Raw genomic sequence first — 53,466 nt, 5'->3', positions numbered from 1 at the left:
ACTAATATTGACGAGCAACATCATATTAATGAATAAATTTAAAAAATGGGCATATTCACAATAAATTAAATATAGCACCTACAAAAGATAAGATGGGTGAGAGACTGCTCAAATGATTTGAGCACCTAAAGCATAAACTAAAGTGCATAAGTGAAGAAAAGTAAACTTATTACTATTAGCAATAAAAAGAGTAAAGATTACCTTAGATAACTTAAAATTAGACAATAAGAATTAACAATCTCTTAGATAACTTAAAATGACAATAAGAATTAACAATCCACAGATTTTCAGCCTCCGATCATGTAAATTGACAAAATAATAATAATAATAATAATAATAATAATAATAATAATACTTAGTTTGTCGTTGTCACCCATGTAAATGTTAACACACACACACACACACGGGCAATATTTTTCCAACTTAAAAAAAAATTGAAATGAAAAATAATTTGCAACTAAACAGGCACAAATATTAGAATCTTTGTTGCCTTCCTCTGCTTTCCAACTAGCACAAACATCATAAGCTTTATCATAAACTCCATGAACAATGACAGAAATTGAAATCACTAACTAAAAGAACATGAAAAACAAAAGCATAAAAAGATGATTTCATTTCCATGTGATCCCCAGCAGAAACCCGAGCAGTAAATTCACCATCCATACAAATATCAGGTAGTAAGAGTCGGAGCGAAGCTGCACTGTATGGGAAGGAATGTTCATGGGGCCAACAAATTTTTACCAGGTTATAGAAGTGATGCAGAGTCACCAGAATGCACTATACAGAATTCTGAAGGTAAGAACAGCATTTGTTTTTTAATATCTGTTCAAATCCTATGTGTAAATGGAAAAAAGTTAAAAGTTATGATAAGAGAGACATTAAATGCTGTAAGCACAAATAGACACATTAAAACGACTCCCTAATAATTTCACTTCTAGCCAGCAAGGGGATTAGCATGTATCGTCACACGATTGATCCTGATCTCTGCAAGAGGTCGATCTCCTGGTCCAGTTGGAGTCTGCATAAAACCAAAGCACTAGTAAATGAAAATATCTACTGTTATAATCAATAAAGTCCACAAATAACCGTGAAAAAAGTGTTCCTTGTAGTTCGTTCTGCAATGTGGTTAAATATGCAAAGACAAATATGGAACCATAAGCATAGAAATATTATTGATGAGCTCCCTGCTCAGCCTTTTGGAGACATTGAAAAGATTAACAAAGGGGATGAAGATTGTGTTTGGTTCACAAAACCACTAAAAATACTTAATCTTAGGGAAATGATCAAAATTAAATTTAAGACAATTGATTCAAAGCCATAACATTGCTTAACAATTTCTTCTTTAAAGAATATAAGCTAAAGTTTCTTTAAAAAAATAAATAAATGCTTCTACCTTGTCTGTGATCTTGATTAAAATCAATAATAACTTGCTTCAGGAAAGGCAAAGTAAGGCACTGATGATGTGTGTCCTTTGTTTTAGGAGTAGAGGAGACAAGTTCGCATATTCTAACTACAATATCCTTTTTCATGGACTACATCAAATAATTTGTGCGAGAACTGGTTTTCCTCTTTAGATGACCTTCGTACTATTAATTTTAGAGGCTTTGGGAGGCATGATGAAAACTTTGAGGAGGCATTTGAGTAGGGGTGTATGTATATGTGACAGATTTGGAGCAAGAGGGCCTAACTTGACTCCGCCCTACCAGGAATGATCTTTCAGGTCTACCACCCGAATCCACCTCGGAGCGTATGAACAGATTTTTGGGAATACTAAAGAAGAAAAAAAATCATTTTCTCTGAAGTTGTTGGGTTAGATAGGGTCGAGGAGTGCAGTACAGTAGATGAGGAGGCAAGGGAAAGAAAGTAACCCTTTGCAATGAGGTGGAGGTGATTTTATTGAGGGAGGCATGAGTTGGCGCCAGAAAGTGAGGTGGTTCGAGGAGACGGGGGTTGCAATTCCAGGTTTTCTCGTAGGGTGGTGTGTGAGGAGGAGGAAGAGATTTTATTAAAAGATTGGAAATAGATTCAGGCAATTTTTTTTTCCCTTTTTTTTTGTTTTGTGGAGGGGGGGGGGGGGGTGAGTTTGGATGGAGATTACTAAATTTTTACAAACTATTCATGATTGATGGTGAGGGCTCTGGGAGATGAGTTCAGCTCTGTAGGTTGAGAGACCTTTCAAGGGTAAAGAAATTTTAAAATATGGTGTTTAATTTGCGTGAGGAGAAATATCTTGGTCTCGATGGTTTGCAATCATATTTCTTTCAGGAGGATTGAGAGGTCTCATCATAAGGGTTTTTTAGGAGTTTCATGGTAATAGGGGGGTGGGTAATTGTAGGAACCTGAACCAACAAAAGAAAAAGAAAAGAAAAGAAAAAGAAAAAGAAGGAAAAATTTTTGGCACAGGACCAAACCGTCGATGGTTTCAAGGAGCTCAAGAAAACCGTCGACGGTTTCAATCAACGAGAGTTTTTATATAAGAAAATGGGAAAATTGGTTTGGTAAGTGACCAAACCGTCGACGGTTTCCCTCGGGGCTGAGCTTCCTTATAAGTGGGAAGTAAGCTTAAAAAATTATAATTTTCATATTTCTCTCTCTCCAAATTAGGGTTTCACTCTCTCTCTAGCCCAGGATCTCTCCACATGTGCTCTCCGGTTCTCTCTTCCTCCTCTCGACTTGCCGGTTCTCTCTCCTCGGCAAGTTAAGGAAGCTAGGGTTTCGGTCCTCCGAACGCTATAAGCATATTTTCAGGAACAGGTAAGGGGATTAGATTATGTCAGTTATTTTTTAAATGTGAACCAATTAAACTGAAGTATACGATTATAGGAATATTATGAAACAGGCATATGAAATGAGGGTTTTGGTATTATATATGTATTTAGGGAAAGCTAAAGTGAGTTGGGTGGTCATCTCCTTTTCCTAAAAAACATACGTATTGAGCTAAACTAAACACTACAGATGATCATACCTTTATTTTCAGCAAAATATATTTACCTAGAGCAGTTTATTATATTATGAAATATCACTCAAATCGTGTGGCATGAGAATGTTTACGGTTATTGCATAATTAAACCTAATGGTTTCATGGTATTATACATTGAAAGATACGATTTTTATACCCAGTTACAATATGATTAGTTTTATACAGAATCATGAATATGACGATTTTATACCGAGTTATGATATGCTGGTTTTTATACCGAGTTGTGATATGACAGGTTCTATATAGAATTATGAACATGACGGTTTTATACCGAGATATGACAAGACGGTTTTATACCGAGTATGATATGACAGGTTTCATACAGATTCATGAACATGACAGTTTTATACATATTTATGAAAATGAGATCATGTTAATGTTTTTACTATGTAAATTATATATATGGTTTATGAACCCTGAAGGACTAGATCTAATGGAAGCTTGGTACCGTAGCTAGTGATATTGTTAGTGCAACCACACTATTCAGAGAGTGTTGGTATTAGACGGCCGATTTGGCCTGAGAAGAGTAGGATACCCTTTTGAGTCCGGACCAGGTTGAGGTAGGCAAATCGTACTTCAGAGCATGTAATGTTGACCTAACAATGGTCAGTTGGCTAGATTGCTAGGTCTAGTCTTCGGACCACACAACCCGATCATGGGGGTTATTCATGATGTTATAGGATGGCCCAATAAGGAAGGTTCTCTATCCATATATGTTATTTACAAAAATGGGCCATATTGAGCCGAAACTATGTTATGAAGGAAAATATATGTATTTTCAATGATACAGGTGCGAGTTCAGTTTTCAAATGTCATTTCAGTTAAAGTTAAATATATGAATGTTTTATGATCACACTAAAACTCATGTTAGTCACATACTGATGATAATCTAATCCGTCTTACTGAGAAGTGTCTTACCCCAATATCCAACTCATTTTTCAGGTCCTACAGGAAATCGAGCCTAGTGTGCTATGGGGCTAGGTTTAGATTTTGGTAGTTACCATAAGTGTAAGCGAGACACTTGTATATTATGTTTTTGTTTAATTTGGGATGTACTATATAGAACATGGAGATAAATATGTGTAACTGGGATGGTTTAGAACCCTAGTAAGGTGTTTTAAGGTTTAATTATCTTTCGCTGCATGTTTATATTGAGCTATGGATAGGGACACCTGGGACCCCCTGTTTGGGTTCGGGTCGTTATAGGTATGGTATCAGAGATATATGTGTAGCAAATAGCACTCCAGACCCCATCGGGTTCGAGGCGCTACAATAATAGTGTGAATTCTACCTTCTCAACCCTAATCCCCAAGAAGGAGGATCCATGACAGTGAAGGATTTCAAGCCTATTAATCTTGTCACTAGTCTCTACAAGATTCTGTCCAAGGTCTTAGCCACAAGACTATGGGAATTTTTAGGGGGCACAGTCTATGTTTATTTGAGATATATTTTAGACAACAAGCTCATGGCTAATGAAGTAGTGTAGGATGCGAGGAGGAGGAGGGGACTTTTTATTTAGCCGAATTTGAGAAAGCATATAATGTGGGAAATTGAGGCTTTTCAACAAAGCGATGGGGTAAGAAATGTTCTGGAAGTGTGGAAAAAGTGGATCAGAGGTTGCTTGACATTCTCACTCGAGTGGCCCACACCTCTGTGTAGGATCCAACCACAAGACAACACCTTAGGGTGGCTCTAACAGTCACAACCTAATTTAGGTGCGGTATTGTCTGTTTTTAGTCACCGAGTCTCACAACTGTGTCTCATAAAAGGTGGCTCACAAGGTTAAAGCCTTAACCATCATTACATGGTCAAGATCTCCCTAGCACACGTTTGATGTGGGGTTGTAACACAAGGATGTGTTGTCTCCATTTTTATTTACCTTGGTATAGATGAGAAATTATTAGGTACACCGGATGTATACATACACATGGTGAAATCGTGTTAGTTCTAGGGTATACATCCAATGTACATAATATTTTTTCAGTGTAGATACCTTGAGTAGGATGCTCATGTGACATATGTGCTGCTAAGCTTGGACTTGATTAGAGGTCTTTGCATGATAAGGGAGGAAGAGGAGTGTCTCATCTTTAGTTTACATGTTGTGTCTTGAAAATGATGTTACAAATCCCATAAAGTCATTGTCTCGTTAAAAATCTTCAAAAAGATATTGAGATTAAAGATCAACTTTTCCAAAAGTGGGGTGGGAAGTATCAATTTGGGCAATAGGGATTTAGCGAGCCTTAAAATCCTAGTGGTCTTTGTTTGACTAGCCACTCTTTTATCTTTGTCTCACTCTTGGAGGCAGTCGAAACTCCATTGTCTCTTGGGACCTATGGTCGAGAGGATGGGTAGGAGATTGGAGGCGTAAAAGGGGGTGCACTAGTCTCTTGGGAGTCATGTCACACTCATTTGTCCCTCTCTTTCCAATAGGGGTGGCAAACAGGTCAAAACCCAACGGGTGACCGATTACTCGCCCGTTTAAACTGGATTTAGATTTGAGAGGAGATGGTTTGTTTATAAACGGATCAACCCAAACCCAACTCATTTAATAAATAGGCTAGACAGATTTAGATCGAACACCCATTGGGGCACCCGTTTATATTTTAAAAAATAATATTTATATTTATTTCTACTTTTGAGCTTTTACAAGTTATATAATTGGATTTGTCGAAAAATTCATGAGGAAAAAATGATACACACACAGGTGATGAGTTATATTTATATAGGTGCTGTTTTTTAAATGTTAAATTGTATTTAAAAAAAAATTAAAAAGATGCATTGTTTTTAAAATTTTAAGTTTTTTTGTTAAGATTTAATAAATAAAATAAATAAGTGTTGCTTTTTTAAAAATAAAATTTAAATCAAATTTTGTGAAATGTTTAAGGAAAAAACTAAAATAAACAAATTATATTTTTTAACAGGTGCTTGACTAGCACCTGTTTATGACCCATTTATTAAACGGGTGGGTTTGGGTTTATAAGTTATTTACCAATTAATAAACAGGTCAACCCGAACTTGAACCCTCACCCTGAACCATCAACCCGTTTTGCCACCCCTACTTTCCAACATCTCTATTTACTTCATTTCCCTTTGAGAGTGCCCTCGAATGTTGCCAAGGCTCTAAAGAGGCTTTGTCATCTTCTAGAGAGGGCACGAGACCATCTAGTTAGCTGGGAGGTTATTAGAGGAACCAAATCTAAAATGGGGCTGGGGCTTGGCAATGTGGTATCCAAAAACTTCTCTTAAATGATTGTGGATGTTTCCCTAGAAGTTAGCTCCCCATTGAACAAGGTGATTATAAGTAATACGGCTCCACTAAAATGGGTGGAGAACTAAAGGAAGAAGCTTTATTTCTCATGCATGTCCCCATAAGTCTGGTGGTGCATAAGTTCTTTCCTTTAACCCATTTCAAAGTGGGTAATGGCAATAGGGTTCTTTTGGGAGGATATTTGGGTAGATGAGGGCTTTATTTATTTATTTGGGGGTTTTTTTGTTTTGGGGGGGGGGGGGGGGGGGGGTGGGGTGGAGCTCTCTTTTGCACAATCTCCACTTTTTAAGTAATCTCAATGAGAGAGGTAGATTAGCTTACCCTTTCTTTTTGTGTTGGATCTCTTTGCTCCTTTCATTAGGGAAGATGAGAGGGTTTGGGATAAATGGGAGGGAGATTCTTTAGGTTTGTTTCCTTAAAAATCTATTTTCACACACCTCTTAAAAACCCCTTCTCTCATTTTTATTTTTACTTTTTTTTTTTGCCTTGGAGCAACATCATTTGGGTGGCTGCAGTCCTTTTGAAATTTTGGACCTTAATCTAGATTGCAAACTTGAATAGGATTAATATGCACGATTTGTTACACACAAGAAGGCCCTCAATCTTGCTTGTTAAAGGAAGAAAGCTATTCTTGGCTTCTTTTTGGGCCTCATTTGGATTCTTTTAGGGTTTATGGTTGTCCAGCCTTCAAATGAATTGGAAGGAAGCACAATATATCAATTTTCGATATACAAAAAATGATTTTTTTAAAAAAAATGTTCATACAAGTATATACACAATCAATAATTTCTGATAGTACACAATTTTGAACAAAAAATTATGTGCATTATCATGTGGACATTATTAGTTCTCGCAAACTTCTATATTTTGCAATTCCTTGAATACATAGTGCAATTGTTAATCAGTCATAAATTTAAATTGAAGTCTTCTCATGCCTCTCTGCTTTCTTGGAAACAATCTTTTAAGAGGTGAATGTGTAATGCAAAGTGTTAGGGTGTGACAATATAATGGGGGAAAGGGGGAGTGAGATACTGCTATAATTGTATTCTTCAGGGATTTAGAATGAATATATGAATATCTATGTTATCGCTTGTATGGTGATTCTCTTGTAGATGAATAATACAAGTAGTTCTTTTCATTGTGGTGTTCTGTTGCCTTGGATTATGATGTCTCTGATTGTTATAGTCTTATTCGGTGTATAAGAATATATTGCTCATGTGAAATCCTATTGTTCCTTGTTTTCCTTGAGTATTGAGACTCACCTGGTGCTCGTGCTTGCAGGCTTGAACGTGTGAGAGTTGGTTGACTTGTCGAGGGAGAGCTCTCAACGAGTGCCACACAGCCCTTACTTGAGTCCCATTTTGGGGGTCTGTGACAGTTGGTATCAGAGCACAGTGTGGGCGAGCACCATGCGTGGGATTATGAGGAATAAGTCAGGAAGAGTGAAGCGCATTGAGGCGCTTGAGAGAAAACTTGTAACCCTGGAGACAACGTGCGGTGACCTCCAAGGGTTGGTGGCAACGTTGATAAAAGAGAAAGGCGTGTCAACAGAGCTTGAGGCCGCCGAAGAAAACCCTAGAGAAAATCTCTATGGGGTATCAAAAGTCGTAGAGAGACTTGAGGAACTTGAAAAATTCATTCCAAGTGTGAAATCCCTGGAGAAATGGCCAAGAGAGCTTGAGGCCTTCCAGAAGAGTATCGAGTAGTTAGAAGCCTTTGAGAGCAGGCTACAACATATAGAGGGCATATTGCCATCTCTTTCGTCCCAACGGGGAGAGCCAATAGAGCTTGAGGCCTCCTTACGGGAGCTAACGGATAATCTTGATTTCCTTACAGAAGATGTTAAAGTGTCCATTACTGCTTTGAAGGAAGATTTGAAGGAGATGGGCAATGTCCAAAGTGCGGTGGTCCATGTCCAGAGGGATTTACAAGAGATCACTGCGAAAGTGAATGCAGTGGCACAGTTAGCCCAATGGCCAGTTGCACATCCAAATGAGAGATCTCGATGGAAGGTACCGGAACCTAAAAGTTTTGGGGGTACACGAGATGCAAAGGAGCTAGACAATTTCTTCTTTGATATGGAACACTACTTCACGTGCTCCCGAGTGGATTTAGAAGTGGACCGGGTCAATATGGCAACGGTATACCTGGTTGGGGATGCAAAATTGTGGTGGAGAACTAAATGGAATGATATTCAACACAATAGATGTGTCATTAACACATGGGAGGGGTTGAAACAGGCGTTGAAGGCCCAATTCTATCCAGAAAATGTGGAGTATATAGCAAAGTGCAAAGTAATGGAATTGCAACAGATGGGCTCATTAAGGAGTTATGTAAGGGAATACTAAGCCTTGATGTTGAACATTGTAGACATGACTGAATCGGATAAACTGATTCATTTTCTTCGAGGTTTGAAGACATGGCCAAGAAATGAAATACGTCGGCAAGGTGCTGGTGATCTCTCTTCTGCCCTTGCTGCTGCTAAACGGTTGGATGATTTTTCAGATAATTCTGGGAAGCGAAATTTCCCTACATCCGCCAATAATGATTCTCGTCCCAACAAAGTGTATAAGCCCACAAATGGGAGAAGGGATAGGGAGACAAATAGTTCTTGGAAAGATAAAAGAGCGCCCATGAATAAGGGAGTGGAGGGGCGGACGAACGGGGGATGGAGAGCGTCGACCGATCTCTTGTTTTCTTTGCATGGGACCACATCGAGTGGCGGAGTGCCCCAATCGTAAGGCTTTGAATGCTATAAAGGCCCTTCGAGGGGAAACCGAAACCTCGACAGCAATTCCAGAAGAACAACCGAATATGGTGGGAGTCTTGAGATTTTTGGAGGCATTAGAGCATCAAGTAATTAACAACAAGTCTCAGGAGAAGGGACTAATGTATGTGGATCTACTTTTGAATGGAAAGAAAATCAGGGCCATGATTGATACAGGGGCCACCCATAATTTCATTGCTGATTTTGAAGTTCAACGGTTAGAATTGCAAGTAGATAAAGATGTGGGCAAGATAAAAGCAGTGAATTCTCCAGCATTAACCACGGTGGGGGTGGTACCTAAAGTGGCATGCCAAATGGGATCATGGTCTGGAACAGTTGATTTCACTGTGGCACCCCTTGACGACTTTGATGTGGTATTGGGGATGGATTTTCTTAAAGTGACACGCTCAATGCCGATCCCAGCTGCGGATTATCTTGTGATAATGAGAAGTGCACCTTGTGCGGTCCCCGCAGCCTACAACAATTTCGATGAGAGGAAGTTGCTTTCAGCCCTCCAATTCAAAAAGGGAGTAAAAAGGGGAGAATCTTCTTTCGTGGTTCTACCAATAGTCTCAGAAGATGCAAAAGTAGGGAAATATCCACTTGAGATTAAGGAAGTTTTAGAAGAGTTCAAGGAGATGATCCCGGAACAGCTACCGAGGGTTTTACCACCTCGACGACAGATTGACCACGAAATTGAACTTTTGCCAGGAGTAAAGCCGCCAGCACGTGCCCCTTATTGAATGGCGCCGCCTAAGTTAGCTGAACTTAGAAGGCAACTGAATGATCTTATTGCAGCAGGGTTCATCCGGCCTTCAAAAGCACCTTTTGGGGCCCCAGTGTTATTTCAGAAGAAACAAGACGGTAGTTTGCGCTTGTGTATAGATTATCGGGCTCTTAATAAGGTGACCGTGCGCAACAAGTATCCTATTCCACTGATTGCTGATATTTTTGACCAGTTAAGTACAGCTAGATATTTCACGAAACTGGACTTGAGGTTGGGATATCATCAAGTGCGCATTGTTGAGGGAGATGAACCGAAGACCACTTGTGTCACACGGTATGGAGCATTTGAATTCCTTGTCATGCCTTTTGGGCTAACAAATGCACTCGCTACCTTTTGTTCTCTAATGAATCAGGTTTTTCGGGACTACCTTGATCAGTTTGTTGTTGTTTACCTTGATGACATACTGGTTTTCAGCGCATCCTTAGAAGAACATAAAGATCATCTTCGAAAGGTTTTTCAAAAACTCAAAGAAAATCAGTTATATGTAAAAGGGGAGAAGTGTGCTTTCGCTCAAAAGCGTATTAAATTCTTGGGGAATATCATTGAGGAGGGCCAGATTCAGATGGATTCAGCTAAAGTAAAAACTATCAAGAAGTGGCGAGCACCTACATCCGTTAGAGAACTGCAATCTTTCTTGGGTCTAGCCAAGTACTACCGAAAGTTTATAGAGGGGTATTCTAGAAGAGTTGTATTGTTAACGAATTTACTGAGGAAGGGGATACCATGGGGGTGGTCAGAAGAGTGCCAATCAGCATTTATTGAATTAAAGGAAAAGATTGTAGGAGATCCTGTGCTAATCTTTCCTGATGTGACAAAACCGTTTGAAGTGCAAGTAGATGCCTCAGACTTTGCATTAGGGGGAGTTCTCTTGCAGGAAGGGCATCCAGTTGCTTTTGAAAGTAGAAAATTGTCGGGTGCCGAACGGAACTATACAGCACAAGAAAAGGAGTTTCTCGCAGTGGTACACTGTCTTCGGGTGTGGAGGCACTATCTCTTGGGGTCCAAATTTGTGGTAAAAACCGATAATGTAGCAGTTACTCATTTTTTGTCACAACCTGGACTAACGTCAAAACAAGCCCATTGGCAGGAGAAGCTAGCTGAATTTGATTTTGCTTTTGAATATAAAGTGGGGAAGACGAATGAAGTGGCCGAAGCTTTAAGTAGAAAAACTAAATTGGCAGCATTGAAAATCATCAGTCATCCATCAACTAGTAGGGTGGCGCTACCTTTGAAGAATCTTATCAAGGAACATTTAAGTACAGACTAGCAGGAGCAGTCACTAAGAAAACTAATAGACGAAGGGAAGACACGACAATTCTGGGTAGAAGATGGACTGATAATGACTAAAGGCAAGAGAGTCTATGTGCCTAAAGCTGGAAACTTGAGGAAAACCTTACTGAAAGAGTGTCATGATACGTTGTGGGCTGGTCATCCGGGATGGCGAAGAATTCATGCTTTGATTACACAGGGGTACTATTGGCCGAATATGCAAGATGATGTGATGAGTTATACTAAAACGTGCTTGATCTGTCAACAAGACAAGGTAGAAAGAAAGAAGACCTCAGGTTTATTGGAGCCATTGCTAGTTCCTACTAGGCCATGGGAGACTGTCTCTTTGGATTTCATTTCCTCGTTGCCAAAAGTAGAGGAGTTTGACACAATTTTGGTGGTGATTGACCGGTTCTCAAAGTATGCAACTTTCGTACCAGTCTCGAAGCCGTGTTCAGCAGAGAAGACAGCTCAGTTATTCTTCAAGCATGTGGTGAAATATTGGGGTGTTCCAAAAAGCTTAATTAGTGATAGGGATGTTAGATTCACGGGGGGATTTTGGGGTGAACTCTTTCGCTTGATGGGTTCAAACCTTAATCTTTCCACGAGCTATCACCCACAGACAGATGGTCAAACTGAACGTTTTAATAGGATGCTGGAAGAATACTTATGACATTTTGTTCACTCCAATCAGAAGAATTGGGTTACTTTACTGGACACGGCACAATTCTGTTTTAACTCTATGAAATCTTCTGCAACTAGTAAAAGCCCTTTTGAGATTGTGACAGGTCAACAACCGACTCTTCCACACACTCTGGATGGTCCATACAAAGGAAATTGCCCAAAAGCCTACCAATTCACGAAAAATTGGTTGCAAAACATCGAAGTCACCCGAGCTCAGTTAGAAAAAGCATCAAAGCACATGAAGAAATGGGCTGACAAAGGAAGACGATCACAACAATTTGAAGTTGGAGATCTGGTTCTTGTAAAAGTGCCTCCGGAGACATTTCGCTTTCTTCGTGGCAAGGATAAAAGGCTGTTACGTCTTTACGAAGGTCCAATCAGAGTAATCGAAAAGGTGGGACATGCATCTTATCGGCTTGAGCAACCCGAGTGGATGGAAAGCCACAGACGTCCAGTCCATCCCGTGTTTCATGTAAGCAATTTAAAGCCATTCCACACAGATGAAGCAGATCCGCACCGACAAAAATTAAGGAGATCAACAATTTCCAGAAGGCATCCTGTCACCAAAGAAGTCCAGGAGATCATTGCAGACAGAGTCATCAATCTAGAAGGTCGTCAACAACAACAATTTCTGGTTCAGTGGTTAGGACTGGGGGAAGAAGAGAATAGTTGGGAAACAGCAGACAACCTTCAGCATGCCATACAGAAGATTGAAGATTTCAGAAATTCGTAGTCAACGACATCTACATCGACATCAGAAGAGTGGGAAGGCCGTCTACAACACATCGACGAGGACGTCGATAAATTGAGTGGAGGAGGATGTTAGGGTGTGACAATGTCATGGGGGAAAGGGGGAGTGAGATACTGCTATAATTGTATTCTTCAGGGATTTAGAATGAATATATGAATATCTGTGTTATCGCTTGTATGGTGATTCTCTTGTAGATGAATAATACAAGTAGTTCTTTTCATTGTGGTGTTCTGTTGCCTTGGATTATGATGTCTCTAATTGTTATAGTCTTATTCGGTGTATAAGAATATATTGCTCATGTGAAATCCTATTGTTCCTTGTTTTCCTTGAGTATTGAGACTCACTTGGTGCTCGTGCTTGCAGGCTTGAACGTGTGAGAGTTGGCTGACTTGTCGAGGGAGAGCTCTCAACGAGTGCCACACGGCCCTTACTTGAGTCCCATTTTGGGGGTCCGTGACACAAAGCATTTTAACCGTCATGACAAAAGAGGTAAATCTTTTGGAAATTAATTTTTCTTAAATAAATAAAATAAAAAAGAAGGGCTTTCCTGAGCCACAAGGCTCCCCGCTTTGCGAAGGTAAGGGAGGGTCGACACAGTATCCGCAGCCTTACCCATACCTTTATGTAGAGAGGTCGTTTCCTTGGACTTGAACCAATGACCAATCGGTCACAAAGGAGCAACCGTAGCATTGATTCAAGACTCACAAGGAGAAAGGGAGGAAAAAAAAAAAACATAATAAAAAATTTGGAAATTTACAAATAAAATTTGAAGAAAAATCAATGCATATTCAAATTATTCAAGTAACCATGCTAAGAGCTAATCAACAATACAAAGTTCAAGTTGTGTTCCAAGATGCAACTTCAAATTGTTTTGAAAAGGCAAGTTCAAGAATTAGAGATTCAAACAAACTAGAGCATTCCTCACATCTTCCATGCATAGATATATTTAAATTTTGCTAGTATATCTTAAAGCCAAATATAACATAGAACCAAAACTCAAATGTGTAAACCTCAACTAAAATTCACAAAGATGCACATTCTGTGCAAATGCATAGGCCTTGTGGTACTATGTGTTCGCCTTTTAAGAATTTGATATTTTAGACTATGCTACATGATGTTTAAGGCACAGTTCATCTAGAGATTAGCCTCAAGGCAAGCTTGATTGTGCCTTTTAAAACTTTGCCTAAAAGTATCATACCACTAGCCCGCATACACATGTATTCATTAGGAATGAAGATATAGAGTTAAAAGCGGAAAACTAAACTAAAATGGAAGAAATACCCCACCCACCCACCAATGCATGTGTGCATGACTGCGTGCAGACACACAGATGGTAAATGGTCAACTAGTTCATTCATAATGTATTGTTGACAATAAAAGAGCAAAAACAGAAAATAAAATTGTTAACTCTTGGCTAGCTAGACACAATCATAATACCTTCTCCATGAGATCAAGGACTTCAAACCCATGAATCACTTTGCCAAACACAGTGTACAAACCATTCAAATGTGGCTGCTTCGCATAACTTATGAAGAACTGGCTTCCATTAGTATTGGGCCCACTATTGGCCATTGATAGCATCCCCCTTGCATTATGCTGGAAAAAAGAATTAAAAAAAAAATTGCTATCATGAACAGATTCAAATATATGCCATAATGCACTGCTAACATTGAATATAGCACACTTTCAACAATGTTGCAAAATCTAAAAATAACAATACCAGTAGAGAAAGTAAGAAGACAAACTTTACCTAGCATGGCTAGATGCTAGAACTCCATAACACTTTAGGGCCCGTTAGTTTTGGAACAGAGTTTTCATTTTCCATTTTAGTTTACTAAAAATTACAAAAAAAAAAAATTAGCTAATTTTTCAGTTTTACAACTTTTGTAAGTGATAAATGAACAACAATAAATAATTTTGGCACTATTTGCACAAGCAAATAGTTTTATTTTCCAATTCTAATTTTTCAAATAATTACAAAAATGCCACCTTGTTTTCCAACTTTCCAAATTAATATAGAGAAGTTGGAAAAACAACTTTTTCTTATTTTTCTAGATTTCTAACTCTTACATTATGTATTGAAGAATGGAATTTAGATCTTGGATTTTAATTTGTTGGATTATGTATAGAGTTTCTTCTAAATCCACGTAAGTCCAAATTCAAGTCTCAAAAACCATGATTCCAAAATTACCTCATATAATTTTTGGAAAATTGGAAAACAAGGAATATCTTTTGAAATTATTTTAAAATCTAGAAATAAAAAATGAAAAATTGTTTTGCACATTTAAACAAACTCTTAATTTTCTAGAAGCTAAAGTTTTTATAATTTTCTGGAAAACTAAAAAATTGAAAACAGAAAAGGTTTTCTAAAACTAAACGGGCCCTTAAATTTGAAAAATATTAGGATTACTGAAAATGGGCTAACTCAGGGAGATTTCAAATATGCAAAGAGAGCAAGCCATATTCCACTGGGTCAAACCCATTACCAGCTTGATTTGGACTTGGAGCTAAACAAGCTCACTTTAAGGCTTATACTTATCTTGAAAGTATTATTTAAGCATAAGCCTAGCCAAACTGCCGTCAAATTGTATTCAGCTCTCTCTGTCTTGCTTTTTGGTGGCACAACAGATCTTAAGAATTAAAACAGAATAGCAACCAGCAGCTCTTATTCAGATTAACAAGAGAATCAAACATTTCAAAATGCACAATGTAAAGTCCGAAAGATAGTGTTAGGTAGTTCACAAATATTTGCGCTCTGAGAATTTCTCGACATTTTATTAAAATTACCTTGAGAGACTCTCTTATTTCATCATTGAATTTTTTTCCCCATATACTGGTCCCACCTTTGCCTGTACCAGTTGGGTCTCCTCCTTGGATCATAAAACCTTTGATATTTCGGTGAAATATGGTCCCATCATAGTAACCACTTGCACATAGTGCCAAAAAATTCTGTATGCAGATGTAGCAAGAGAGTTATTCGGAAAAAAAAGGCATATAAAGACAAAAAAAAATGGACAATAAAGTATCACAACAAAATAAATTGCGAGGTTCAAGCAAATAAAGCCAGAAAATACATTATAACCAATACACAATTTGGAAGGGGAAAAAATTATGCAATATAAAGTAGATCTGTTTACAACCATACAAATACAAGTGCTTCAGCTATTCAGGAAAAGATGGAAATGAGTATCTAGAAGCAAATTGCAGGTGACCCAATGGACAGGATAAATAAAGAGCACCCTCACTGTATTACCTAGATGACACTAAGAAATCCCACCAGTTGTAACTTGTTAGCAGCATAAAAAAAGGGGACAATGAGAACTTTGTTTTCTTCTTTAACATATGGAATTGTCTTCTGTAATCGGGTAATGACCTAATTGCCACTGTGTGCAAGAGGACACATAGATAACATGCTACAAATAAACCTCCATATAGAAAGATAGAAAGCTAAGAGATCACAAAGGGAAGCTAAGAGATCACAAAGGGAGGCCAAGGGAGCAACTTGAGCAATTATATGATAAGAAAATTTGGGAGAGTTATTTGAAGACCCATTGACAGTTAGAGGTGAAGGGATAAATCTAGAATGACATAGTGAGTGAAGATTTTTGACAGCGCTCCATTTTTTAGTAAACATTGCCCAAGATTGTGCAGGTGGCAGAAAAGGATTCATGGCTGACCCCACCTAGTGGAACTTAAGGTTTGGTCGTTGTTGTTGTTGTCTATGACAGTTGGAACGGGGAGAGAGGGAGATTAGCCTTCTGGAGACAACAAAAAAAGGGGCCCATGGGAATCCAATAACAATTATTTTCTTCCACACTGCTTCATAAAAACACCTAAAATGGAAATAACATAATTTTGGACTATGCAATTAATGAACACAGAAATATTGGAGAACTGGATTTAGCCAAAGAAAGGATCACAAAATATCAGGCCACCTGTCGGCCCACCACGAATGGAACCACTAAAACCCATTCAGTAAAATCCACTATTACTTTTCAAAATACCCATAAATGGACACAATCATCACATAATAGCTAATTATATCTATGCATGCTTCTCAAAATACCCTATACAACACACCTATCAAATAGAAACCTACTATGCCTACACATACTTGTCACAAACCAGCTTAACCTTAAACTTCTTTTGAATTTTCTCATGTTAGTGAGAGATGTCTCATGCGACTTCTTGGTCAAGAAAAAAATGTAAACATGTATGAATATCGAAAGTTTAACATTCTTACTTGCATTATAATCATTTTCTTATTATAGCAAAACAAAATATTATTAATGAGAGAAGAATTTACAAAAGGGAGAACGAGACATCTCCCAAAGAAAATCTGAAGCAAACCCGAAAAAACAACTTTAACCTACAGAAAGAGATGAAAATCAACAAGCCAGCACATTCCTCCAAACTCTTTGAATCTCCTGGAAACTATTTCCTCTGAAAAACCCAAATGTGACACATCACAGCAATGCTAAATACTGAATTTTATACCAGATCAGTTCCCAAATTAATTTTTCCCCAAGAATATCCGTGCATTATGTTCCATCCATATCCCCCATAAAGCTGCAAATAAACCACACCTCCATAAGGCTGCCCTATCCTTCCTTCTAACAAAACTGGTAAAAGAAATGGCTAGTAAGCCTTCTACAGATCCAGGGAAAACCCAACTCTCTCCACAATACCAAACAGCTTATTCCAAATCCTCCAAGGAAAATTGCAGTGTAAAAGGAAATCGGGAGAAAGAGCATTCAAAGGCCTTCTGACTTGCAGCAAGTTAGTATTTATTTTATTAAGCACAACAAACCAAGTGAAAGCATTAATTTTTAAGGGAGCTTTGGCCTTCCATATAATAGGAAAGAGTGGAAATGAAGAATTAGAATGGACAAAGAATTCAAAAAAAATATTTGCACGAATACAAACCCGAATGATCCAAGGACCAATAACGAACATCACTTCCCAACGAAAGATTACTTCCGTTCAGTGAAGACAGAGAAGACAGCTCCTCCATTTCCCTATCATTAAGAAGTCTCCTAAAATTGAGATTCCAGGAAACCAAAGGACTACTCAAATCCCCAACAAAAAATGATATGGCTCTATTTTTCTCAGCACTCTATCAAAAGAATCGATGGAAAGAAGTGGACAGAACAACACTACCCAGCCAGCCAAGGGTCTTTCTAAAAGTGGATGCTTGACCCCCTCCCCACCACAAGTTTGGTATCCCACCCATTCTCATCCAACCCAAAATTACTATTTATTACTCTATGCTAAAGGGAAGATTCTTCTAGAGGGAAGCGCCATACGCATTTAGCAAAAAAGGCGGTGTTTCCAGACACCAACTTACCTAGATTCAGCCCTCCCTCCTTCTTAGGCCTACAGACTTCATTCCATCTAAGTGATCCCTATGACCCCCCATACCAGACCACAGAAAGTCTAGCAAAATTTTATCAAGTTTACTAGTAACCCCTGTCAGAATCTTAAAAACGAACAGAAAATAAAGCAGGAAGCTAGAAAGACAAGCCTAAATCAAAGTAATTCTTCCCCCTAAAGAGAAGAGAGTCTCCTTTCACCCATCTAACCTCTTCGTCACCCTTTCCACCACTGGATTCCAAAACTCCAATGCACTAGGATTCCCCCACTCCCTCCCTCCCACCCACCCACTTACACCGCACTTCAATGGCCCAGTCCTTGACTCGCTCCTTGAGTACATTCAAAGCTGCTAAACCACTCTTCCCCATATTAATTTTGAGACCAAACACCCTCTCAAAGATTTGGAGAATACCCAAAAGTCTTCTGAAAGACGGGCTATGATCATCAAGGAATAAATTGGTATCATTAGCAAACTAGAGGTGAGATATCACCACACCCTCTCTCCCTACTTTTAAGCCTCTAACCAGCCCCCTCTCCACAGTTCTATCCACCATCCTGCTCAACATATCAGCTAGAAGAACAAATAAAAAAGGGGATAAAGGGTCACCCTGTCTAGTGCCCCTAGAAGCACTAAACCATGATTTGTGTGTTCACCATTAAAGATCACTGAGAACCACACATTAGATAGACAGCCCCTTATCCAATGGCGCCAATGCTCACCAAAAGCTTTTCTTGCAAAGACTTCATCCAAGAAGTTCCAACTTGCTTTATCGTATTCTTTCTCAAAATCTAGTTTAAAAGCAAACCCTGTTTCTTACTCCTACGACTATCATCCACCACTTCATTGGCCAGAAGAATAGGATCCACTATTTGCGCTACCCACCCCCCCCCCCCCCGCGGCGGGGGTGGCGGGCGGAAAAGACACTTTGGGGCACTAGAAATAGTGTTAGAACTTAGAAAGTACCGCACTCAACCTATTAGCTAAAGCTTTAGTGATGATCATGCACACACAAGGAAGAATACTAATAGGTCTAAATCCTCAACCTTAATAGATCTAAATTTTTTAGGTGCCAAAGCTATAAAGGAGTTGATGTTTTTGGTCAAAGTACCAATTTTTATAATGAATAGTATAAAACATATGATAGATCCTCTTAAAAAACCAACAATATCTATACATACTTGTCATAAAGCATTTTAGCCAAAGATGTCTCCTATGACTTCTTGGTCATGCAAAAAGTGTAAATACAAATACATATCGAGTGTTTATTATTTTTAAGCTCGCAGCATAATCAGTTCTTGTAATTAACAGTACAAAACACAAAATAAATATTTTTTAAAATAAAATTTCATTTATTAAAACAAATAGGGTTTTCTATTATCCATGTTTTCAACCATGTTAGGACATATTGAGAATTTATTGTTAAGGGGAAAAAAATTACACTCATAAACACTAATGCTCAGTGATCATTATATATGAAAACTAGTAAACAAAGTAATTCAGAAATTTTATTAAATTTAAAAGCTTTTTTCCCAAAAATAGATGCACAGATTACACGAACACACATCCTTGAAATTTTCAACTTCAAGAAAAATAGAATCAATTAGTGCAATACTAAAAATAGTTTACACTACCAAAAGAAAAAATAATAACGGTAGTACACAATTCTTATAATTAAACAACCAACTATTCAAATTTAAGATTTTAAATAATACAACTATAAATCTTGTTAAGATCTTCTACAAAGAGTGTCATTTCTGCTCTTTATCAAATTTGGCCTTGAAGTTTCAGTATATATTTAAATTTTTGTTTCTACCTTAACTATGGATTGGTTTCAATAATATTATTTAGGTTACAAGCTAATTAGTTAAATTTATTTAATATCACATGTTGTGTTGTGTTTAAATATGATCCTTAGTTCTACCATATTCAATGCCAAAAGTAAATAATGTATGCACTTTTAATCAATATTATTTGCTAACAAAATCTTACTAGTAAAAAGATATGGCAGAATGTTGATATATGGACCAATATCAAGGCCAAAGAGATTTCTAGCACAGAAATATTTCACATAATGCATATTCAATCCACATAGACATAACAAGTTAAGAAAGAATTGAGGAATAAGCAAAAATAGATTGTTAAATTGAGGAGCATTTTGCTCAATAATAGATACAACTGTCCTTATCAAGCAACTATATCATTTTTGCATATCAAATCATTTTCAATTTCTGCCTTTTGATGCAGTTAAAGATGACAAAAGTGTATGATCTGAGACATGGACCCAACCACCGGATACAGATACAACATGACACAAATAGGCAGATGGACAAATCTAAACGAAAAAATAGGACACAACACAGTAGGTACCCAGTCGTTATTTTATGATAATAGAAGAAAAAACTATTAAAAACAGAAGGAAGAAATATACAAGAATAAGACATCCCCCAAATGAAACGAGGCAGGAGAATCAACTCAGCAAGGATCTCCAATCACACAAAACATCAGTAAAGCAAATCATCTCAAAAACTTTAAAGAAGCATAAGCCTGCAAATATGTAAGAAAAATAATACCCACCCAAAGCAACTACGGAAGAAAAAAAAATGTCCTTTAATATACATGCATTCCACACCAAACAACAAAAGTAGCACACTCGCACTAATCCAAAACCTCCTTGCCCCTTACTCCTCCAATCATCCAGCTCCAAAGTAGGCAAACCTACTGCTCTCCACAAAAATCAAACAATTTATTCCAAATGCACAACGAGCAACAAATAAATGCAAGAAAAGGTGTGAATGAAGCATACACTCTAAAAAAAAATACACACATCAACAAAAAAAAATGCTTTATCTGGCTTCTTCCCTGCAAAAACTGATTGCTATTTATATATAATGACATTGTATACATTATTATTTATTTTTTTATTATAGATATAATGTATTATATATTTTACAGTATAATTAAATAGAATATATTATATTAAATTAAACGATACAAATCCTATTTCTTAATTCTAGTATATTTTAGATTTTGCCAAAATAGGATTTTTGAGGTAAGGAAACAAACTTTGGATAATCCAAGCAACCCTTTCTCAATCCAAGTACTCTTTTTGAATGCAGTTGCCCCCAATCAAATCAAGGGACATAACAAAAGATTTTACTACTCAAGCTGCATAATTAACTTATCATCATTACATGGTATAATTTGTCGTGATAGGCATTTTTGTCCAAGGAGCTATAATGGTTTCAACACATGTTAAAAGGCTTTGGTATAGGTTTGAAGCTTCCAACTTGTTTTTGTTGGTTGCTGCTATGAGCACATGAGCTGTCACATCTTATATGTAGTTGGGTGAGAGTTTGTTTGGAACAGGGGGAGGGCATGCGGGGTATAGTTTTGAAGCTTACAACTTGTTTTTGCCATAGGTTTAAGCCTATATTGGTATCTTTTGAGTTTAAACTATTTAGTTTCAAAATAAATTAAATAATTTAAAGAATATATAGTCATTAATTTGAGGGCGGGCCTTGGATCAACAGTAAGATTGCTCCTTTGTGACTGATTGGTCACAAGTTCGAGTCAAACAAAACAGCCTATCTAATAAAAGTACGGGAGGTTGCGTACACAGTGACAACCCTCCTCCTAATCTCGCAAAGCGAGGAGCCTTGTGGCTGTGGGATGCTCTTTTATGGTCATTAACTTAAAGTATGTGTAGCCATTAAAGATTATGTACACATTTTGTCAAAATAACTGTAACACGAACACTTGGATTGCAACTCGGCTCGAACTGGTTCCCTTTTGAGTTTTGATCTCTTGTGGGTGTTGGATATCGAAAAGGGTTTGCTAGGCAATCTGCTTTTGATCAAAGTTGAATGCATTTCTTACTTCTTAAGATGTAGTGTCAACTGTCAGCCAAAATAATATTATTGAATTTGGGCTCAAAATACATATAGGATCGTATTCTATTTACCATTAGATCTAATAAGTCATCCATTATGTTTGGGAGCTCAAAGTTTGGACCTCGAAACTTGAATTCATGTGAATTTAAACGAAATACAAACTAAATTTATATTAGGTTTTTCCCCCTTAAATCTAAATAGATATTTAGTTGAGATTTAAAATTTATGTTCTTAAACACACGATAAGGGATTATTCATACTCACGAAATCAAATACATGTGAAGAAAAGAGAATCCTTGCGTTTGACCCTTTCAAGATAGGTGAGTGGCAACATTGATATGCTAATTGTCAGCCATGACGTGTCTAAAGTTTTTGGGTTAAAGAAAGATTTAACCAAGTCTTTATTGCACCCAAAAAAAAATGATTACTTGAAAGATTCAACATGAATAAGGCTAAAGCGCTTAGCTCTCCTCTTGCTAATCACTTCAAGTTGAGTTCTACCCAAAGTCCCTCCACAAAGAAAGAGAACTTAAAGAAGAAAGAGATTGAAAAGGTTCCATATGCTTTAGAAGATTGACGTATGCAATGGCTTGCACGAGGCCAAACACAGCTTAGGCTGTTAAGACCTAAACTCCAATCTAGGTGGAGAACATTGATAATGCTGTGAAATGGATCCTCATGTATCTCTGAGATACCTGCATGTTACGCCTTTGCTTTTGGATTGAAAAATCAACATTGGTTGTATACAAAAATTCAGACTTGGCTCAAGGTGTTTACACCAAAAAGTTTACTTCAAATTACCTTATAACTGTTGTAGGGGGGATTTGTGGCTTGGCTATCAATGTTACATATATGGTTACTCTTTCTAGTACTAAGATAAAAATTATTGTGCTTACTCAAGCTTACAAGGAGATATAGTGAACAAAAAGATTTCTTAAAAAGAGCTATATTCAAGCATGAGCAACATGCATTGCATTGTGACTGGTGTTATATATCTTTGTAAGAGTTATACTTCTCATTGTAGATCAAAATGCATGGATGTGAAACTTCATTGGATTAGAGAAGCATCAGATACTAATTTGCTCATACTTGATACAGATATGGGAGAGCTTGCTACATTCAAATTGAGAGAAAAGTGATCTTGATCATTTGTTTGGACTCAGCATCCTGTCATATCACAGAATAGGCAGGAAAGCACGTCTCATACATCACGTTGGATAAGGAGGAACTTGTGTGGGTCCTAAAGATTCTGGGCGTGCTTCATGAGGCCAATGAAGGGACTGCTGCTAGTTGTCATAGTGCCAAATTCACAAAGGAAGGAAACAGCGTGAGTTTGAAGATTTTTGAAAATGGTAGAGGCAGCCAGGCATTTCTTTTTTTGCATGGGGCAACCAGAAAAATGGGTCAAGGGCCTTACTACGCTTTTGGAATTCTCGTCACCCACAGACAAGTCCTCCAACGCCTACATGGGGCAGTTGGAGTTGCTCAGACTCTGGCTCTTTGAATGTCAGGCCAGGGAAGAAGAGTAAGAAGTGTTCCAAAGACTTCCCTTTGCTGACATTACCCGAGGAGTTATAGCGACTGCAGCCAAAGGGATTTGTTTTTTTTTTTAGGGGAAGAAAGGATGGGATATGGTTGAGCCAGACACTCCAAGGCCCAATACATATGGGAATAAGATATCAAAGTCAATGTGGGTTATCAAAGACAAAACTATTGTACTAACAGGGATGGCAAGAAGAGTTTAGTCCAAGAGACGCAGCAACCTAGAACTGTGGAAGAAATGGGAGGGGGTAGAGTAGATTGCGCGGGTCCATCGAGAACACAGACTTCAGCATTTTCTAGGGAAGACGAAGGTCAAGAGACCATATGTAGCGAAGCAGTGACCCCCCATGATCAGCAGAGAGCAAGCGAACACCAGAAATCAGTTTTCTCCATTGTTATCAGTTCCAAGGGAGGAGAATAAAGAAGAGGAGCTGCACTACGACTACGAAGAAGAGTTGGGCAGCATAGCTGAGTCTGAGAAGGAACTACTGATCGATCAGATGAGAGCAGATCTCGAAGCCGCAGAAAAGGAGGGGTTAAATCATATTTTTGCTGAAAACAGCAGAGATTTTGAGGGGAGGAGATCCTTAACAGTAAAAGTACAGTTATGACCCCAAATAAATTGGAGTCTTCAAATGGATCCTAAGAATGCTCAAGCAGGTATAAATCTTATTAATCATAATTCTGATCCTCTGTTAACTTTAAATAATGACGAGCCTTTGTCTTCTAATCCTAGCCTTGGGCCCAATCTTGGGTGGTCTCTGTAGGGATTGGGAATATCTACCCTTGCCTGGTGCCCCTTTCGGTGTTGTTCAAAGTGAGAGGGAGGGGTCAATGGTGGGTTTCATCAGTGTGTGGACCTTCTAGACCAACTCTTCGGGGTGTTTTTTAGGATAAAATTTACCTTGTTCATGGATTTTGCGCTCCTAGGTGGATAGTGGGAGGAGACGTTAATGTGGTAAGATTTCCCGTAGAGAAGAACAACAGGGGTTGGGGGGTGGGGGGGAAGACCTCGCCTTGGGAAACGCTTCTTTTACTTGGTTTGTAGGAGGCGTTAAAGTTGTTGCCAATAGATTGGATAGATTCCTAGTTTGCAAGGAATGGGAGGAGAGTTTTAGAATCTCACTCAATGCACTCTCCCTAGGACCACATCTGATCATTTTCCTATCCTATTGGAATCCAGTAGTGTGGTGTGGGACCCTACTTTCTTTAGGATCGAGAACATGTGGCTAGACCATATGACTTTCAAGCCTTTGGTCAAAGAATCTTACGAGGATGCAAGGGGGTTGGGATGGTTTTAGATTCATGAAATAATTGAAACATTTGAAGGAAGTTTGGAATAAGGTGGTCTTTGGCAATGTTAGAATTGGAAAATCTGAACTCCTGGTAGAGTTGGCTTTCTTGGATAGCAAGGAGGAGGAATCTATTCTCTCGAATAGCGAGGAGACTATGAGAGTTTCTTTGAAGAATGAGTCAGAAGAGATGATCTTTTCAGGAATTGGGTAGTTAGAGGCAAAAGACAAAAATGGGTTAAAGAAGGTGACTGTAATTTTTCTTTCTTTCGTAGGTTAGCTAATGGCAAGAGGAGTAAAAATAAGATTAGAAAGTTAGCTGTGGGGGGGAGGGGTAGTCACTAGTGATCAAGGTCAAATCACCTCCGCTATTACCAACTTCTTTCAGAAATTGTATTCGAAAGAGGAACATTGTAGATCAATGTTAAAGGGGTTGGATTAGAATCCTATTTCTGCTGATTATAAGAGTTGGTTAGAGAGACCCTTTGAAGAGCAGGAAGTAAGGGGGGTGGTTTTTGGAATGGATAGGGATAAGACCCTAGGCCCGGAAGGGTTTAAGATAGCTTTTTTCCCAAGATTGTTGGGAGGTTGTAAAGGGCGTTTTGCTGAAATGTTTTACTGAATTCTTTGGGAATGGGATTTTGAGCAAAAGCATTAACTCCTCCTTTATTGCCCTGGTGTCCAAAAAGTCTATATCCATTAAGTTTAAGGATTTTAAACCTATTAGCCTTGTTTCTAGTGTGTAAAAAATTATCACTAAAGCCTTCATGCTAATAGCATGACTAAGGTGCTTGTTGATACCATTTCTACTACCCAAAGTGTGCTTGTGCGGTGAGGGAGGCAAATAGTGGATGCTATGCTTGTGGCCAATGAGGCGGTGGAGGATGTTCATAGGAATAAAAATAGGGGTTTTCTTTTTAAATTAGATTTTGAGAAAACCTATGATAGAGTGAGTTGGAGCTTCTTGGATAAAGTCCTTGAGAGAAAGGGTTTCGGCTAGCATTGACATTGGTGGACTAGGGGTTGCGTGCTTAATGTGTGGTTATCAGTGATTGTTAAAATCTTGGTTTAGAGTTTCTAAGGGCAATAGACAAGGTGACCCTTTATCCCCCTTTTTATTTGTCCTTGTAGCTGATGTGTTGAGCAAAAAGATGGATAAGGCTATGTAGAGAGGGTTGGTCAAAGGTCTAGTGGTTTCTCATCTTTAGTTTGCTACTAATACCATTTTCTTCCTTCACGATCATAGCCCTTCATTTACGAGAATTTTAAGTATTCTTCAAATTTTCGAGAGGGTGTTCGACCTTAAAATTTATATGGGAAAAAGTGATTTAGCTGCTTTGAATGTGCCCATGGAGCAAGGGAAAGGGCTACTGAAGTGGGGTGTGGCGTTTTGGATTGGCCTATGACCTACATAGGGGTTTAAAGGGTAATCATAGAGCAACGGTTTTTGGAATCCCGTAGTGGAAAGAGTGACAAAGAGATTAGATGGTTGGAAGGGGCCTCTTTTCTCTTTATGGGTAGAATGACCTTCATCAAAACTTGTCTTTCTACTATTCCATAATATTTCCTAAATGTTTTTAGGATTCCGATGGGGATCATAAGAAATCTTGAGAGAATCATGACAGACTTTCTCTGGTCTACTTTTTTTTTGGGGGTGGGGGGACCACTTAGTTAACTAGGGTCAGGTTTGTACGTCAAAAAAGTAACGAGGGTTGGGTCTATGGAAGTTGGTGTCTAAATCACAGCTCTTTTAGCTAAATGGATATGGCGCTTCCCTCTAGAAGAATCGTCCCTTTGGCATATTATAAGAAGCAAGTTCGGGTTGGATGAGAATGGGTGGGATACCAATGTTAGTTTAAGATGTTTTTTGGGGAATCCGTGCAGGTCCATTTCTCATATCTATCATTTTTCATCCTTCACACTAAACGTGAGGCTGGAGGGACTCTCAAATCCATTTTTGGAAAGACCCTTAGCTAGATAATGCATCCTTATCAACTTAATTCCCTCATCCATTTCAACTAAGCACCAAGAAAAATAGAGCCATATCTTTTTTTATTGGGGATTTGAGTAGCCCGTTGGTTTCCTAGAATTTCCATTTTAGGAGACCTCTAAATGATAGGGAGTTGGTGGTTGTTATCTCTATTGAATGGGAGTAATCTTTCATTGCGTAGGGATGTTCCATTTGGTCTTTGGATCAGTCAAGAGTGTTTTGTTGTAAATTGTTTTTTGAGTTCTTGACTCATTCCAATTCTTCTTTCCCACTCTATTGTTTCATCTGGAAGGCTAAGGCTCCTCCAAAAATTAGGTCTTCCACTTGCTTGACTATGCTCAATAAAATTAATAATAATAACTTGCTTCAAATTAGGAGACGTTTGAAGGCTCTCTCTCCCAATGTATGTGTGCTCTGTCCCAAAAATTCTAAGACAGCTTCTCATCTTCTTTTGCACTATGAATTTTCTTGGAGGTTTAGGAATATGCTTTTTGCTATTTCCAGAGAGAGTTGGGTATGCCCTTCTTTAACTGGTGAATTGTTAGCTATTTCTTTCACAAGCTTTGGTAGAAGAAAGGATAAGGGAGTCCTATGGAAGTGTGGACTGTGGAATACTTGCATTTTTATGGGGGTTATGGTTGGAGTGTAATGCAAAGACATTCACTGGGAAGAAATTAAATTGGGCACTGGTTTTGGATAAAAGCCAGTATTAGGCCTCAACATGGTGTGCCAATTTTAGTTTTTTCAGAGGAATTAGTTTCCAAGAGTTACATAGAGACTGGAGAAACCTATTGGCATGTTGATCTTTTACTTTTTGGTACTTAGTAGTTGTTTTTTTCTGGATTGTTCCAGGCCTTTTTTGGGAGATGTCTCATTTTCCCTCTTGTCAATTGTATTCCTACTAATGAAATCTTCTTTTTCTATATATAAAAATAAAAATAAAAAAAAGACCAAGTCCCTACCAAGCAAGAAATATGAAACTAATTGTAAGATTATGTGATGAACTTCTCCACATGGTTGGGAGGGGGAATTTTGTTGGGTTGGGCTTCCCTCCTATGTAGAAGATGACCCACTTATTTGGTCAAGCACACTTGGACTCTAATTTGTTGAGATTGAGAAGATATGAGAATGGTTTCAACATGATGACAAAGCCCTACAAAGAAAGAAACATGGGAGGAGAGAAGGGGATAGAATTGGTTGAGTTAGGTTTCCCTCCTATATAGAGGATGGTCCACTTATATTTGGTCAAACACACTTGGTTCTCCTGGCCCATATCCAAACAGATGATAGTTCTTATTTGACAGCAGCTCATTAGTTGGAAGACCATGTAGGAAGATCAGAATCAATTGTGTATGTGCATTTCTTTTTTTTTCTTTTATTTTGGGTGGGGGCAGGGGGGATAATTTTTCTTTGAGAAGCCAAAAGTCTTCACCGCAATTTCAAAGTGGGAGAATCAGGTGCATGCATGGGATATGAAAAAGTTGAGAGAGGCAGGTGTGCGTTGCTGAAAAAATTCTGGCTGGAGGGAGCTGCAAGTAAACTTGATCTTGATGATCAAACGGTGATTTCTTATCTAATTAAGTTAGAATTTTCAAGTTAAAAATTCATCCTTCTTCATTTTGGATAGTGTGACTCTCCAACGCAGTATTTAATAAGTGTGTTTGCTGCCCCTGTTCTGTGAGACCTCTCCACATGTTTTTTCTTGTTTGTTTCTAACTTCTTGATGATTACTTATAGTAAGATGGTTAATTGATGTATGCCTCTAGTTTTGACAAGAGGCTACTTGTTATAATCTTATTATTTCATATAGTGAAAGGTTGGAAGCAAAAACTTCTGTCTAATGGTTTTCCCATTCATATCCAAGGAATTCTACCTAAATCTTGATATCCTCTTGAGTGTGTATGAGGGGTGGCTGGCTTTGTGTCTTTGACTTCATTATTGGATTAAGACAATTGATAATTGAATATTCTACTTTGTGGTTAATTATACAAAGGGAAGGATTGTCTAGGCCTAGAGGTTTCCGGCCTCTCCTTGTGGTTAATTACATTGTGTCTTTGACTTCATTTTGAGCGTGGCATGATTGAAGAGATTTCCACCAATCACTTGAAGCGATAGCTAACAACAATTTTATCAATGAGCTTCAAGTTTTATGCCCTAAAATGCAGCCGGTTTAGAATAAAAATCCATACGACCAAAAGAAACAAGAACATAAAAAAGACATAGCTAGATTAGCATTTCGGAAGCACTCCGAATCTTTCAAAAGTAAAGGTTACATGAATTTAGCACTTTAAGCAAATAAAATACTTCCAACGTTGCCACGCAAAAAGAAAAAATGAAAAATTACATCCAGCGCACAAACCAAAAGGTTCTAACCTCGGACGTTTTGGGAACCTCGTCGCAGGCGATCTCGCACTTGATGTCGCCGAGATTGGTGTGCAGCGTTACTGACTGCAAAGGAAAAGCAGATAGCTGTAAAGTGAATTTTCTTTCAAATACAAACAGAAAACACGGCCAACAACTAGACCAGGGAAACACGAAAAGAGCATAGAACAGACACGGCAAAGAAAACGCAGCAATGTTTGAATTTGTCGCGGAATTATATGAGCAGTGGACTGTTCGATGAAATGCCTAGCAGAAAGCGTACCATTTCCGTGCGCGCCTACTTGGAAGTCAAGAACTCCTCGCCTGTGCAATCGGTGGAGCAACCATGGCAGCGCGAGACGGTGGAAGAAGTAACAAAAGAAGTACGGTTCTTCCAGAGTCTACCAGACTTCTCTTTATTTATTTATTTATTTTCATAAAATATTATTATTTTTATAAAATAATTATTAAAAATTTTTAATCATAAATATTTAATAAAAAAGTATAAATGAAATGTTAAAGATATTCAAGAAAAATATAATATAGAATGTAGAAACTTCATGATATTTACAAATAATTAAATACATGCATAAAAAAAATAATAAAATAATTTAATTTTTTTTAAAGATAAGAATTTATTTATGAGACATGTTATATTATATTTTTACTTTTTAAATAAGAAAAAAAAGTTCCTACATGTCACCTCATCTTCCACCACCCCATCTTCTACCATTTCATTTTTTCATCCAATAAATGCTTAACTATTCATATTGCCCTATAAAAAGACACCATCATCTTCTCATTTGGGACACACACATTTGATACTTCCATGTAAGTAGATATATGGTGAACATAAGAGAAGAAGAGAAATAAAGTGAAGACAAACATTTTGTACAAGAGATAAAAACATAACTGATGTTTTGTACAAGTTCCGCACCAAATCATATTGTAATTCCACTCGAGATAGTGAATTTTTTTATCACATCCGCCTGTAGAGTAGATATATATGAACCACGTAAAATTTATGTATCCTCTCTATTTATTTTTCTATTTATTTCTTATATCTTTTATAACACGTTATCAGCACTAGACTCTAACCAACTGAGTTATTGTTTTAATTCTTATTTTATTTATTTATTTCTTGTAAGTTTTACTCCACAATAATATAATATTCTCTAAAAGAGAATGTCTTTTAAAGTTTAAAAAATACTAATCTCTAAAAGAGATGGTAAGATAATCCTCCTGAAGAGGTTACATATTTAAATCTTTTGTATATACACACACACACACACATATATATATATATATATATATATGTGTGTGTGTGTGTGTGTGTGTGTGTCCCGAAAAGATAGTCCTCCTGAAGATATAATATATTTAAATTTCTCATCTACATATTTAATCTCCAAAGAGATGAACTTCCTGAAGATAATAAATATTTACCTCTTGAAGAGAGTACATTTTTAACCTCCCAAAGAGATGTTAAATCCGACCTCGTAAAAAGGTAAAACATTTATCCTTCAAATAAGGTAGTATATTTAACCTCCGGAATATATGATAAATTATTACGCAATTTAATATTACAAATTGAAATCATACTCCTGAAGAGAATAAATTGAGAAAAATAAAATAATGTTATTGAAGAAACATATTTAAATATCCCTGAATGGTGGAAAAAAAGATATATTATTATCTCGATTTTATTTCAGTTTTACATTTTGTTTTTTAAATTGCCTCATTATTGTTCATTTATTCACATGTCGAACATAAGTAAAGTAGAATTTGTTCCACTTGATATCAAAAATAACAATTATTTACCATGGATTCTTGATGTTGAATGCAATGAACTTGGGAAACACTATTTTAAATAGAAATATTGCGTCCCTGCAGGATCGCGCCAAGTTATAATCTTCCTCCATCATCATTTAAATGAAAAAATAAAGACTGAATACCGCACTGTTAAAGACCCACCTATCCTATGGAAAAATTTAAATGACAGATTTGACCACCAAAAAACTTTGATTTTACCAAAAGTTCGATATGAATGGTTGCATCTGAAGTTGCAAGACTTTAATACAGTCAATGAATATAATTTAGTTATGCATAAGATTAGTTTGAAGTTAAAAATTATGTGGTGAAAATATTACTGATGAAGACATGCTAGAAAAAACTTTTACTACTTTCCATCTCACTAATGTACTCCTGCAGCAGCAATATAGGGAGAGGAAATTTATTAAATTTTATAAACTTATATCATGTCCTTTTGTTGCTGAGCAAATTAACAAGCTTTTGATGAAAAATCATCAAATTCGTCCAACTAGTTCGATCTCATTCCCCGAAGTGAATATGAATAGATCTTGTGGTCGAGGACAAGGCCGCAAGCATGGTCGTGGCCATGATCGAAATAATCACTGAGATTAACGTGAGGCTACAATCCTCCAGAAGAAGGATAACCCCTAAAAGAGGGATGGTTCTCATAAGTGAGTTAATGATCAAAATCAGCGACCCAAACATCATAAAACTGAATGTTACAGATGCGAAAGAAAAATTCATTGGTCACGTACCTGTCTTACGTCTAGACATTTGGTAGATCTATACCAAGCCTCCCTAAAATAAAAGGAAAAGAGTAAAAAAAGTTGAAACAAATTTTGCTAATAATTTTGTTCCAATATATATTAATACTAGACCATCCAATTCTGTTTATCTTAATGTTGCTGATTTTATTGTAAATCAAGATGAAAATAATGATATAATATTTTAAGATATGTAGTAAGTAATACTGTATTTTAATTTTAATAAATAAAGTATCATATTTATTATTACTATGATCAATTATAATAATGGGTTTTTAAAATATGTGTTGTAGTGTAAATTATCTTAAAAATTTGATCGATTTTAAGAAGTCTTTGGAAAAAGTTTGTTTAACTGACAGTGCTACAACACACACAATTCTTTGAGATAGGAAATATTTCCATTACTTGAATATATCTTCAACAAATGTTAATACAATATCTGGTTCTGCAAATTTGATTAAAGGCTCCGAAAGAGCTAATATAAAATTACTCAATGGTACTTTATTACAAATTGATGAAACTTTATATTCTAGTAGATCCAAAAGAAATTTGTTAAGTTTTAAAGATTTAAGACTTAATGGATATCACATTAAAACTACAAATAAATGTAGTAAAAAATTCATTTATATTACTTTTATTGTTTTTGGGAAGAAACAAATTTTAGAAAAACTGTCAACTTTACCTTTTATATTGTATTATGCAAAGATTAAAACAATTGAATCATATAATGTCTTGCACCACAAGTGCAATGACCCAAAGTTATTTACACTTTGACATGATCGTCTTGGACATCCTGAAGAAGTAATAATGCGTAGAATCATTAAGAATTCACATGATTGTCCACTAAAGAATTAGAAGATTCTTTTATCAAATGATTTCATGTGTACTGCTTGCTCCCAAGGAAAATTAATTGTCAAACCATCTGTTTCAAAAGTAAGTCTTGAATCTCCAAGTTTCTTACAGAGAATTATGGTGACATATGCAGACCAATGCATCCACCATCTGGACCATTTAGATATTTCATAGTCTTAATTGATGCATCTATTAGATGGTCACATGTTTCTCTACTTTCTACTCGTAATATTGCATTTGCTAGACTTTTTTCTCAACTAATTAGATTACGAGCTCATTTTCCTAATTATCCAATTAAATTAATTTGTTTGGATAATGTTGGTGAATTTACATTCCAAAATTTTGATAACTATTGCATGTTACTTGAAATAGATGTTGAACATCCCATTGCTCATACTCATACACAAAATGGTTTAACTAAATTTTTTATTAAGGTACTTCAACCCATTGCTAGACTTATGATTATGAGAACCAAATTACCTTTATCTGTTTGGGGACATTCTATTCTTCATATTGCATCTTTAGTTCATATAAGGCCAACTGCTTACAATAATATTTCACTCATGCAATTAGTTTCTGGGCAACAACCTAATATTTCTTATTTAAGAAATTTTGGTTGTGCAGTTTATGTTCCTATTGCCCCTCCTCAAAGAACTAAAATGGGTCCTTAACGTAAGCTTGGTATCTATGTTGGTTTTGATTCTCCTTTTATTATTAAATATCTTGAATCTTTAACAAGTGATTTGTTTAAAACACGTTTTCAAGATTATCATTTTGATGAAGCAGTATTCCCTACATTAGAGGGAGTAAAATCAGTGTCTGAAATACAACATGAAATCATATGGAATGCCATGAGTTTATCCCATTTAGATTCTCACACAAATCAAAGTGAACTTGAAATTCAGAAGATTATACATTTGTAAGGAGTTGCAAATCAATTTTTTAGATTCTTTTATAGATACCAAGGCAATATTAAAATCTCATACACCTACTGCAAATATTCCAGCACGTATTGATGTCTCTAAAGGATAACAGTTGGCTAATGAACCTAAATCACAAGTTAAGCGTGAAAGGAATGTTGGTGCAAAAGATAAAACTCCTAGAAGAAGAAAATTAAAATCTGTAAATACTCCATAAAAGATTACAGAGGTGGACAATCCATTCGACATTCGCAAACTCATTTTTCCAAAAAATGAAATCCCTATTGTGGAACCTCCTGGAGAGGAATCTCCTGAAGAGAAAACTTTTGAAGAGATATCCCTTGAAAGGGGACAGGTACTTGAAAATAATAATGAGATCTCAATTCATTACACAGAATAAATGTATGATAGAAATAAAGTTGTTGTCAACAACACATTTGCATATGCAGTAGCTTCTGACATTATTAGAAGTAATGAGGATCCTAAACCTAAATATGTTAATGAATGTTGATATAGAAGAGATTGGCCAAAATGGAAATAGGTTATCACATAAGAGTTAAACTTTCAATCAAAAAGAGAAGTTTTTAGACCTATAGTCTAGACACCAGAAGATGTCCAACCCGTTGGATACAAATGGGCATTTATGTGTAGAGACCCGAAAAATTTAATTAATGAAAGTAATAAAAGAAAAAAAATGAAAGAGAAGGAAAAGGAAAAATGGGGATCAGCAGGGGTTCGTTAACAAATCGACGAATATCCCTCTAGGTCTCGTCAACGAAGTACACGTGTCTTGTCGATGAGAAGATACCGAGAGGTAGGGAATTTCAGGTTCGTCAAAGAACCAGTCTCCTTGTCGACGAAGTGTCTTCATTGGTTTGTCGATGAATCACTTGAACTTGTTGACGAATGCTAGCCTATAAATAGACCTCAGGTCATTTTCAACGTAATTTCTCTCATTTTCTCTCTTCCTCACAAGGGTTTCGATCTTCCTTCTCTCTCTCTCTCTCTCTCTCTTCGATTTCGGCTTCACTAAAACTCATTTTGATGATCAAGAACCATCACGAGGTTCGTGGGGAGATTCTCTACAACTTAACTGGAGCAGATTTTCAATTTGGAGTTCCGGGGCACCATCCCAAGATCAGGGTAAGTGAAGTATTTTAGGGTTTAATGAGCTATTTGAAGTATTCGGAACTTAAGAAGTGCTAAATGAGAATTGTTCTGGGAATTGAATTAATTAATTTGGGGAAATGTGAATTTCAGGCTTTTGAACTGCAAACGTCGTGGAGCATAAGATTTAGGGTGTTAGTGGACCTCTCAGTAAGTCAGGTAAGGGGAATAAATTATAATAGTATTTTAGAAATTATGGATTGAATAAATATGTGAAAATGGTGATATGATATTTTAATTGTATATATTGTGATATGAATAACAGACAAAATTGTGTGGCATATGAGTTATACTGAGAACATGTTTGAAACTGGGTTGTGTGAATTGCTTGGTGAATTATGAGAATATTAAATAAACATATATTGAAATGTTTTTTTGCAGAAAAGAATATATGAGAAACCCAGTGACGTTTATATACTAAACTGTAATGATAAGAGAATTGTTTTATTGAAAAACAATGAAAAAGTGGTATATCGAAGAATATTTTTTGAGAAATGATGAAATATGTAACATGGATATGTTTACTGGAAAAATGATGGAACATGATATATATATATATATATATATATATATATATATATATATAGAAATGATTTCTGTGATAAATGTGACAGTACGAAATAATGATATATTTTATATTGAGAAATGTTGAAATACGTGAAATGAGAACTTATTGCAAATACTCAATTGGGAATATGGAAATGCGAGTATTGCAATGTGAATACTATAATGTGAATATTGAAATGAGAATATGAAAATGTGAATGTTGGAATGTGAATACTGTAATGTGAATATTGCAATGTGAATACTGAATTGTGAATAGTGAAATATGAATGTTGAAATGAGAATACTAGAATGTGAATGTGTAAATGTGAAAATAAGAACCCTGATGGATGGATTATGATAGAAAGCACGGTACTGATGCTAGTGAATGATAAGTGCAACCACACTGGCTCATGGAGAGTGTGGCGTGACAATCGAATGAGCCAGGGAAAATGGTAGTTTTGCTCCCTGTAGTTCGGACCAGGGTTAGGCAGGTCATTCGTACTACAAACGGGTATATGTTTATTTTGATCTAACTGGGTAGGCCAACTGCGGTTTAGATCCACCCTTCAAACTGCACAACCTTGACCATGGGGGGAAGTATGGCATGGAAAATATGCTCAGGGTAGCCATGAGTTACAAACACACATGTATTGGTTACCGATGACACTCATGTGCTAGATGATGAAATGGAAATGGAAAAAGAAATAGTGTGAGTTTAATAACATAAATAAATAAGGCGAATAAAACTCTCTACTTGAGGGCTTACTGAGTAAGGCGAGTGCCCTAATAAGTATCAGTTGTAGCTTCACCTGAGTTAATCAGGTAAGGTTACAAACTATATTAGAGCAGAGGGGAGCTACAAGTATGGGCGTGCAATCTCCCCTATCCTTAGGAACTTTCGCTGATAAATATGAGTTGCATGTGAATGAGTTGAAAAAAAATGGAATTAGATCTTATAAAAGCTTGTGTTTTATATCTATATGATTATGAGTATAAATGGTGTATTTTTCTCAGATGGTATTATCACTTAAATGAGAATATTATGAAATAACGAAACTCTTACTGCCACACACTGTAAATAATTTATTCCGTTTTACTGAGATGTGTCTCACTCAAATATCTAAATATTTCAGGGAACCGTGACAAACCAGGAGATAGAGCTCCGAGATAGAGGGGAGCGTACACCCTAATAAACGGGGTGAGTGTTTTGAGTTGGGAATGTATGTTACCCCTAGGGTGTTTTGCTATTTTGGAAATGGGTTAGATCTGTATATATGTATATATATATAAGAAAAAAATTGGTATGAAAATCGGGGCGTCACATTATGCGCAAGGGAAATGAAAATAATAAAATTATTCGATAAAAAGCAAGACTTGTGGCACAAGGTTTCTCGCAGAAACCCGAAATTGATTGTGAGGAGACATATTCTCCTTTAATGGATGGAAACACTTTCAGATTTTAATTGGGCTAACAATCGCTGAACAATTGAGCCTGCGTCTTATGAGCTTAGTAATAGCATACTTATATGGATTGTTGGATAATGAAATTTATATGAAAATCCCTGAAGAATTTAAGTTGCCAAAAGCAAAACCCATAAAGTTATATTCAATTAAACTCCAATGTTTTTATATGGATTAAAGCAATTTGGACGCATGTGATACAATCGATTATGTACATACCTTGTGAAAAAAGGTTTCATAAATGATTCAATTTGTCAATCTGTTTTTATTAAAAGATCAGAATCCAGATTTGCTATAATTGTTGTTTATGTTGATGATTTAAATTTAGTTGGGACTCTTATAAAGCTCACTAAAGCTACTAATTATTTAATGGCAGAATTTGAGATGAAATATTTAGGAAAGACAAAATATTGTCTTGGCCTACAAATTGAACATGTAAATGGCGGAATTCTTGTGCCTCAATCTAAATATTTCGAAAAGGTATTAAGGCAATTTTTTATGGACAAAGTTCATCCTTTGGTATTTCCAATGACGATGTGTCCATTTCGACCTCATGATAAGGGGGAGGAAGTACTTGGTCCTGAAGTACCATATTTAAGTGCTATCAACTCTCTAATGTATTTGGTCAATTGTACAAGACCCGACATTACATTTGTTGTAAATCTATTAGCAAGATTTAGCTCTACTCCTACTCAGCAACACTGTAACGTAATTAAGCACATTCTACACTTTTTGAGAAGTACATCTAATTTAGGTCTATTCTACTCATTTGATTCCAAATCTCAAGTAGTATGATATGCAGATGCTAGATATCTATCTGATCCTCATGCACAATGCTAAATCTCAAATTGTATATGTATTTATTTACGAAAAAACCGCTATATCTTGGAAATCAATAAAACAGACGATTACAACAACATTCTCCAATCATTCTAAAATACTAGCTATCTATGAAGCTAGTAAAGAATGCGTGTGGTTCGGATAAATGATTTCTCATATCCAAGAAAATTGTGTTCTTCAATCAATCAAGGATATTCCAACAGTTTTATATGAAGACAACGTTACATGTATTGCTCAACTAAGAGAATAATACATAAAGGGTGACAGGACAAAGCATATCTCTCCAAAATTCTTCTATACGCATGAACTCCAGAAGAATTGCGATATATATATTTAGAAATTCCGATCAAGTGATAATCTAGTAGATTTGTTCATTAAAGCTTTGCCAACTACAACATTTAAGAAATTGGTTCATCTCATTGGAACGAGACATCTTAAAGATCTTAGCAGAAAGAGTTACTATATGGGTGACATCTAAGGGGGAGTGTTATGAAAAAAAATGTTGTCACTTCATCTTCCACCACTTCGATTTTCACCACATTAAATGCTTAACTATCCCTATTGCCCTATAAAAGGGTACCCTCCCCTTCTTATTTGGGGACACATTTTGATGCTTCCATATAAGTAAATATATAGCGAGGATAAGAGAAGAAGAGAGACCAAGTGAAGAGAGACATTTTGTATAAGGGATAAAGAGAGAAGTGATATTGTGTACAAGGGTTAGCTCCAAATCAACCTATAATTTCCCCCAAAATAGTGATGTTTTTTATCTCATCCGCCCGTGGAGTAGGCATATCCGAACCATGTAAAATCTCTGTCTTGTCTCTATTTATGTTGAAATTGGTGTGATCCTAAGAGGGGGTGAATTGAGTTTTAAAAATATTCAGCTAATTTAAATATTTACACCAATTCACCACAATTCACATCCCATTCAGTATAATAGTGTGTATGAAAAATGATGAAGTTATACATTTAAACATACACGAGCGACTTATCTCATTTAACTCAAATGTGTGCATGCAAATAATTGTAATAGTGAATAAACAAGCATGCACAAATAGAAATTTAAGTGCGGAAATTTAAATGAGATAGAGAGAGAGTAACAAACGAATTTGTTATCGAGGTTCGACCAAACCAGCCTACGTCCCCGCCTTAGGCATACCCCTTAAAGATTACACTATCCCTACGCACTTAAACGGGTGGAGTAGAAGTCGTTTACATCTTCTCCTTATAGGGTGAGAAAAACCCTAGTTCAATTATCAGGCTGAGCCCAACTGGTCTCCCTTACGGGGCGGAGACACCCCAGTTCAATTAATGGGCTGAACCCAACCAATCTCACTTATGGGGTTGAGACTCCCCAGTTCAATTAACGGGCTAAACCCAACCGATACAATAAAAATAATTTTTGTACATGAAACGTGCTTTTGAAATATAAGCAAAGATGTACATATTAAAGCTCAAATACATACACTTTAATATGATATAAGTTATGCTCGGTAGAAAAAGGGTGTAAAACAGAAATTCTAATTTTTTACGAAAGATATATATGATAAAATGCATAAAAGATTTGAACCCTAATAAAATACTCTCCCAAAAATATTTTTCAAAGACGAACCGGAGAACCTAGGGTTTTTGGTCTTAATAATATTTTTGCAAAAACAAAGATGTGTGATCTTTGATGTTAAGAGAAATGTGCAGTACGCGCTTCAAAGATAAAAATAAAATAAGTATTTCTCCAACAAAGATTAGTAATAAAAAGTATTTAGAAAAATTAGGATTTATGCTCAAATGTTGTTTTAATAAACACAATCAAAATAAAAGCCTAAACAAAATACTCTCTTAAAAATGTTTTCAAAGAAAGAATCAAAGAAAGTTTGGAGAGTATGAAAAAGATTTGCTGTAACGACCTGCTTTTCATGTTTTTTTTTTCCACTTAACACATATAAAATATATAGAAAATCATTCTGTGTTAACTACTGAAAACATCTCATGCCCAAAGGGAGCACCGAGGAAACTCTGTTCACATTACATTCCTATGCAACGGTAAACATAAAACTGTAAACAATATTTACAATACCAGAAATCTAAAAGTCCCAAAATACACATCACATAGTACCCAGTGACATCATCAAAAACCCTTGGATCTACCCAAACAACCAACACCCAGGAAACACTCTGTAAGAACCCGAACCGTTATAGGTGGGTTTAATTAAAATAAAAGAGGGGCAAATTTAGAATTTAGTAGGCTTCGTCAACGAAGCCAGGGTTCATCGACGAAGTCCATGTAAGTCTCTTCGACGAAATTCAGAAGCTCGTCGACAAGGAGAAGTTGAGAGATTTCGAGAAACCGGTATTATCAAGATTTATCGACGAATCCATCGTCTCGTCGACGAGCTAACTATATGGCCTCGTCGACGAGGACGCCATTCGTCGACGAGGGCAGCCTGGCTAAAGGAGCTATAAATATCAGTTTCATTACTTCTTAACTAAGAAATCTAAATATCCTCTCTCTCTATCTCTCTAGAACTCATCCTCCTCTCTCTCTCTCTCTAGATTTCTTCGCCGTTCATCGCTGGAATCGATGATCTAACATTACCACGAGGATCAGGGAAGGATTCTCTACAAAACCTACGGATCAGAATCCTGTTTCAGAGATTTTTGGGTTTCAGCTTAAAATCGACGTAAGGCTCGGTTTTCTTTTTTGATCCAGTAGTTTGATAGAGAACGGAGTCGTGAGTATTTTCTGTACTGGGATTTGTAGGTTTTGGAACTCGATTCGCTGTTAGGGGCCTTAGAGTTCGGGATTTGCTATTTGGAGGAAAGGTAAAGGGAATTGTGTTTATATCGGTTATTTTTGAAATCGAACTCGGTAGAACTGTGGTTTACGGTCTTGTGTGTGTTTTGGCTACTCATTTGGGGGGATCTAATGAGGAAAACTATGGGTTTTTCATGCTTACAGTTTTGGGAAAAAGGGGGCGACGGGCTGCATCCTTGGTTTTGTTGAAAACCGAATTTATATGTTGATTTATACTATGTTATAGGGATGGTTGTGCCTTAACTTGTTTTAAACTGTATATGTTTGGAAAACCATGATTTTAGATTACCAAATTGGTGTGATTTGTTTGGTTATATGGTCATGCATGTGTGTGTGATTGGTTGAAATGTTAGTAGGAACGTTGTTCCGAATTTGTTCCAGGTACTGAGAGTGTCCGACTCTATATCCAAGGGCGTATGAAATCACTGGCTATAAGTTGACAGAGTGTCTGGCTCTATATCCGAGGGCATGAGCCTATCCCAGCTGATCACCGAAGGGTGTGGATCCACCAATTTAGCACCGGTACGATGCCATGGGAGTCGGGGACTAGCCATGTGCCGGTGGCGCCATATTCGTGGGTTGGCTACGGGCCAACGCCATATGTTGCGGGCCAGCTTCGGGCTGAAGGGTGTGCCGACACCGGGGTTTGCTGATCATGTGTATGTGTGCGTGTATGCATTGTTGTGAAATTAGAACTGGAACTGCATTTAACTACGTGTATGTTGCATCATGATAATACTCAAATGCCACACATCGATATAACATGTATTCTTCCTTACTGAGGTGTCTCACCCCTGCTGTACGTACATATTTTTCAGGTCCTTCGAGTAATCGGAACTAGCGTCTTTGTGTCGAGAGCGTAGTGGCCGGTGTACTGCGGGTAGCGCTTAGGTAAGTGTTAGGACTTGTGTTTTGCGGGTTGCCATTTTGAGACATGTCGGGCACCCAGTTTTACGTTGTATGTTAGAGCCTTATTTCTGCTCTTGTATAGACTCTGGTATGGTACCATGCTTGTATAAAAAGACCTTTTTTCGCAGCGTATATTCTGTTATGTTTGGATGTGTATAGGGTGCCTGGGAACCCCAAGGGGTCGGACCCTTATCCTTTGTACTGTATCTTTAGATGTTTTATTGGATACAGGGACAGGTTAGGTTACATTTTCACCTCTAGGTCCCATTTCCGAGTTCGGGGCGTGACAGTTTAGTATCAGAGCTAACCAGGTTATTAGGTCTTATAGAGTTGGTTAGGCTTAGTTGTGAGTATATACCAGAATATAGGATGTTGGATATGGGTAGAGTTGGTTGAGGGTTGTTCCGTTGCTAGACCGAGACTTGTTGGCAATATTCCGTGTTTTTCCTAGAATGACGATTTTAGTAAAAGCAGGGCAAACCATTGATAACTTTCGTGTTGGTGTGATAGGACAGACCTGGACCTGGCAGTGAGTAGTTAACACGATTAGTTATAGATAATTGTGTTAACTATACGTGTTGTAGGGATACTGATAGATTCCTATTGTGTTGCAGAATGGAGCCCAAGAATAATGATCTGAGAAGTGGCTCCGAGGAGACAACGAGTGATGAGTCTCCTTCTATGCCTCGAGGTTTGACGAGGCAGGTTTTGTGGGAGATCGGGCAGAATGTGAGGAGACGCGAACACTCTTCTACTGCTGCAAGGTGCACCATTGAGAGGTTCATGCACATGCATCCTCTGACGTTCTTTGGAGGACTTGATCCAACGCTAGCAGAGGACTGGATGAAGAAGACTGAGAGGATCTTGGAGGTCTTGCACTGCACGGATAGGCAACGAGTCCTCTATGCTACCTTCCAATTATCTGGGGGGGGGGCGGGTTGATGGTGGACTGCAGTAAATCTGCTGGAGAAGCAGAGGGGCGGTCCTGAGGAGATGACGTGGAGCTGTTTCAAGGAGGTGTTCTTTGATAGATACTTTCCGGCCTCAGTACGTGATGTGAAGGTGGATGAGTTTTCTTCTCTGACTTAGGGGAGTATGACAGTGCAGGGATATACGGCTTGGTACATAGAATTTTGGTAATACTGAAAATACCTAAAATACCTAAAAATCTACTTACCCTAGTTTTGGGATAATTTCCAAACTGCTCAAATTGAATTTCCGCTCTAGCTAGGTTGTAGAGAATCTCCCCACGATCATCGTGGTAGCTTCTGATCATCAAACCGGGGAGAATCGGAGCCAAAAATCTAGAGAGAAGTGAGAGGGTGCGTTTTAGAGAAAGAAAGAACTGGGGAGAAATGAAATTTCACAGGAAATCTAATTTAGGATATATATATATATATATATATAAATGATGTCCACGTGGTCTCGTCAACGAGCCACGTCACCTCGTCGATGAGTTCATGAAAGTGGTTCGTCGACAAAGACGGTGCCCTTGTCGATGAATTTCAGACCCTGAAAAATAGTCTCTCGGTATATTCTAGTCGATGAGACACGCGTCCACGTCGACGAGCCCAAGCAGATGAGTGTTCGTCGACAAGGCCCTATTATATCCCCTTTTAAACATTTTTTCCCCTTCTCTTTTCTTTGTTATTTAATTTCAGTAATTTTTTGGATTATTACATTTTCCCTAAAGAAAATTTTTTGCAATAAAAATAGGTTTGGGAGAACTTTGATTAGGAAAGGTCAGAATAAATTTGAGATAAAATTATGGCTAATCAAAGTTTTTAATTTGAGGTTATGAGGGGGCATATATAGAGTTTTAGAAAATTCTGACCGTTGGGGACACGTTTGGTATTTTTAAATTTGTTTAATTAAAATTTGAGTGCGTTTAGGCGCTGAAAATTAACCCAACCTGAGCGATTCGGTCAATCAAGGGTAAGGGCCAGTCGACCACTTTTATAAGTTTGGTCGACCGAGGAAAATTTGCACTACAGGTTTGGTTGACCATATTAGGGTGTTTTTGAACCCTTCGTGGGTTCGGTCAACCATGGCAAGAGGCTGGTTGACCATTCATGTAGTTCGGTCGACCATGGTGTTTTTGAATTGTGAGTTCGATCAACAAAGTTGTTGGAAAAGTAGATTTTTATAATTCAGTTGATCGAGGAAGGTTAGTTCAAAATAGGTCGGTCAACCAAGGCAAGTCAAATTGTTAACTTTCTCCCTGTTCGGTCGACCAAAGCATTTGACACACTAAGGGGTCGGTCGATCGAACATTGGTCAACATTTGACTCTGGGCAAGTTCAGCCAACCGAGCTTATTAAAGCTCGAATCGGTCAGTTGATCAAGGGCATTGACAATTAATATTTTGCCCAAAAAATTCAACGTCGGTCGTTGTTTTTGCCCCGATTTTGACCATAACCAATTTAAACATTTTTGTATGATTTAGTTGTTAATAAAAATTTTTTTTGTGAAGTGTGTTGGTTCCTAGGGTCTATCTACGATCATCTGAGCTTTCTAACATATCATGTAGATGCATGCATTATTACTATAAAGACCCGAAAAATTAAAATGATTAAAATAATTAAGAAAAAATAATAAATATAATTAATTAATTAATTAAAATTATTAATCAATTAATTAGTTAAACATTATTAAATTGATGTATTAAATAAATAAATAAAAAGAAATAGTATGAAGGAAAAAATAAGAAAAAAAACTAATTGAAATAAGATATATATGTATATATCCATGTAAGTTATTATATAATATATATATATATGTTTATAAAAAAAAAGATATAATATTATATATTAAATATTGGATGCTTATCATCCAGATTGAGATAGAATTTGCAGAACAGAGAGAGGGTTTCACGCCAGGCTCCTGCCACGCTCGTTTCGTCTCCGTCTCTTTCTCTTTCAATTTTTCGACGGATTTGTGGCGGATCGGGAAACGGAAGGTGCCGTTGGATTCCTAACTCCGCCGCTGACATTTCTACTAGAACAGATTTGTCGTGAGAGCGACTTAGGCACCATTTTTAGGGCAAGACAATTTTTTCTTAATGTCTCAATTTCTCTTTAAATCTGCCATTAAATCGACGATCGAGCACCACCACGTAGTCCTAGTCACGATTGTCGTCATTTTGGCGTAGGTAGACTTCTAATTGGAGTTTTTTAGGCCTCACTCCAAAGCGAGAGTGGGATTTGAAAATTTTGGCAAATTGGGTATATTTGCGGGTATAACTATTTATTTGGAAATTATGGCCTTAGGAAATATTTAAATAGTATTTTATTTTGAAATAATTTAATGGAATTAAGATTTTTGAATCAGGATCCGGGTGAGCGCCGCGGGCATCTGTGTGGGATTCCTGTCGGTGTAGTTTGACAATTCAGGTAAGGGGAAATGATGTAATAACTCAGCTTTTTATGAATTAAATAAAATGGACCATGTTATTTATATATATATATATATATATATATATGTATATAAGTTTTTCATTTGGGTATAAATGCCAACCATGCAATATATGTTTTATGAACCTAGGATTGTTTATATAGTTATGTATATGCGAAAGTAAATGGATAAAAGTGGAAAGTAATTTCTAAGAAATTATGTAAGAAATGAAATATATTTTATCATATAAATGTTAAATGTGGGTTGGCCTATTTAACATGAATAAGTATGAATTTTACTGTTAAATTTTGTGGTATGAGTAAATATAAATGTTGTGCAAATATATGATAATTGTATGAGATGCAGATTAAGTAAGTAAAGCAATGAGAATAAAATATGATATGAACCATGTTGCTTGTGTTTGTTAAATGCAATCATGTAAATGTAAGACAGTTGAAAGACAATCACGTTAGCAGATTCTAGCGCATTTGTATGTGAACTAACTGATGACAGCTAAAAGGAACAGTGTTTGAAGATTCTAGCGCAATTCTATGTGAATTAACTGATGATGGCTAAAGACTAGATGTAGTACAAATGAATGAAATGAAAACGTTATGCAATGGAATGACAATGTAATGAAATGAAATTTGAAACGTGAACAATACAAATGGGAAAGAATCACTTAAAGTGAAATGAAGTGCAATGTTTAAGTTATAAACATGAACATATGTGTATGCATGAATAATGTCAGAAATGAATAAAGTATTATGATATTAGAAGTATCTATATATGTAGAACATGTTACGATTGGGCGAGGCAAACTCTTTGCCTGAGGGTTTGCTGAGAAAGACGAGTTCACTAGTAGCTTTAGATGTGGCAGTAACTGCATAACGTACTAGGGTAGAGAGAACCTATTTGTATGGGTGGGTAGATTTCCCTATCTTTAGTGCCTTTGCTGGCAAACTATTGTTGAATGCATGAGTACGAGATCAAGTTAATACTTGAGGGCTTACTAAGTAAGGCGAGTGCCCTGGTATGCTTCAGTAGTGACTTTCGGGTTGCCTAAGTATCGGAGCAGAGGGGTGCTACTTGTATGAGCGGGTAATTACCCCTATCCTTGGGTAATCTCGTGAGCTAAATCTTTGCATATATTATGAATTATGGATTATCTGGAATTTATTAGGTATAACGCACCGGACCTGGGATTAAAGGTTCGGGGCGTTACAATTACAGACCAAAATAATAAAAATTAAATGCAATACAAGTAGAATCAAAATATCTTCTTCTTTTACTTTTCATTTTCCATGGAATTCGCGAGGAGAGTGTGAACTTTATATTCTTGCTGACATTCATTTTTCGGTATCTTATATTTGTGCTGAAACGAAACTTGTTCACACACTAAATGCACACATAAGATACTGGTGCTTTGTTAGCATTAAAATAGGAATCGAATTCAAAAAGTCAACAATTTATTTAGTTTTACTTAGTTTTTTGCATCTTTTATAACATATATTAAGTTGTCTAATTACATCACAATTTTAGACAAACAATTATATTCTTAAATTTTCAATAATTTTGAATTTCGTCAACTTAGTGATGCTAATATTTATAAAAAGTTCAATCTTATCTTTGAAATTTTAGAAAAATCGAAAGTGTTATTTAAAATAGAAGGGAAATAAACGGTTTCATTGTAACAAAAATCATTAACACAAATAATATTTCAATTACAAATTAATCATTTAAAATTTAAATAATCATGTGCAAAAAAATTACTTCCATTAATTTATTATCTTTTGTATGATTATTTTTGCATCATGCATACATAATAGTAAAATGACATATAATTTGTAACAAGAAAATAGATATATCTTTATCTTTTATTTTATCTTCTGATTTTTCAAATTCTAAAAATGCAAATCATCTATATGGAGAATTTAAAAATAATGAAGAGATACTTTTCAAATTTTCTAAATAAATATTAAAAATAAAAAATTAATGTAACATTAATGGAAATAAAAAATAAAAAATATTAATTTTATTTCCATATAGGCTCATACCCTTTGAAAAAAGAAAAAGGTATGCAATTTTATATTTTATGGGTATTTTATATATATATATATATATATAATTATTATTATTATTATTATTAACTCCCTTGTCTTTTCTTTATTATCTCATACCCATTTCCCCACTTCTCATGCAAGCAAACCCATTCCCAAGTACATCTTTATCTTTTAATATATTATTTAAGCTCTCTCTCCTCTTGATGTTATTTGGTTGCATTAAATGAGATCACTCCCCATTCAAGCCTCTCTCTCTCTCTCTCTCTCTCTCTCTCTCTCTCTCTCTCATCCTTTACATTTCTCTCTTTTTTGTCTTTTTCTTTTTCTACTCTCCCTACGCGTTGTATTCATTAATGCAAAGCACTTTTTTTTTTTTCTTTTTGCTGACAGCTCGCGTGCAATGCATGCAAGCTTAAGTAACTTCCTTTGCATTAAAAACCTTTTTTTCCCCATGCATGCATGCATGGTGAGACCCAATGCAAAATTAGTAAACTTCAATCCAATTTTTCCCAAGTTGTGTAATTCACATGTAAGCAGTGCACAAAAAATTACAAAGATGTCATTCTTCAATCCTCTATATATTGGAACATATCCCTAGTTAATTTTCATAAGAAATTTTAAGAAGGAATTAAAGGGAAAAGTGAGAAAAAAGATTAATAATAGACGGAGAATTTTTGTATACTTAAATTCTTACTCTCCCATTATTTCCAAACTTATTTTAGGAATTTATTATTTTATCGCATTAGAGGAATAGATCAAAAGTAAGTGAGCTTGATTATATTAATTTTTTTATTAAAATGTTTCCAAGTTTATTTATCTTGGGATAATTTACATCATTCTTATATTATGTTAAAAATAAATACATTTAATACGAAAATCTATTTAATTAAGTTACATGTTAGATATGGTAAAGTTATACAATGGTGTTTTAATTACATTAAATTTATTTATAGAAAGTTGCACCCTGAATGATTCGGGGTGTCAGGTCATGCCCCAAAACATTTCTTGAGAGAATGTTTATGTCCTTATGCTTTTGAAGGTTGGGTAAAGTCGAGGGACCCTACCATATTCTCCTCCTCCCATTTATTTCTTATCGTAGTTTCTTTTTCTTTTTTATTTGTTTGGATCATTGAAAGTGGAGTCAATAATTGACAATACATTGTTACCATATGATTATTTTGTAGCATATTTTCCTTTTAAAACTGAAACCCCAAACCCAAACTCTTTGTAGCTTAAGTTCACTGAAGAGTCTTTGGCACATCATCAACCCCATCACCTTGCCCCAGAAGGTACTCATAATTTGAGTCTCTCCTAAACGTTCTGGTTACTTTACATGATATTTATTTCTAAAAGTAGAATAATTTTGAAGAGAACTTAGCAAAAAGGCAAGTACCTTACTTTAAGTTTCAAAACCCCGAGGAGCTATACGAGAACTAAAAAATTTTAAGAAGCTCCCACAAAATTTGTCAAAAAGATAAAATTTCTCTAATATTTGGCAAGAATACAAACCTTTTGAAAGATACAAGTATCCCAAGAATCAAATGTAAGGAGAAATCTATGAGATATTTGAAACTTTAGGGAGGTATGTTGAATTTTTGAAACCTTTAGAAATGTCCATATTTTTCTGTCAAGTCGTAAAGGAGGTCAGTGTATTTTGCCTAAATAATTATAATAAAAACTTTAATAGTTTGCAAACTTTTTAAGAAATTATAACGAAAATATACAAGAAATAATCATTCCAAAAGTATATCAAAAGTTTCTATTCATTCCTTATTTTTTTTCATATTGGATGGAATAACATAAACTCATACACAAGTTTTTTTTTTCTAACTTACGACATTGCTAAACAATTTTCATTACATTCCCATTATATTCTATCCTAGTATTAAGAACAAGTATTTTGCGAATCTTAAATAAAGTTGGTGGTAGTGGGAGCAAAACAGATAGTTTAGGATTTGCCCTTCTTTTATACACTAACCCGATTATATAGTCATGCAATGCCCAAAAAATGATGAAAAAATAAGAGTATACATCACATATGTAAAATTATAAAGACCCATTTCATTTCATTTCATTCCATTCTACTCCTCAGTGCTGAACAAATCCTTGGGATTGGTCTTTAGGATTAGAATGCATTGCATTTTGTCACAGTCCACATCGAATTTGTACCAGGTAATTCTTGGGCTTATAAGGGTGGTTTGAACTCTAACTATGTGAAGCGCTTTTCATAAGACAAATCCATGAAACTAATGGGTCAGAGACACAAGACCATTACATTTGGTATTTGAGCCACCCTGGAGATACTATCATGTAGGTGGATCCAACACAAAGGTGAAGGCATCAGAGATTGGACGGGAGAGCATGTCACAGTCTCACATCAGATGTGTACTAGAGAGATCTTGAACTTATAAGGATAGTTTGGACTCTAACTATGCGAGACACCTTTTATAGTACAAACCCTTGAGCCAATGGGCCAAAGTGGACTCACCTGAGCTAGACCTAAGACCGTCACATATTTGATTAAAGATATCCAAGAATACTTGTCATGTTGTAAAATATGGATTTCATCGATCTCCATGGCCTCACAAAAAGCATCTCACACGACTAACGCAACAATTAGGAGTGTTCACAGGATGAATTGGATCACGTTGGACTTGAAATTCCAACTGATTCAATCTTGTCAATTAAAAGGCAATCTTAAGTCTAATCATTGAGCATGCAATTTGTTGAATTGGGTTGGTTGATTACTGGGTAGGTTGGCGAGGGAGGGAGGGAGAGAGATGGTAAATTTTTTACTAAAAAAATAACATCAATGTTACAATACAATATAACATGATAAGCATTTTACAATTTTTAATTTTTCACTAATAACACAATCTAGGTTCTAAAATTAATTAAAGAAATATTATATTTATTGTCTAATATACAGACTATCAACTTCACTATCAACTTCATTAAATCATAAAATGTAAGATGTTCATTGTCTTCCAAAAGGATCAAAACTTCTTCTATAAACATCACTATAATAGAAATAAAACCAAAAAATATAAAAATTAAAACATCCCAAAATGTGTAAATTCTACAATCTATTATATATTTTTTTTCATAGGTCCCGAGTAATTGTAAGGTTTCATTAATTTTTTTTTACATATATGCATTAGAGGTGAGTCAGGTTGGTTGGATGTGTTAGACACTAAACCTACAAACCAACTCATACAATCAAATTATGTGAAATGAGAAATCGCCAACCAACCCATAAAACATTTGAAACGATTTTTTGGATCAATTTGACTTGGGTTGGTTGGATTGGTCAAGTTGGGCAGATTATTGAACACTTAATAACAATCCTAACGCATATGATTTTAGTGGCAATGTCTTCATTAATTCATGTTATGTACTGTTAAGAGTTGTTTGGATTTTAATTTTAAACAAAATATAATTTTTTATTGTGCTTTATACAAACTTATTTTTAATTTCAAATTCAAAATTCAAATTGCATGCTACTAACATTAGGTGATTTTATTTTTGGAAGGACATGTAAATTCCAGCACCAAAAGGTATTACCCTTGCCTAGATCTACCCAAAGTGTGACGGAGTCACTTTTGTGTATCAGTAAAAGTACGCCAAGTTCAACTCAACTCATCCTCATCCAAGAAAACACTCAAATGTCTAACTCGACGGTAAGCCTCATAGCTCAAAACCCTTGATCCAATTGAGGTTATCATTGAGGAACCCATATTCAAATGAGAGAGTAACATTCACATTCCACCAATACTGAAGGTAACTCTAATCCCCACAACACAATCTTCATGTCATGTACCTATCACTTACCACTAACTAGCAAAAGCTAAGAGAGTGACACTATACACTACTCGAGCAAGATACACTAACAATTAACATCCCTCAATAATCGAAATGGATCTAGGATGACACCGCCCAACAATATAGCTGATAGCAAAAAAGGGCAAACATCTAAGCCTTTGACTTGAGAGTACCGTGCAACCTCATTCTCAAATGAATCATTCGTGGGGCTCTCGATTCCATCTGAAAGCTTAAAACACCTCTCAATGATGTCAAGAGCCCCGCCCCTAAGCTCTCCTTAGAGTTCTCACTTAGTACCCAATAGGATACTAGGGGAGGTAGTAGGTTGTTCATGTGTTTCCCCAAAATTAACATCTTCAAAGCATTCTTGTTCACATACAAGTAACCATTAGGGATTTAATCATCATACAACTTAGATTCACTTCAACACCACCATAAATACTTTCAGAATCCACTACAACGTTACAATGATATACCAAAACCATCCCCATGACATCTCCACAGTTGAATCCATGTTAATCAAAGTTCCCTCAAAGTCAAAATCATACCATCAAAACCACGTGTCGTGGTCACAAGACTTTATCAAACATCTTCCCCCACTCCGTCTTATCAATGTCCTCATTGATTAATATGTACAATTTGACTTCCGATAACGCTCCCAGAACCAAAATAAAAGGCTCCAAAACCATCTAGCTCCATAAACCTAACTCTTCAAAACACACAAACTTGGCTCTGATTCCACTGCATGCCAGAACCCAATATGACTTGAAGACGCTCGTGGAACACACACCTGAATGCTAGGTCATCCCAGCATAGATTCAAAATTGATATTCAGCTTTCCTCTAATAAACACACTCTAAATCTCTTATTTTACCCAGGAATTCCCACGTCCAAGGTCAAGCTCAATTGTAAGTCATCCACCACCAACATACCAAAATTTCGAAGATTAACAAATAATATCTTCCTAGAACTCCAACTCACTAACCATTGATATAGATCCACATTAACCTTAGGCCTCGAAATTCAAACTCTTTCTAGAGTAAAGAAGATTCATTAGCTAAATCACTGAGGCGAGATCCTTCCCAAAGCCACCCTCATTATGAAACCAACTAAGACTCATCTAAATTCAACCGTAGGAGCAACTAACAAAAAATCCTATTCCTATTATGACTCTCTTGTATCCCAACTTTAACCCCCTAATCTATTGCCATCATTTGAAGCTTGATGCAACTTCCTTCTCACAGCAGGAGGATCACATTAGAAAAACTTAATCTAATCACAAGATTTCTTTGTTTCTTAATACCCATATAAGAGGTCCCGACACCCAAGTACAACATCAAGGTCGCAATCCAACCTTACACTTCACAGGTAGTCTCCATCCTGAAGGCTCTCCAAGTCTAATCATCCCACAACTTTGTAACTAACTAACCAAGTAAACATTAAAGTTCAATTCCAACATTCCGTTTCCAAAGTGAGTCCCCACCCAAGAGTCTTACAAGACACAACTCTAAAGATAAATCCACACCTTGGAATCTCTTTACACAAACCGTTCTCAAAATCTAGGGTCACTAAGTCCAACAAGACATCCAAGCTCGTTTCTAGCATATTGTTCCAAAAGTGAGTCCCCACCCTAAGAGTCTCAAGAGACACAACTCCAAAGACAAGTCCACATCATGGAATCTCCCAAAACTCAAACGATCTCAACATTTAGGGTTCACAACCTAGTTGCTCACAACGTACCCAATATACTCATGATTCCCATGATTCCAAAATTAACCATTTGCCTCAAATCTAGCCATATAATAACCATGAGAACTTCCACAAGTTCTCAAAGCTTAAGATTAGATCATCCTTCAAGTGACAATATTCAATATCGTTACCTATATTTTGTGTCCTTAGACATCCAAATCTCATCCAAACTAAACCTCAAGACCCACATTCCTTGTCCTTTAACAAATCAATCTTAACCACAATCCATCGTGACTGTTTTTGCTATCATTACCCTTTAGATTTCTTGTTGCTCAAACTTAGGGCTGCAAATGAGTCAAGCCACTTGTGAGCTACTCAGTGCTTGACTCGATAATGGCTCACTCGAACTTGTTTATTAAGTTACACAAGCCAAGCTCTAGCTCAAATTTTAAGCTCATCAACTAAACAAGTCGAACTTGAGCTGGTTTATACTCAACTTGTTAAGCTCACGAGTCAACTCGTTTATCAACCTGTTCACTAGTTCGTTAACAACTTGTGAACTAACTTGATATTAGTCTTGTGAAGTAGCTCGATATTAGGCTCGTGAACAAACTTGATATTAATCTTATTAAATATTTGATTTTCAATTTTTTTAGTTTAAAATATATTTTTCTCAAATTATATTTATTAATTATCAATTCATTTGATTAGCTTAGTGACTTGATTCGTTTATTAGTTTGAAACAAGCTTTAGTCGAATCAAGTTTGAGTCGACTAGTTAAAGCTTTAGTCAAGTCAAGCTCGAGCTATATATATGCTAAACAAGCGGAGCTCGAATAAAAACTTTAAACTTGAGTCAAGCTTGAGTCGAGTCAAGTTGTGGCGAGCAAAGCTCAAGCTTGCCACAAATTGGCTCGACTAGGCTTGTTTGCAACCCTACTCAATCTTTCATTTGAAAAACGACCCTTTGGCTCAGTTGCGCTAAACGAACCTACACAAAAACAACAAACAAAAAAGGCCCACTAGCCAACATAACACGTGCCCGCTAGCAACATGGCTCACATGCCATTTGGCAAAGCACATCCTAATGCTCGTTGGCATAGGCAACAACAAGCTAAAAGGCCAATGGTACAAAAGCGCTTCGCTATTAATTCCAAAAATGCAGACTTCAATTGAGTTCCCATCAAAGCTCAAATTATAAGAACATCTTAGGATTCCAACAAAATCCTCTAAGCAATAGTCATGGTTCCCTCCAAGTCCAAGCCCCACTAGGTAATTCATTGCCACTACGACAAACACAAAGCTGCATTTGGGTTGCTCAATGAACCATTTGTCCAGCATGTTCACAACTCATTTTTCCACATAGATCTAAGAACGTCACCTCTTTCTATAAGTTCGAACTTCGCAAGTTTTGTGAAAGACACCCTTGGTCAAACTCTAACAATCGTCCTATTCCATCATA

At 36.5% G+C, this 53,466-nt stretch overlaps 1 protein-coding gene across 1 annotated transcript; it reads right to left on the bottom strand.

Moving 5' to 3' along the window:
* Positions 1-586: 586 nt before the first annotated feature.
* LOC131166071 (peptidyl-prolyl cis-trans isomerase CYP18-1) lies at positions 587-29,381 on the bottom strand. Its single transcript, XM_058124304.1, has 5 exons — positions 29,239-29,381; positions 28,968-29,042; positions 15,294-15,455; positions 13,944-14,102; positions 587-1,018 (listed from the first exon to the last, which is right to left on the bottom strand). Exons 1-5 carry the CDS (start codon positions 29,239-29,241, stop codon positions 935-937), a joined length of 483 nt encoding a protein of 160 aa, XP_057980287.1. The 5' UTR covers positions 29,242-29,381; the 3' UTR covers positions 587-934.
* Positions 29,382-53,466: the final 24,085 nt, after the last annotated feature.

Source organism: Malania oleifera, chromosome 10 (assembly GCF_029873635.1).
Source record: "Malania oleifera isolate guangnan ecotype guangnan chromosome 10, ASM2987363v1, whole genome shotgun sequence".
NCBI lineage: Eukaryota > Viridiplantae > Streptophyta > Magnoliopsida > Santalales > Ximeniaceae > Malania > Malania oleifera.
This window is presented reverse-complemented; position numbering and strand designations above follow the sequence as displayed.

Coding starts and splice junctions, on each gene's coding strand:
- LOC131166071 (XM_058124304.1), bottom strand. Junction 15,456..28,967: donor AGGTTCCCAAAACGTCCGAG/GTTAGAACCTTT, acceptor ATCTGCATACAG/AATTTTTTGGCACTATGTGC. Junction 14,103..15,293: donor AAATAAGAGAGTCTCTCAAG/GTAATTTTAATA, acceptor TCTTTTTTCCAG/CATAATGCAAGGGGGATGCT.